Here is a 72,089-nt window from a genome sequence, read left to right on the forward strand (position 1 = left end):
AGTCACAAGAATCACAACTCCTAAGAACTAGCATCTGCCTGCCGAGCGCCGACTGTGCCCCAGCTTCTCAGCACCTCACAGGGACGGCCCCGGTCCCGTACCCCGGCCCCGCCCCAGCACGCCTCACCCCTCACCCCCATGCCACCTGTCCTGGGAGTCCAAAGCCTTTGGCAACTGTGGGGGCGGCAGAACGAGCCGGTGGTTCCAAGCGGGGGCTCCGGAGCCGGATAGCGTTGGCCCCCAGCCCAGCTCCCCCATTACGACTGATTTCCCTCCAGCTTGACCCTGCGTTTCCTCACTTGCGCAACAGCAACTTTTATGACCCTAACCGCTAACTTCTACAGCTCCTCCCTACGTGGCAAGTCCTCCTGCAGGAACTCATTTAGTGGGGACGACAGCATCTCCCTCCCAAGGCCGTCACAGAGCCCCCAGCCTGCCTGGCACAGAGGGGACATGGTCGACCTCGGTGGAGGGAACCGAAGCTCAGACAGGTGGATGCCGTTGGTCCTTGGGAGAGGAGCAGCCGGGTCATCGGGAGGTCCCCAAGGCAGGCGAGTCTGGATCCCAGGACATGAGGGACACAGGGTCGCCGCTCTCGCTCTGGCGGGCCCGGGCCTGCCGGTCCTCCTCGACGAGGTCCGCCATCAGGTTCAGCCGGCAGGCCCTGAGCGCCCCCACCAGGTGGGACACAGCCGCGTCCTCCCTCTGGTTCTTCTTCCAGACTCTCAGCGACTCCCTCACCTGTTCCGCCAGGTTCCGGGGATACTTCTCCTCGATGGCATCGATCTTGGTGTCCGACACCCTGAGGTGACGAGCCAGCCTCCTCCAGTCCTTCCCCACATTGTCACGGATGATGTCAAACGCTGCCCGGAGGTCTGGCGACGCCGCGCCCCCCTCCGCCTCAAAGTGGTCCAGCAGCCGCTGCAGGTCCTGGCGCCGCAGGGAGGCGAGCAGCTCGCGGAGCAGCGCGGTGTTCTCTGTTCTGGGCGCTCAGCTCGTTCTGCTCGAGCAGCACGGAGAAGAGGTCCAGGCCGCTCTGCACGCGCTCCAGCTTCCTCTTGCCCACGCGGCTCTGGCACAGGAACTTGAGCTCCGTCAGCTCGCTCTTCGACAGGCCGGCTGACACTGAGTGCAGCAGCACCAGAAACGGGTCCATGGCGGCGCGCGCGGCGGGGCCCGGCCCGGCCCTCTTCTCCTCTCGCGTCCCCCGCGGGCCCGGCCCACGCCCCCTCCAGCTGCGGCGGCCCTCACGTCCCGCGCCCGCCGCCCCGTCACCGGAAGTCTCTTATGTATTATATTTTTAAAATTACTGCATATATTTTCCAACTGGAACGCAAGCTACATGGAGCAGATGGATGGAAGGATCCCTCTGATCACTAACAACCCTTTGATTTGGGATTATGTCCATCAAATATTTTACATATAAGAGGACTGGGTTTAGCAGAGGTTAAATTTCTGTAATAAGGTCCCACAGTGGCACAGCTGGGACTCTTATTCAGGTGGTGTGTTCCTCCAAGTCTAGGGTGAATAGGAAAATTGCCAGTAAAGATTCTGAAATAGATTTGATGTCAGAGAAAAAGTCAGCTGCATGTGGCATGGGATGGGCACCAATTTGATTAGCAAGCGTAGCCAGGGAGCTCTTTTGTTACAATTTTATCATTGTGGTTTATTGATAGATTTTTACAGTGACTCTGACACCTAGAACTGCGATTAGATAAGGCATATCAGCATCTCCAGTACAATTAGAAGCTGCTTCTTGTTTCACAGTGGACTTTGGATAGTGCAGACTGAACACACTTTTGGAGTTATGAATTCTAAAAGAATAGAGGGCACGGCTCTACAGACTGAGTAAAAGGGTCAGGGGTGACCCACCTCCTAACAGCATTTATAGGGCACCTTCTTCAGACAGACTCACACACAACAGTTTCAACAGGGAAGAAGGACCTTACTGGAGACTATGGAATCCTTAGTATGAAGGATGAGAAGAAGGAATCTGATCACCTCTGCTTCTTGTGCCCGGTCACCTGGGCACAGATCATTGAATGAATACTCGCAGAGAATGGGAAAAAGAATGTGTGTGTTTGTCAGTGGGTATCATTGGAATTGCATAATTATATGTCCTTTTGCATATTTTTTCTCTGGGTTTAGAAGTGTTTGTATATAATATGTATATCTGTGCCCCTGAGTGCATGTCTGGACTCAGATTAATATCTATCTCTGTGTTGGAGTTGTGCTAACGTCTCTGAGCTGTAGGAGGAAGCCATGTTCTCTGTCCTGGGCAACAGTGTGGGAGAGAAAACACTGGCCTTTGACTCACTGATGCATCCATCTCTTCCACAGCCAAACCCCTACCGACAGTCTGTTTCTCTGACTGTGGGTTAGTGAGAAAGCTAGATGTTTCTGACATGGTGGGAGGGGTAGGGAGGGAGAGAGAGAGAGAGACTGTGTTTGTCCCTGACGAGGTTATGTGTTTCTATAGTAAAGGCCTGACTGAGGGACCCATCTTCTTATCTCTGCAGAAAGAACCCGGAATTCCAGGTGGATTTCTCTGTGAGTCCTGTGGAAGGCGGTGACATCGCATTCCATTTCTGAGTCTACACAAACAACGTGGTGGTGATGAACAGCTTCCAGGAAGGAGGATGGAGGGAAGAAAAGACAGCTTCTTCTGGCCCTTTTGTGCCAGGGCAGTTGTTTGAGCTGTGAATTTTGGTGCTAGAGAATGAATACCAGGTGTGCGGGCCCTAAGGGGTGAGGGCCGTGCAGTGCCATGGCTGTGGTGGGGCTGCTGTGGGGAAACATACGGAGTCCAACTCTGATCTGCTCTCAACAGACCAATTTTTTGTTTTGTTTTCAATATATGTGTTTTTTTAAAGTTGAAGTATAGTTGATTTACATTATTGTGTTAGTTTCAGTTATATAACAAAGTGATTCAGCTGTATCTATTTATTTTCAGATTATTTTCCATTATAGGTTATTGTAAGTTATTGAATATAGTTCCCTGTGCTATACAGTAAATCTTTGTTGCTTATCTATTATATGTATAGTACTTTGTATCTGTTGTTCCCATACTCTTAATTTATGCCCCCCTTCCCCTTTAGTAACCTTAAGTTTCTTTTTTTTCTATGAAATGTATTCCATAAGTTTATTTTCTGTCAGTCTGTTCCTATTTTGTGCATAGATTCATTTGTATTATTTTTTAGATTACACATGTTAATGATACCATATATTTATATTTCTCTGACTTACTTCACCAAGTATAATATTCTCCAGGTCCATCTATGTTGCTGCAAATGGCAATTTTTTATTCTTTTTATGGATTCCATTGTGTGTATATATACACACACACACATCTATATAGCCAGTATATATATTGGCATATGCCATATTTATATATGTATGTATACCGATGCCAATCATCAGCCAGTCAGCAGCACCCCAGTTTGATTCCATGTCCTGCCACGTCCTCTCCTCCTCGTAGGGCTCAGCCGCAAAAGCTTCCCTCCCAGTCTGATGCTTGTCTTGTGTTCTCAACAACAATGTGCCACACTTGCTCCCCCAGTCCTCCGTGCTTCAGGGCAGAGATCATATCTCCTATGCGTGGCAGAAGACCTATCCTGGAGGAAAATTACTGAACACAACTTTTTGAGTGCTACCCTGTGCGCTGTGCAAGCAGAGGTTCAGAGTTGAATCCCACACGTCTCTTGCTCTCACGGACAATCAGGAATGTGGAGGGAGAAGTGCCGCCCCACTGCCATCAGGGTAAAGCTGGGATGGGGAACTCTGGAGGCAAGAAGTGGCCCCTGGAGGATGATTCCCTACAGCAGTGTCATGGCAGGATTTCCTGGAGAAGGAGATATTTGAACTGCTTTGCTTTTATGGACTAAAGAATCTTACAGGCCATGAAAAGAGGAAAGGGAAGGAGGAGGCCTAATTGTTCTGAGCTCACAAGCAATGTTATCTCTTTCCTTAGGTGTTTGTGAATAACAGATCCACCTACCTCTTTGTCCACCGCCTGCCACCACAGTCTGTGAGAATGCTGGAGGTGAGGGGAGATATTGTGCTGACTTCAGTGCACATATGTTGAGGGGCAGAAGATTTTGCAATGAAAATATCCACCCCATTGCAGTCTTTTATAATGTGCAGGGTCAGAGCACCTCCCAGAAGATGCCAAGACATCCTCATGCCCGCACACTTATGCTAATGGGAATAAAATCTTCCTGGTGTGAACCCGGACTGGACTCTTGCTCACAGGGAGACATCAAGGGCAGATTTGGTGCAAAGGGAAAGTCGTCCCAGGTATGGAATGGGGAGTGGGGTCTGGGAAGGGCCCAGGTGGCCAAAGTTTCAAGGTTGGTCCCTGAAATAGAGGCAGAGTGAGTGTCTTAGGATATTGTGAGGAAGGTGGACACGTTTGGGGCTGTGTAAGGAAAGGATACGACTTTGTGTATGTGAGATTCATTTCACTGTTTATTCATCCACAAATAGTTATTGGACCCATGTATTCGTCAGGGTTCTCCAGAGAAACAACCAATAGGGGTGTGTGTGTGTGTGTGTGTGTGTGTGTGTGTGTGTACATGTGTGTGCATACACACATATATATAATATATATTATATATATATATAAAACAAGATTTATTATACCAAACTTGTTTACATGATTATGGAGGCTGACAAGTCCCCAAATCTTCAGGGTGAGTCAGGAAGCTGCCGGAAGGTCAGTGATGCAGTTCCAGTCTGAGTCTGAAGTGCTGAGATCCAGGAAGTGTCAATTTTCAGTTCCATTCTGAAGGCAGGAAAAATCCTCCCTTATCTAGGCTGGTCAGCTCTTTTGTTCTATTCAGGTCTTCAGGTGATTGGATGAAGCCCACTCACATTAGGCGGGGCAATCTGCCTTACTCAAGCTACCAGTTCAAATGTTAATCTCATCCAGAAACACTCTCATAGACATACATAGAATAATATGTAACCAAAATACCTTGGAACCCCATGGCCCAGTCAAGTTGACACTTAAATTTAACCATTACTGCCCCTTACTGTAATATACGTTTATACATGCCAGACATTCCAATATGAACCCTATGTGATGCTGAGAGGACGAGAGAATGATGTTATTAGCAAAAGGAACTTGATACTGATGAGTCAAAGATGAAGTCAGCCCTAGAGGGATGTTTGAACTCAGGAGCTGAATGTCAGGTGTTCAGGCAGACATGACTTAAACCCTGGTGCATGGCTTTCCTGGTTTCTGTCTCCTCTCACTTAGGAACACCTAGAAGCTTTCAGGGGTAATAAAGTGTAACCTAGGAGACTGGGCCCACATCCTTCCAGACCCCTCCAGACTGAGGTCCTCTGGAGACAGATAAACCACAATCTCTGGACCTGATGAGTCCCTAAGTTCCTGGGGACCCTGAGTTCCTACAGTTTCCCAGATACTCCATACATAAAGGGAGACTGGTTGCTTTTGTCATCTTCAGACCCTCTGAGCATTCTTCCCTATTTCTGTACCTTGGCAATGAGCATCTGTAAAGGAAATTAAGAAACCAATTCTTTTAGAATAGCATAAAAACACAATCCTTAGAAGTAAATCTAACCAAGGAGGTGCAAGACTTCTACACTGAAAATGACAAAGCACTGTTGAAAGAAATTACAGATGACCTCAATAAATGAAAAGATATTCCATGTTTATGGATTGGAAGACAATTTTTTTTAACATACAATAAACTGCATATATTTAGAGAGTACAATTTGGTATCCCAGTCTCCCAGTCCATCCCCCCGCAACCCTCCCTGCTTTCCCCACTTGGTGTCCATATGTTTGTTCTCTATATCTGTGGAAGACAATGTTTTTAATACTGTTAACAATTATAAATATTGTTATCCAATGTGGTTTGAAGAGTCAGCGCAATCCCTATTAGAATGCCAGTGGCCTTGTGTGCAGAATCCTAAAATTCCTATGGAACTGAAAGGGACACCAAATAGCCAGAGGCAGTCTGGACAAAGAAGAAAGTTGGAGGAGTCACACACCTCAATTTCAAAACTTAATACAAAGCTATGCTAAGGGTTCTAAGGAAGAAAGTACAACATGCAAGAACAGATGGGTAATATAAGCAGAGAGATGAAAAATTCTAAGAGTAGTCAAAAAGAAATCCTACAGGTTAAAATATTTACATAAATGAAGAATGCATTTGATGAGCCCATTAGTAGATTAGATAGAGCTAGGAAAGAATCTACAAGCATGAGGATATGTCAGTAGAAACTTCCAAAACTGAAAAAGAGAAAAAAGACTGAAAAAAACCCCCCAGAACAGAATACTAAAAGACTATGGGATAAGCACAAAAGGTGTAGCATATGCTTAATGGGAATACCAAAAGGAGAAGAAAGGAACAGAAGAAATATTTGAAGTAATAATGTCTGAGAATTTCCCAAATTAATGCCAAACACTAAACCACAGAAAAAAGAAGCCGGAGGGAAAAAACACTTGCCCACATAGGAGCAAAGATAAGAATTATATCGAACTTCTCCTTGGAAACCATGAAAACAAGAGGAGAGTGGACTGAAAGTTGAGAGAGATTCGATGTAACAGCTATGGAAAACAGTATGGAGACTTCTCTAAAAATTGAAAATAGAACTGCCATATGATCCAGCAGTTCTACTTCTGGATATTCCTCAAAGGAAATGAAATCCCTAACTCGAAAAGATAATCCAGTAGTGCCCCCTTAGCAACAGGGGTTATGTTCCAAGGCTCCCAGTGGATGCCTGAAACCCTGGAAAAACCAAATCCTATATGTATGTTGCAGTTAATCCTTGAGCAGGGCAAGGCCACTAGGGGGCTTGGTTTCAGAGAATCAAATCACCTGAAGCTGACTTAGTTCCAGACAGTTTACAGTAGACAGCAGTCAACAACTTGTAGATTCTCCCAAATACTTTCCTGTCCCACACGCTTTGTACAAATACTGACTATGTTCTCAATAGTGTTGTACACATTCTTGAAAGAATATGCGTTCCCCTTGATAATTTTCATGCATTTACATCCCATTCACAGGGGTTTACTTTTCCATTGTTATGTCCCTGTGCCTTTAAACAAATGTTTTTCACTGGAGTGGATTTTTAATATTTTTATATTTTTTACATCCTCATGTCTTGTTTTCAGAGTTTCAGATGGTAGAAAATAATCCAACTGTGGAATTCCTGAAAGGGTCCTCCCCCTTCTGACAGGTCACCCTTGTATGGACACTGTATATGCCAGTGATTCGGCTAAAGGTGTTACATATATTAGCTCATGTATTCCTGAGAACACCCTAGGAAGTAGGAATTTCTGATAATCCTCCTTGTACTGAGGAAACCGAGGCAGGCAGAGCTCAAGTAATGGATCTAAGATCTCACTGCTAGTAAGGGGCAGATTCAGGATTTGAATGCAGGCAGCCTGGCTCTGGAGCTCTTCCTCTGAACTGTGACGCTCGCATCTCTTCAAGGACACAGGGACCTGCCTGTGGTGAGGTGGGGAGATGGGGGTCCTCAGAGTTTTTCCTTTGATGTGTAACCTGATGCACTCCTGGGAACCACTGTAGGAGGGGAGCCCACACCTGGCCTTTCCCCTCATCCACTCTCATCTCCCCATGGCAGGTCCCGTACACACGGCATGTGTCCTTGTCTGTCAGTTCTTCAGTGACAATCAGAGGGAAACCGGCCATCTCTTTTAGATGGATACTCATGGGTGGGGAGGTGAAGCGAGGTGTCACTTCATATATGTGTGTTAAAACGTGTAAATAGCATAATAGTAGCACAATGCAAGTGCATGTCCTGGAGACCCCTGTAGTACCAGGCATTAAGCCTGCAGCTGCAGGACTGTTGCCAGGTCTTTGGGTCTGGGACAAGGTCATGGCCTTGGCTCCTTATCAAAGGGCATAGGGCTTCCAGGGGATGAACAACCAGTAGGCCCAGGCCAGTTACTGCTGTTCAATTTGAGTCTTGGGCCAAGGAACATGGCATCCCGCCACCCTGGGCAGGATGAGCTGAAGCAGCCCCACAGGAACAAGGGTTACAGTGTCCCCCAGGAAGGCCTTCCTTCCACCAGGGAGGAATTGGGAAAGGATGTGTGTGTGTGTGTGAAATATGGGTTGCCATACAGCTATAATTGTATTTTGGGGGGCAAGAAATTTTATAATTTGAGTAAATCAGGTGAAATTTCTTACTTTTCCTTGATTCTAAGGATGTTTAGGGTATATCAGCCCATTGCCTGGCTTTGTGCAAGATGAACAGGAGAAATTAAAGAAAGAGAATGACAAAGTTAGCACTTGAAATTTTTAATTCAAGAAAACATTGGAGAATCACAGAAAATAGCTCTCAATCTTTTTTTTTTTCTTGTATCCAAAACAATTGCAAGAATGTTTTTCAATTTATGTGGGCACAAACCTGGGGCTTATGTTTGGAAATGAATCATCAGGCTTTCAGACCAGGGAGGAAAGAATATATTGTTGGAAGAAGCATAATTTATACACATGGATTCAGTGACCATACTCTGGTTTTGATGTTGTTCCAGTTAATCACTGCAGAATAATAAATCTCCCCAAAATATATTGGTTTAAAACAATGATTTATTATGTCTCTCAGTTTTGCAGATTTACTACACTCATATGGGTACTGTATCATTGCAGCTGTAATCAGATTGTGGTGGAAAGTTTTCTGCAGGATCTCCTGGTCTGGTTTAGGCAGATGGATGCTTTCCTCATGCCTGACGCTTCACTTGGGGTGGCTAAAACAGCTGGGGGCTGGCTGGTGATTTCGTTCTTACACAACCTTCATGGCTATCTTAAATCTCCTCAAATCATGGAAGTCGCATAGGTTTTGGATTTAATGCATAGTGACTGGCGTCCACCGTAATGAGCCCTTGGAAAGGCTGAAGCAGATGGTACAAGATATGATAGCTCTGGGAGTCAGGGCAGTGTCACTCCCATCACATCAAAAGCAAGTCAGAGAAACAGCCAAAATCACGGGGAGGGGGCTACATAGGGCATGGGTCTTCTGACTTATGGTTCTTGGGAAGTCATCCTTGGAGGATAGCTACTGTTTCACCCTCAGACCTCAGCCATCACTAACGTCTCTCTAGAGAATACCCAAATGTAGTACAATTACAAAAACAGGCTCAGGACTGACGTCCAGCATCTCATCATCTAAACCAGGATCTGGTGCTCATGCAGTCAACTGAGTATAAATTTTCAGGTGCAGTTCCTTTCAATGGGAGCACTAAAGGGACAAATTATCTGCCTCATACACACCAAGCACCCAGTGCTGAAACAGACATAAGGGAAAAATGCCATCATCACCTCCATTTTAAGAGGGGGCAGCAGGAGATGTATAGCAGTCCTTGGTCTTTATCATTTCCCCAAACCAGCCTCAAATCTGTCACCCTCTATGGGAATCTTTCTCTGCAGCAATTGACACCACCGTCCATTCTCAGCTTCTTTGAGTTTGCAAGATGGTAAAATGACAACTCCTTCCTTCTGGAGGCTCTGATCATGTGTTCCTTAGTAAGTCTGGAGAACCACTTAGGAGACACAAGATATTGCCCAAAAATAGACCAAGGTGGGTTTTAAAAAGTCCTCTTTGTCACAGGGACTATCTCAGGCATCAATTTTTTTTAACAGATAATAAATAAACTGCAGATATTTAGAGTGTACAATTTGGCATCCCAATCTCCCAGTTCATTCCCCCCCAATCCTCCCCGCTTTCCCCACTTGGTGTCCATGTGTTTGTTCTCTACATCTGTGTCTCTGTTTCTGCCTTGCAAACGGGTTGATTTGTACCATTTTTCTATAGTCTGCATATATGTGTTAATATACAATATTTGTTTTTCTCTGACTCACTTCACTCTGTATGACAGTCTCTAGGTCCATCTATGTCTCTACAAATGTCCCAGTTTCATTGCTTTTTATAGCTGAGTAATATTCCATTGTATATATGTACCACATCTTCTTTATCCATTCATCTGTTGATGGACATTTAGGTTGCTTCCATGTCCTGGCTATTGTAAATAGTGCTGCAGTGAACACTGGAGTGCATGTGTCTTTTTGAATTATGGTGTTCTCTGGGTATATGCCCAGCAGTTGAATTGCTGGGTCATATGGTAACTCTATTTTTAGTTTTGCAAGGAACCTCCATACTGTTTTCCATAGTGGCTGTATCAATTTACATTTCTCACCAACAGTACAAGAGTGTTCCCTTTTCTCCATACCCTCTCCAGCATTTACTGTTTGTTGATTTTCTGATGATGCCCATTCTAACCGGTGTGAGGTGATACCTCATTGTCATTTTGATTTGCATTTCTCTAATAATTAGTGATGTTGAGCAGCTTTTCATGTGCCTCTTGGCCATCCATATGTCTTCTTTGGAGAAATGCCTATTTATATCTTCTGCCCACTTTTGGATTGGGTTGTTTTTTTTTTTGATATTGAGCTGGATGAACTGTTTACATATTTTGGAGATTAATCCTTTGTCTGTTGATTCATTTGCAAATATTTTCTCCCACCCTGAGGGTTGTCTTTTCGTCTTATACTTTCCTTTGCTGTGCAGAAGCTTTGAAGTTTCATTAGGTCCCACTTATTTATTTTTGTTTTTATTTCCTTTACTCTAGGGGGTGGATCAAAAAAGATCTTGCTGTGATTTATGTCGAAGAGTGTTCTTCCTATGTTTTCCTCTAGGAGTTTTATAGTGTCTGGCCTTACATTTAGGTCTTTAATCCATTTTGAGTTTATTTTTGTGTATGGTGTTAGGGAGTGTTCTAATTTCATTCTTTTCCATGTAGCTGACCAATCTTCCCAGCACGACTTATTGAAGAGGCTGCTTTTTCTCCATTGTATATCCTTGGCTCCTTTGTCATAGATTAGTTGACCATAGTTTATCTCTGTGCTTTCTAACCTGTTCCATTGATCTATATTTCTGTTTTTATGCCAGTACCATACTGTCTTGATCACTGTAGCCTTGTAGTATAGCCTGAAGTCAGGAAGCTCAGGCATCAATTTTTTTAAAAAAATTTATTTTATAGTGGAATATCACTGATAAACAATGTTGTGTTAGTTTCAGGTGTATGGAAAAATGATTCAGTTGTACATAAACATGTATTTATTCTTTTTCAAATTCTTTTTCCATTTAGGTTGCTACAGAATATTGAGCAGGGTTCCCTGTGCTGTACAGTAGGTACTTGTTGATTATCTGTTTTAAATATAGCAGTGTGTACATGTCAATCCCAAATTCCCAGTCTGTTCCTCCCCGCCATCCTTCCCCCCAGTATCCATAAGTTCCTTCTCTAAGTATGTGAGTCTGTTTCTGTTTTGTAAATAAGTTCACTTGTATCAGTCTTTTAGGTTCTGCATATAAAAGTGATCATATGATATTTGTCTTTCTCTGATTTACTTCACTTAGTTTGATAATCTCCAGATCTATCCATGTTGCTGCAAATGGCATTATTTCATTCTTCTTAATATCTGAGTAATATTCTTTTGTATATATGTACCACATCTTCTTTATCCATTCATCTGTCATGGACATTTAGATTGCTTTCACCTCTTGGCTACTGTAAACAGCGCTGCAATGAACATTAGGGTGCATGTATCCTTTTGAACCATGTTTTCATCTGGATATATGCCTGGGGTGGAATTGCTGGATCATATAGTAGCTCTATTTTTAGTTTTTTAAGGAACCTCCATACTGTTCTCCATAGTGGCTTACCAATTTACACTCCCACCAACAGTGTAGGAGGGTTCCCTTTTCTCCACACCCTCTCCAGCATCTGTTGTTTGCAGACTTTTTGATCATGGCCATTCTGACTGGTGTGAGGTGACATCTCATTGTATTTTTTTTCAAGATTTATTTATTATTTATTTATTATTTATTTTTGGCTGCATTGGGTCTTTGTTGCTGCGAACGGGCTTTCTCTGGTTGGGGTGAGTGTGGGCTACTCTTCCTTGCAGTGTGCGGGCTCCTTATTGCAGTGGCTTCTCTTGTTGCAGAGCACAGCCTGTACGTGCATGGGCTTTAGTAGTTGTGGCAGGTGGGCTCAATAGTTGGGCAGGATTCAGCTTCTCCTCCCTCTTGCTATTATCTTCATCTTGGAGTATCTGTCCACAGGCGACAAACTCCAGCTGTTCAGCCTGGGGCCCATCTATCTCCTGCCTCAGTCAGGACTAAGATTAGATTAAATTTAATTAAATAAATGTATGTTAATGCTAAAGGTGAAATGGGGCAAAACTAGAATTTGGTTTTTTTTCTCTGTTAAAAGGGCAAAGTTTCCTGAAATACTGATGCTTCTGATAACAGATTGCAAAGTTTCGTAACCTCTTAAGAAATCTGTTGCAGCATTCTGCATTTGCCTTCGACATCTTCTGCTGTCCCTTTGGTTAAGTGAGTGAGTATTGTTTCACAGTGAGTTGTGATCCTGCTTGGCCAAACATTTAGAACCTTTTGATATCTTTGACAAACTTTCTCCAATCAAACTCTAAATGAAGTTCTTTTCACTTCTAGATAACTTTGGGATGCTTCAAGAGGGCCCCTGAACATCTCAAAGAGAGATGTTAAACTAATTAGGCTCATTTGGTATGTTAAATTACATAAGAAACATTGTTGGGACTTTCCTGGTGGTCCAGTGGGTAGGACTCTGAGCTCCCAATGCAGAGGGCCCAGCCCGGGTTCAACCCCTGGTCAGAGAATTAGATGCCACATGCATGTCGCAACTAAGAGTTCATATGCCACAAGTAAGAAGTCCACATGCTGCAACTAAAAGATCCCGCATGCCACAGCTAAGATCCTGAGTGTTGCAACTAAGACCCAGTGCAGCCTAAATAAATAAATAAATAAAGCTAAATTAAAAAAAGAAACATTGTCAAATGAATCATGATAAACCTTCTTAAGTTATATTATATGGGTAAATATTATTAATATAAATGTTCTAGAAATTACATAAAGTTTCTGAATTTTGAGATGTTCTGGTATGTTGTCAGTCATAATTCTAGTTATTATCTTACAATATTGTATGTCACAGAAATCGCCAAATTTCCTTGACAATTACAGTGTAATCAGGTCTTTAACCATGCTTTTATGTCTTTTGTCATTTATAAACAGTTAATGTCTTATTCTAATGCTTTTATGAAAATGCTTGGAGAAGACTTGCATTAGACTTGGTAGCAAAAGGACTTCCACCTTGTTTGAGGGCTATTTCAGCAACAGCTCTCATATGAAGAAAGAGAAGCTACTGAAGAAATAGGGTCTCCTTTAACTATTTATGTCCTACACTCTGTTGAGTCTCTTCAAAACCCTCACCACACTCAGCACTACTCTGTAAGCTAACGTCTCATTAAGTATTGTTGCTTTATGCACCTACTATTACCTTGTTTTGATATAATAACCTTAACCCTGAAACTTCAAGCCCTACAGGAAGAAAGCAATCACAGCTGCGTTTTGTTAACAGATTATCTTCTTGCTCCCAGGAATGACTCCCTATTGATAAGGTTGATGAAATTAGGTTTACAGATGGGTCCTACTTAAGGGATGAACAGGGATGTTACCAAGCTGGATATGCCGTAACGCCCACAGTGGACATAACTGAAAGCTCGTATTGACCAGAAACAAAGTCATCACAATAAACTGAATTAATTGCCTTATCCTGAGTTAATCAACTACCTAAAGACCAGGTAACAAATATTTACAGTGGCAGTCACTATGCCTTTGGAGTGGCACCAATTTGGGGGATGATATGAAAATAATGATGTTTTTAACCTCCTGAAGACAACCTACTAAAAATGGAAAACAGGTTGCAGAGTCATTAATTGTTATACAGCTGCCCAAAGAGTTAGCAGTTACTAAAACACCAGGACATTCCAAATCTGACACTAGAGAAGCTAAAAGAAATCAGCTTGTTGATCCTGCAGCCAAACAGGCCGCTTTAAACATTCATCCTGTCTAGCCTTGAGAATGTCCATTGCTCTCCATGTTTATGTACAACTGAATCATTTTTCTATACACCTGAAACTAACACAACATTGTTAGTCAATGATATTCCACTATAAAATAAATTTTTTTAAATTGATACCTGAGATAGACCCTGTGACAAACAGGACTTTTTAAAATCCCCCTTGGTCTATTCTTAGGCAATATATTGTGTCTCCTAAGTGGTTCTCCAGACTTACTAAGGAACACATGATCAGAGCCTCCAGAAGGAAGGAGTGTCATTTTACCATCTTACGAGAACTCAAAGAAGCAGGGTGGTGCCAACTGATGCAGGAAAGATCCCCCTAGAGAATGACAGATTTGAGGCTAGCTGGTTTTGGGAAATGATAGGGACCAAGGATTGCTATACATCTCCTGCTGCCCTCTCTTAAAATGGAGGTGTTGATGGCACTTTTCCATTATGTCTGTTTCAGCACTGTGTGCTTAGCGTGTATGAGGCAGATAATTTGTCCCTTTAGTGCTCACATTGAAAGGAACTGCATTTGAAAATTTATACTCAGTTGACTGCATGAGCACCAGATCCTGGTTTAGATGATGAGATGCTAGATGTCAGTCCTGAGCCTGATTCTGTAATTGTACTACGTTTGGGAATTCTTTAGAGACGTTAGTATTTTTGTTACGTGGGAAGTGTGAAGTCACTGAGGTCTGAGGGTGGAACAATAGCTATTCTCCAAGGATGACTTCCCAAGAACCATAAGTCAGAATACCTATGCCCTGTGTAGCCTCCTCCCATGAATTTGGCTGTTTCTCTGACTTGCTTTTGAAAAACAGGATGTGACAGGAATGACACTTCCCTGACTCCCAGGGCTAGGTCCGCTTATATCTTGTACCTTCTGCTTCAGCCTTTCCATGGGCTCATTATGGTGGATGCCAGTCACTGTTCATTACGTCCAAAACCCATGAAACCTCCATTACTTGAGACCATCTAAAATAGCCATGAAGGTTGTGTAAGAAAGAAATAACCAGCCAGTCCCCAGGTATTTTAGCCGCCCCAAGTGAAGTGTCAGGCATGAGGAAAGCATCCATGTGGCAAACCAGACCAGGAGATTCTGCAGAAAACTTGATTCCCCATCACAATCTGATTAAAGGTGCATCATACAGTAACCACATGAGTGCAGTAATCCTGAAAAACTGGGAGACATAATAAATCACTGTTTTGAAGCAATATATTTTGGGGAGATTTATTATTTTACAATGATTAACTGGAACAACATCAAAACCAGAGTCTGGTCACTGAATCCATGTATATAAATTGTGCTTGTTCCAACAATGTATCTATCCTGTCTGGTCTGAAACCCTGATGATTCATTTCCAAACATAAGCCCCAGATTTCCGCCCACATAAATTGGAAAAATCTTCCAATTCTTTGGATCCAAGAAAAAAAAAAAAAGAGATTGAGAGCAATTTTGTGTGGTTCTCCAACTGTTTCTTGAATTAAAAATTTCAGGTGCTAACTTTGTCATTTTCTTTCTTTAGTTTCTCCTGTGCATCTTGCACAAAGGCAGGCAGTGGGCTGATATACAATAAACATCCTTAGAATAAAGGAAAAAGTAATAAATTTTACTTTATTTACTCAAATTATAAAATTTCCTGCCCCCTAAACACAATTATAGCTGTGTAGCAACCCACATTTCTCACACACACACACAGCCTTTCCCAATTCCTCCCTGGTGGAAGGAAGGCCTTCCTGGGGGATACTGTAATCCTTGTTCCTGAGGGGCCACTTCAGCTCATCTTGCGCAAGGTGGCGGGATGCCCCGTTCCTTGGCCCAAGACTCAAATTGAGCAGCAGTCCTGGCCTGGGCCTACTGGTTGTTCATCCCCTGGAAGCCCTATGCCCCTTGATAAAGAGCCAAGGCCATGACCTTGTCCCAGACCCAAAGACCTGGCAACAGTCCTGCAGCTGCAGGCTTAATGCCTGGTACTACAGGGGTCTCCAGGACATGCACCCGCATTGTGCTACTATTATGCTATTCACACGTTTTAACACACATACATGAAGTGACACCCCCCCCCCCATACCCTAATAGTCTCACTCCTCCTTCACCTCCCCACTCATGGACTATAGAGTACCCACCTGAAAGAGATGGCCGGTTTCCTTCTGACTGTCACTGAAGAACCAACAGACAAGGACACATGCCGTGTGTACGGGACCTGCCATGGGGAGACAAGAGTGGACTCCCAGTAGTGTACTCCCCTCCTACAGTGGTTCCTAGGGGTGCAGCAGGTTACACATCAAAGGATAAACTCTGAGGACCCCCATCTCCCCACCTCACCACAGGCAGGTCCCTGTGTCCTTGAAGAGATGCGAGCGTCACAGTTCAGAGGAAGAGCTCCAGAGCCAGGCTGCCTGCATTCAAATCCTGAATCTGCCCCTTACTGGCAGTGAGATCTTAGATCCATTACTTGAACTCTGCCTGCCTCAGTTTCCTCAGTACAAGGAGGATTATCAGAAATTCCTACTTCCTAGGGTGTTCTCAGGAATACATGAGCTAATATATGTAACACCTTTAGCCTAATCACTGGTACATGCAGGGTCCATAGAGGGGTGACCTGTCAGAAGGGGGAGGACCCTTTCAGGAATTCCACACTTGGATTATTTTCTACCACCTGAAACTCTGAAAACAAGACTTGAGGATGTAAAAGTATAAAAATATTAAAAATTCACTCCAGTGAAAAACATCTGTTTAAAGAGACAGGGAGTTGAAAGATGGCGGCAAAGTAGGATGTGGAATGCATTCCTTTCCACAGATGCATCAGGAATACACCAAAAGACGCAATAATTCCCACAGAGAACCAGCTGAGCAGCAGCAAATGACCTTGGACACCAGAAAGGACTGCAAAGATCCCAACATAACTGGGTAGGACAGGGGAAAAAAAAAGAAAAAAAAGGAGAAAGAGGAGGAGAAGAAAGGAAAAGGACGGGTGCCACACCCTGGGGTGGGGGGAATCTGAAACAGGGGAGATCACCGAATTTGAGGAAACGTCCCTTATCTGATGGGGAAACCCCTTCTCCAATGGGGAAGTTCTCTGGGTCAGAAGAGAGACATTTGGGACTGCTCAAAGAGGGTGAAGTGGCTGAGCTGTGGCAGATGGGAAAGAGTGAGAAACACACGGAGGGTCTGCACCATGGCTCAGCGTGTCTGGACTGAGACATCGGTTCACAGCTGAATGGGGTCTGGGAGCTGGAACGTGGGAACTGGAGAACTGGTTCAGGGTGAGAAACGTTGGCAGTGGGGAGAAGGACTGAGAGGACAAGAGGGAAGAAATCTGCAGCGGAGAACGCCTACCACGGAAAGCTGGGCGGCCATGGAGGCGGCTGGATACTGCTGACTCACAAGCAGCGGGGAGGAGCCACAGGTGTAGCCTCTCTCTTGGCACCTGTGATGGACAAAAGAAGGATCCCTCTGGGCCTGGCTAACACACTCAGGGATAACAAAGGCCCTTGGGTGGGGCTGGCCTGGTGTGCCTGCAGCCAAGAGCCAAAAGTCTGCAGAGTGGCCCAGCTCTGGAGACATTCTGTTTATACCTGAGTCACTGGTGTCCCTCTGCAACAGACACTGCCTGAGCCACCCAAGCCACTGCGACCCAGGCAGGGCACCACTGCTCACTCACACCCAGGGGATGGAGCCACTACTGTACCCTCTCTCTCCCCACACACCGGTGCTTACAGACAAACAATAAAGGAAGCTCTGCTGGTTGCAGAGTAATATAAAAAGCCCAAGGTGGGTGGAAGGACACTTACAGCTGAGACCCCCAAGGAAACAGAAATATTGTTATTAATTCTATTGATCTGGTCCATTCTGGGGTCAGTTCCAGTTTTTTTTTCTTTTAATTTTATTAATTATGATCTTAGTCCTAAGGGATCTACACGTTTTATAACATATTTTCTTTATTCTATTTTTTCTTCTATTTTTATTTTTAGCCTTTTTATATATTTCTATTTCTAGCTAAGATTTTGTAGTGCTGACTGTATCTCTCCTACCTTCTTTTCATCTCTTTTATACATTTCTATTTCTTTCTTTCTCTTCATATTTCTAGTCACACTACACTCTTCTGTTGCCCTGTCTATTCTTTTTTATCTTTTTTATCTTAATATACTTATAATCAATATTATCGGTCTGCTCTGTTTCCTTGCTTTATTCTCCAGATGACACACTGCTTTGGTTTTTATTATTAGCTTTGCTCTTTATCTTAGTTCTGATTATAATTGTCTGATTTTGTTTTGGGAATCTTCAGTATGTCTGATTGTACTCTCACTCTTTATTATATCTGATCCTAGCTTTCAAAATTTCCCTGGATATGTGTTTGTGGGTTTCTTTTTTAATTAATTACAGTCTTAGTCCTAAGGGATCGACATGTATTATAATATATTTTTTATTCTTTTATTCTATTTTTTCTTCTATTTTTATTTTTAGACTTTTTACATATTTCTGTTTCTATATAAGTTTTTTTGTAGTGCTTACTTTATCTCTTCTATCCTTTCCTTCTCTATCTTTTATAAATTTCTATTTTTTTCTCTTTTCTTTTTCTTTTCATATTTCCAGTCACATTACAGTCTTCTGTTGCCCTGTCTTCTGTCCTTTTATAGTTTATTTTATCTTAATATACTTATAAGCAATATTATTGTTCTGCTCTGTTTCCCTGCTTTATTCTCCAGATGACATACTGCTTTGGTTTTTATTATTAGGTTTTGTCTTTATCTCAGTTCTAAGTATAACTGTCTGATTTCATACTGAGAATCTTCAGTCTGTCTGGTGGTACTCTTGCTCTTTATTATATTTGATCCTAGCTTTCAAAATCTCCCTGGATTTGTGTTTGTGTGTGGTTTTTTTTTTTTTTTTTTGATTTTGAATTTTCTCTTTGATTGTCTGATGGCATAGTGGGGGTCCTCTGTCAGGTCTTTCTAGTGCCTTATGTTCTACTGGATTCAGTATTTGTGTGTCTCATACATGTATGTGTTTCCTTGACTTAGTATTTGTTTGACTCAACACTCTGCCATTAGTCTGGGGCTTGGACAGTCTTCTTTAAACCCCTTTATTGCCAGGACAGGCAACCTCTGAAGTCTGGACTACTCCATCAGAAGTCAAGTAGGAGGCTCCTGAATCCAGGATGCTAGATTACTATGGAGTCCTCAGACACAGGGAAGATCAACTGCAGAGAACTCTCACAGATCCCTGTATCAGAATCTAAGACTCGGATTCATCCAACTGTCTGCAACTGCCAGTGCTGGACACCTCACACAAAACTACAAACAAGACAGGAACACAAACCCACCCATCAGCACACAGACTACCTAAAGCCATATTAAGCTCACAGATACCCTAAAACACACCACCTGACATGGATCTGCTCATCAGAGAGATGAGACACAGAGCCACACACCAGAAAGCAGACATCAGACCCCCCCACCAGGAAACCTACTCAAGACACTGGACAAACCCCACCAAAGGGAGCAGAGGGGAGAAACGAGGAATTACTACTAGGCAGCATAGGGAAAGGAGACAGCAAATCCTATAAATTAGACAAAATGAGGAAACAAAGAAACACCATTCAGGCAAAGGAGCAGGAAAAAACCCCACAAGACCAAATATATGAAGAGGAAATAGAAAAACTGCTTGAAAAAGAATTCAGAGTAATGATAGTAAAGATGATCCAAAAATCTCGATAACAAAATAGAGAAAATACAAGAAACAGTTAATAAGGACTCAGAAGAACTAAAGAGCAAACAAACAGTAATGGACAACAAAATAACCAAAATTAAAAATACTCTAGAAGAGGGCAGACAGCAGTATCAAGCAGTATCAGCAGTATTTTGTCTTGTGGAACTGAAAACCACAGCCACAGAAAGACAGAGAAAATGAAAAAGCAGAGGACTTTGTACCAAATGAAGGGACAGGATAAAACCCCAGAAAAACAACTAAATGAAGAGGAGATAGGCACCTGTACAGAAAAAGAATTCAGAATAATGATAATGAAGATGATACAGGACTTTGAAAAAAGACTGGATGCAAAGATCAAAAAGTTTACCAAAGACCTAGAAGAATTAAAGAACAAACAAACAGAGGTATGCAACACAATAACTGAAATGAAAAATACACTAGAAGGAACCAGTAGCAGATTAACTGAGGCAGAAGGGCGAATAAGTGACCTGGAAGACAGAATGGTGATAATCACTGATGCGGAAAAGAATAAAGAAAAAAGAATGAAAAGAACTGAAGACAGCTAAAATACTTCTGGGACAATGTTAAACATACCAACATTCACATTATAGGGGTCCCAGAAGGAGACGAGAGAGAGAAAGGACCTGAGAAAATATTGGAAGAGATTATAGTTGAAAACTTCCCTAACACGGGAAAGGAAATAGCTACCCAAGTCCAGGAAGCACAGAGAGTCCCAGGCAGGATAAATCCAAGGAGAAACATGCCAAGACATATAGTAGTCAAATTGACAAATATTAAAGACAGAAAAGTTATTAAAAGCAACAAGGGAAAAATGACAACATACAAGGGAACTCCCATCAGGTTAACAGCTGATTTCTCAGCAGAAACTCTGTAAGCCAGAAGGGAGTGTCATGATATATTTCAAGTGATGAAAGGGAAGAACCTACAACCAAGAATACTCTACCCAGCAAGGATCTCATTCAGATTTGACAGAGAAATCAAAAGCTTTACAGACAAGCAATAGCTAAGAGAATTCAGCACCATCATATCAGCCCTACAACAAATGCTAAAGGAACTTCTCTAAGCAGGAAACATAAGAAAGGGACCTACAAAAACAACAACAAAACAATTAAGAAAATGGTACTAGGAACATACATATCAATAATTACCTTGAATGTAAATGCACTAAATGCACCAACCAGAAGACACAGACTGGCTGAATGGATACAAAAACAAGACCCATATATATGCTGTCTACAAGAGACCCACTTCAGACCTAGGGACACATACAGACGGAAAGTGAGGGGATGGAAAAAGATATTCCATGCAAATGGAAATCAAAAGAAAGCTGGAGTAGCAATAGTCATATCAGATAAAATAGACTTTAAAATAAAAAATGTTACAAGAGACAAAAAAGGACATTACATAAAGATCAAGGGATCCATCCAAGAAGAAGAGATAACAATTATAAATATATATGCACCCAATATAGGAGCACCACAATACATAAGGCAAATGCTAACAACTATGAAAGAGGAAATGCAAGGCAGAAACAGAGACACAGGTGTAGAGAACAAATACTTGGACACCAGGTGGGGAAAGCGGGGAGGGTTGGGGGGAATGAATTGGGAGATTGGGATACCAAATTGTACACTCTAAATATATGCTGTTTATTGTCTGTTAACTGTATCTCAATAAATGTTCTTAAAAAAAAAGATAACAAGCATTAATCAGTCATTTTCCCCAGAGTACCTAGCAGAAATCCTTACACATAATATATATCCAATAAGTATGTGTTGAATATAAAATTAAAGGGCAAACACTTTCCCTTAATTTACTTCCCAAACTAGAGATTCAAATAGTTGAATGATTATTTGAGGAATGTCTCAAAACTAAGGTAAACAGGCTTTTTTCTTGGACATGACCATTGTGAACAAAAGTGAAAATACTATTCTAAAGATTAGATAACACATTACTTTCTAGCTCCAATATCCAAGGCCTTGAAAGAAGCTGTTTTATGAAAATGATGCACGCTCTATCTTCTGTTGTTGATCACTTTTCCCCTCACATTTCCCACACATATTTACACAATTTTAAATGATGCATAAATGAATGTCAAATTAAAAAGAAATCTCTTCTAGGCCTTCTAAAAAAAAAAAGGATGTCTTTAACCAAAGGAGGAAGAATGGGGAAGGAAGGAGGAGAGCAAGGATGTGGACTCAGCTGGAGGACAGCTCAGCCTGATCTGATGGGAAGTTAGCTCTGTGGCATAAATTGCACCACAGAGATGGTCTCACCTAAAGACAAGGAGACCAGACTTTTGTAGTCTTGTGTCAATCCAGCATTGACTGAGGGAGGGGTGTAACCTCTAGGTTGAAGTACCTCCCATTTGGCTTCAGGTAATTCCCTGGAGAAGGGGCATCTTTGAGACAGTACCAATTACAGCAACTTCAGGACTAGTGTCCCAGCCCAGTAAAGGGATCTGGGCAGGTACCAACTGTGACCAATGCAATGGTGAGAAACTATAGTGCAAGGGTGAACCTGGGAAGGCATTCTCACTGGGGTAGGTAACAGCAAGAGAGAAATATGACGTTCTATCACCATTGTAAAGGTAGGAATTTTTTTTTAATCTGTGGTGCTAACATACACTTTCTGTATAGCAAATAACTCCTGCAAAGGCAACTCAATAGACCTAAAATTAGGACCATACTTTTGCTTTAAACAGAATATAGTATCCAAAGATTAAAATATAATGAGGCTATACATGTCCTCATTAGTCCTTTCATAAAGAAAATACAGAAATGAAAATTAAAAAAATACTCTAGATGGTATAAACAGCAGAATAACTGAGGCAGAAGAATGAGTAAGTGAGTTAGAAGATAGTATGGGGGAAATAACTGCCACAGAGCAGGAAAGAGAAAAGACAATAAAAAGAATGGAAGACAATCTCAGAGACCTTGGTGACAACATTAAGTGCACCAACATTCGAATTATAGGCATCCCAGAAGCAGAAGAAAAAAAGAAAGGGTCTGAGAAAATATTTGAAGAGGTTATAGTGGAAAACTTCCCCAACATGGGAAAGGAAATAATTAAGTCCAAGAAGCACAGAGAGTCCCATACAGAATAAACCCAAGGAGAAATACACTGAGGTACATATTAAAGTAACAAAAATCAAACACAAAGAAAAAATATTAAAAGCAGCAAGAAAAAAGCAACAAATAACATATAAGGGAAAACCCATAAGGATAACAGCTGATCTTTCTGCAGAAACTCTGCAGGCCAAAAGGGAATGGCAGGATATACTGAAAGTCCTGAAAGAGAAAAACCTACAGACAAGAATACTCTACTCAGCAAGAATCTCATTCAGATTCGACAGAGAAATCAAAAGATTTACAGACACACAAAAGTTAAGAGAATTCAGCACCACCAAACCAGCCTTACAACAAGGGCTTAAGGTGCTGAGACCAGCTCGGCGACTCGAGGTGAGTGACGGGTGCCGCAAGCTTGAAGAAGACACAGACACAGACTGAAGAGAAAGATGGGACCGGGGGACTCAAGACCTCTAGGATCAAGAGCCCTGCTGACTCATCCCAGGTTGCTTTTATTGAGTTCGTGGGCTAACATTCTCAGGTTACACTCATAAACAATCAAGGGCCTCACATGACTGAGGCAATTATCTTTGTTTACTTCCTGGGTCCGAGTTGAGCAGGTGTGGATTTGAGCTGGGGGTGGAGAGCAAAACAGCCCTGGGGGCAGGAGACCTCTCTCAGATATTGGGGGTCTGTGCCCCACCCGTGTTGGCCCCTCTGTGACTGTGCCTGTCTTAGGTTGTTCCTCCCTTGAGGAATCTTACCCGTCTCTGGCTAACCAGTCATCCTCTAGGGCCAAACAGGGTGATATAAGGAAGGCTCTATGCACCACCCGTGTTGGCCCCTCTGCGGCTGTGCCTGTCTTAGGTTGTTCCTCCTCTGAGGAATCTTACCCGTCTTTGGCTAACCAGCCATCCTTCAGGACCAAACAGGGTGATATTAGTCTCCATGCCCCGCACCCTCAGTTCCTCCACTGCTCAAGCAGGACATTCTGAATCCCATCACTCAGCCCATATACTTCAACATTTTCAAGGTTTCAGAAAGGATCCTGAATGTCTTCCCACATTAAGGAACTTTTCTAAGCAGGAAACACAAGAGAAGGAAAAGTCCTACAAAAACAAATCCAAAACAATTAAGAAAATGGTAATAGGAACATACATGTCAATAATCACCTTAAATGTAAATGGATTAAATGCTCCAACCAAAAGACAGACTGGTTGAATGGATACAAAACCAAGACCTTTCTATATGCTGCCTAGAAGAAACCCACCTCACACCAAGGGACACATATAGACTGAAAGTAAGGGGATGGAAAAAGATACTCCATGCAAATGGAAGTCAAAAGAAAGCTGGAGTAGCAATACTCATATCAGAAAAATTAGACTTTAAAGTAAAGACTATTACAAGAGACAAGGAAGGACACTACATAATGATCAAGGGATCCATCCAAGAAGAACACATAACAATTGTAAATATCTATGCACCCAACATAGGAGCATCTGAATACATAAAGCAAATGCTAACAGCCATAAAAGGAGAAATCGACAGGAACACAATAATAGCAGGAGACTTTAACACCCCACTTACATCAATGGACAGATCATCCAAACAGAAAATAAATAATGACACACAAGCTTTAAATGACACATTAGACCATCACAACTTAATTGATATTTATAGGACATTCCATCCAAAAACTACAGAATACACTTTCTTCTCAAGTGCACATGGAACATTCTCCAGGATAGATCAAATCTTGGGTCACAAATCAAGCCTCGGTAAATTCAAGGAAACTGAAATTATATCCAGCATCTTCTCTGACCACAATGCTATGAGACTAGATATCAATTAATTGTACATGAAAAAAACTGTAAAAAATACAAACACATGGAAGCTTAACAATATGCTATTAAACAACCAAGAATTCATTGAAGAAATCAAAGAGGAAATCAAAAGATATCTAGAAACAAATGACAATGAAAACACAACAAGCCAAAACCTATGGGATGCAGCAAAAGCAGTTCTAAGAGGGAAGTTTATAGCAATACAGTCCTACCTCAAGAAACAAGAAAAACATCGAATAAACAACCTAACCTTATACCTAAAACAATTATAGAAAGAAGAACAACAACAACAAAAAAAACCCCAAAGTGAGCAGAAGGAAAGAAATCATAAAGATCAGATCAGAAATAAATGAAAAAGAAATGAAGGAAACAATAGCAAAGATCAATGAAACTAAAAGCTGGTTCTTTGAGAAGATAAACAAAATTGATAAACCGTTAGCCAGACACATCAGGAAAAAAAGGGAGAAGATGCAAATCAACAGAATTAGAAATGAAAAAGGAGAAGTAACAACGGACACCTCAGAAATACAAAAGATACTACTACTATATGCCAATAAATTGGATAACCTGGAAGAAATGGAAAACTCTTAGAAAAGTACAATCTTCCAAGAATGAACCAGGAAGAAACAGAAAATATGAACAGACCAATCAGAAGTACGGAAATTGAGGCTGTGATTAAAAATCTCCCAACAAACAAAAGCCCAGGGCCAGATGGCTTCACAGGCAAATTCTATCAAACATTTAGAGAAGAGTTAACACCTATCCTTCTGAAACTCTTCCAAAATATAGCAGAAGGAGGAACACTCCCAAACTCATTCTACAAGGCCACCATCACCCTGATACCAAAACCAGGCAAAGATGTCCCCAAAAAGGGAAATTACAGGCAATATCACTGATGAATATGAATGCAAAAATCCTCAACAAAATACTAGCTAACAGAATCCAACAGCACATTACAAAAATCATACACCATGATCAAGTGGGGTTTTTCCCTGGGATGCAAGGATTCTTCAATATATGCAAATTACTCAATGTGATACATCATATCAACAAATTGAAGGATGAAAACCATATGATAATCTCAATAGATGCGGGAAAAGCTTTTGACAAAATTCAGCATCCATTTACAAGAAAAACTCTCCAGAAAATTGGCATAGAAGGAAATTACCTCAACATAATAAAAGCCATATATGAGAAACCAAAAGCCAACATCGTTCTAAATGGTGAAAAACTGAAAGCATTTCCTTTAAGAAAAGGAACAAGACAAGGGTGCCCACTCTCACCATTATTATTGCACATAGTTTTGGAAGTTTTAGCCACAACAATCAGAGAAGAAAATGAAATAAAAGGAATTCAAATTGGAAAAGAAGTAGTAAAATTGTCACTCTTTATAGATGACATGATATTATACATAGAAAACCCTAAAGACTCTGCCAGAAAACTGCTAGCACTAATCGATGAATTTAGTAAAGTAGCAGGATACAAAATTAATGCACAGAAATCTCTTGCATTCCTATACACTAACAATGAAAGAGCAGAAAGAGAAATTAAGGAAACTCTCCCATTTACCACTGCAACAAAAAGAACAAAATACCTAGGAATAAACCTGCCTAAGGAGGCAAAAGACTTGTATGCAGAAAACTAGAAGACATTGAGGAAAGAAATCAAAGACGACACAAACAGATGGAGAGACATACCATGTTCCTGGATTGGAAGAACCAACATTGTGAAAATGACTATACTACCCAAAACAATTTACAGATTCAATGCAATCCCGATCAAATTACCAATGGCATGTTTCACAGAACTAAAACAAGAAATCTTACGATTTGTATGGAAACGCAAAAGACCCTGAATAGCCAAAGCAACCTTGAGAAAGAAAGATGGAGTTGGTGGAATTAGGCTTCCTGACTTCAAAGTATACTACAAGGCCACAGTGATCAAGACAATATGGTACTGGCACAAAAATAGAATGGAAGATCAATGGAACAGAATAGAGAACCCAGAGGTAAACCCACGCAGACATGGGCACCTTATGTTTGACAAAGGAGGCAAGAATATACAATGGAAAAAAGACAGCCTCTTCAATAAGTGGTGCTGGGAAAACTGGACAGCTACATGTAAAAGAATGAAATTAGAACACTTCCTAATACCATGCACAAAAATAAACTCAAAAGGGATTAAAGACCTAAATGTAAGGCCAGACACTATAAAACTCCTAGAGGAAAACATAGGCAGAACACTCTATGACATCCATCAAAGCAAGATCCTTTTTGACCCACCTCCTAGAATCATGGAAATAAAATCAAGAATAAACACATGGGACCTCATGAAACTTAAAAGGTTGTGCACAGCAAAAGAAACCATAAACCAGACAAGAAGACAACCTTCAGAACGGGAGAAAATACTTGCCAATGAAGCAACGGACAAAGGATTAATCTCCGAAGTATACAAACAGCTCATGCAGCTTAGTACCAAAAAAGCAAATAACCCAATCCACAAATGGGCAGAAGACCTAAATAGACATTTCTCCAAAGAAGGCATGCAGATGGCTAACAAACACATGAAAAGATGCTCAACATCACTAATCATTAGAGAAATGCGAATCAAAGCCACAATGAGGTATCACCTCACACCAGTCAGAATGGCCATCATCCAAAAATCTAGAAACAATAAATGCTAGACAGGGTGTAGAGTAAAGGGAACTCTCCTGCATTGTTGTTGGGAATGTAAGTTGGTACAGCCACTATGGAAAACAGTCTGGAGGTTCCTTAAAACACTAAAAAAAGAACTACCATATGATCCAGTAATCCCACCACTGGGCATATACCCAGAGAAAACCATAATCCCAAAAGAAACATGTACCATAATGTTTACTGCAGCACTATTTACAATAGCCAGGACATGGAAGCAACCTAAATGTGCATCAACAGATGAATGGATAAAGAAGATGTGGCACACATACACAGTGGAATATTACTCAGCCATAAAAAGGAATGAATTGGAGCTATATGTAATGAGGTAGACAGACCTAGAGTGTGTCATACAGAGTGAAGTAAGCCAGAAAGAGAAAAACAAATCCTGTATGCTAACTCATATATACGGAATCTAAAAAAAAAATGTTACAGATGAACCTTGTGACAGGGCAAGAATAAGGATGCAGATGCAGAGAATGGACTGGAGGACACGGGGTTGGGGGCGGGGGGGGCGAAGGCGAAGCTGGGACAAAGTGAGAGAGTAGCATAGACATATATACACTACCAAATGTAAAATAGATAGCTCGTGGTAAGTTGCTGTATAACAAAGGGAGATCAACTCGATGATGGGTGATGCCTTAGAGGACTGGGACAGGGAGGGTGGGAGGGAGGGGATATGGGGATATATGTTAAATACAGCTGATTCACTTTGGTGTACCTCAAAAGCTGGTTAAAAAGACTAAAGCAATTATATTCCAATAAAGAGCTTAAACAACAACAACACTTATCTATATGAGATGATGAATGTTAATGAAACATTATAGTAATCATTTCACATATGTGTAATTCAAGTCATTACACTGTACACTTTAAACTTATACAGTGTTGTATGTCAATTGTATCTCAATAAAATGAAAAATTTTAATTTGAATATTAATGATATCTAAAGAAAAAAACTTTGACAAAAGTGTAAAAACAAATGCAAAACGTGAGAGTTAGGAGTTAAGTTTTATTTGGGGCAAAATGAGGACTGCAGCCCAGGAGACAGCATCCCAAACAGTTCTGAGAAACTGTTCCAGTGGGGCAGGGAGGAAGATTAGTATATATGTATTCTTGGTAAAGGAGGAGTACATGCAATCAAATACATTTTTTTGTAGGGGGTTTCTGCTAGTCACAAGGAGCAAACGTCACCATGTAGGGATTTAGTGCTTTTCTAGATGTGAGGAGATGCAAGGGTTGGGCTCATAAAATCAGCTCCTGAAAACATCTAACTATCTGAAGACCTGTTCTGCCCATTTTCCAAAGGAGAGTGCTTCATTCCTGGTCTCCACCCTGAATTCCCTTCAGGGGTTGCTGAAGGCCAGCAGCTGCAGGAGCACATGTGATTTAATCCTTGTAGAGGCAGATGGCAAGTGCCCATAGCAAGTGCCAATCTGTAGTTGGCAAGAGCCACACAGAGAGAATCTTCATTTGATTAATGACAGTTTAATATGCAGGTGATGGAAACACTGCTTCATGTCAATAACAACTGACATCCCTTCTTTAAATTTCTAATTTATGTTTTGAAGATGACCTCTCAGCCCTAAAGGAGAACTTGAAGAAGAGATCCTGCATTATGGCTTAAGTCCAATTACCTGAACTTGTCCCTGTCCTCAAAGAGGCCTGGAACCAAGAAGCACACAAATCAAGGAGTAGAACTTAAGGATCTCATATTTCTCCTGGAACTGAAAGAAGAATCAGGGTCTCTGGGGTTTTGATGCACATGTACTGAGAGAGAAAAGAGAAGTGCGGCTATAGTCCAGGTGTGTGAGAGAATAGATTTTGAGCAGCCCTAACCTGGCAAAGTGGAATTTGTTTGGCTTTTACTTTGAGTGTCTGTGTCAGTGCATAAGTCCATAAGTCCGAATCTTGTAGTTTTGGCCATAACTAGGGGGGCCTGGTTTTGACCCTTGTTAGGGGTCCTGGTTTTAACCCTCATTAGGGGATGTTAAGGAAAATTCAATAAACAATCAAGTTAAGTGGAAAAAACAGGAACTTATTTGAGTAAAACTAAGGATTATAAACTGGGAGACAATCTCTGAAAGCTCTGAGAAACGTTCCACTAGTTAGAAGTTGAAGGCACAGTCTTATACATTTTGAAAAAAGAATCACACGTCAAAATGACACGCTGATATTCTATATACAGTTCATCAAGGATACATAGTCCAGGTAAGCACTTACAAGGTCAGCAGCAAAGTTACAATGACCCCTGATATAGCTGGCAAAGAATGCTATTCTTTTAAGAAGTTATATTGCTAGCATCAGAAGTAAGGGGGAAAAATATCTTTATGGTCAGGAAGGCACTTTGAGAAGTTCTGATTAATGTGTAATGCAGACACACATTGCAGATTAGGGAGAGAGGGAGGAGGCCCAAATGACATAGAGAGAGAGTTTTATGTTTAAATTTTCTTGTCCTGCCTTTTAAAACAAATTTTATTTCATCGTTTTCCCCCTTTTGATCATTAATCTTTTGGTAGAAAGTATGAGGTGATCAAATATTTGATTCCCCGATGCCAGGGTATTGGCTTACCTGCCCTGGATCTTCTGTCCCTTGACAGGTCTTAACAGCCCACTTCTTTCTTTCCTTTTAGAGGGTTAGACTAGAAGAATGCTTGACAAGCACTGAGAGTCAAGTCTAGGTTTTGCAATAGGACTTATGGCAATTTTAACCTGTATGTACATTGTACATGACCATTATTTTATATAGAACTATAAATATGATCAACAGCTTCAAGTCATTTACATAATTATTTTAGTTGGAGTTTTGAATATACATTGAGATGCGCAAAGGATTATTACTCTATTAGTGTAACAGAACAAAATCAACAGAGCCAGCAAAAATAACAAAGTCAGAAGCAGGGATTGAAGCCATGAATCTGCAAAGCTGAACTATTTACTCAAGGTTTCACCTAGAATAGAAGCGGATCCTTCAATGCAGAAATTTGACTTTATATGAGTCATTAAATGGTTATATTAGAGAACTCATCTGACATGAAAACACAACATTGTCTAGATTAAGGTATAAGTTTCTCACCTGGAAAGCAGTCTTAAAAATCAAGAGCCTTTTGGTTTTGCAATATCACTGTCCCATCACAGAAACTTTGTAATTGAGTAAACTAATTGAATGTAGTAAACAAACGTAGCTATATGCTGATGGGGAAACATTTTCTAGATGATAGGAATACCTGAAAAGTCAGTGACAGGAATTATGAGGAGCATATATTGGCCTCTTATTGAACAAGGAATTTAATGACAGATCTGACAATCGGTTAAATTGCTTCCAATACCTATACTTTGTGATAACTTTACTAAAGGATTTTCCTTCCATTTCAAAAACTGGGGCAGGGGACTTCCCTGGTGGTTCAGAGGTTAAGACTCCACATTCCCAATGCAGGGGGCCTGGGTTCAATCCCTGGTCAGGGAACTAGATTCCGCATGCCACAACAAAGTTCCCGTGTACCACAACTAAGACCCAGTGCAGCCAAATAAATAAATAAACATTAAAAAAAAAAGAGAGAGCAAAAGAATGGCTAGAATTAAAACAATCACTTTCAATTTTGACAAGAGAGGGATCTCCCTGGTGATCCAGTGATTAAGACTTCACCTTCCAATGCAGGGGGTGTGGGTTAGGGTTATCCCTGGTCAAGAAGTTAAGATCCCAAATGCCAAAAAACAGAAACATAAAACAGAAACAATATTGTAACAAATTCAATAAAGACCGTAAAAATGGTCCACATCTGGGGCTTCCCTGGTGGTGCAGTGTTTAAGAACCCACCTGCCAATGCAGGGGACATGGGTTGAGCCCTGGTCCGGGGAGATCCCACATGCTGCGGAGCAACTAAGCCCATGCGCCACAACTACTGAGCCTGTGCTCTAGGGCCCGTGAGCCACAACTACTGAGCCCTCGCACCACAACTACTGATACCTGCACGCATAGAGCCTGTGCTCTAGAAGAGAAGCCACAGCCATGAGAAGTCTGTGCATCACAACAAAGAGTAGCCCCCGCTCTCCACAACTAGAGAAAGCCTACGCACAGCAACAAAGACAGCACAGCCAAAAATAAAATAAATTTATAAAAAAATAAATAAAAAGGCCTCATTCCTTTAAAAATAAATTACCTGATCATAGCATGACTTGGGCAGTTCCTGTGGTATCCTCTGTTGTTTATAGATAACATTCATTCTTCCCAGAATAATATACAAGTTATTCCTTGGGGGGGGGGTTCAATCTCTCTTGAAAGAGAGAAAGAGAGCAAGACAGAGAGAGAGAGAAGAGAGAGAGGAAGAAAGAAAAAAATGACTGTCTCAGGGACACACTATACAAAGAAAAAAAATGGTCCACATCCAAAAAACATCTTTAAAAATTTTTTTTGACAGAGAAACTGAACTAGTAGCATTGGTTTCACAGGCCGGGGCAAGACTCTTAGGTGAGCTGTCTGCTACTAGTCTCATTTTCTTTTCACCCAAACTGGCTGATGCTTATCTTAGTTAATTGAAGCTGGGTGTTAGAAACAGGGGTTGATATCCATTCAAATGAAGGGGCCCAAGATAATTCATGAATTAAGTCTTTCAGTTTGGCTGTGCATGGATTAGTTAATATGTGATAAGATTCTTTCCACGGTGGCTGCAAAGAAACTTATTTGACGTTCTTTTCAATAAACAAAGTCTCTAGGTTATAATCCATAATCTTTAAGGTTTTCATCTCCTGGGAGCTCGCCATAAGAGGAATTAGTTACCAGTTTTTTTAAGTGCCTCAAGAAGACTCTGAAAATAATGTAACATATTTCCCTTGAACCGCAATGGGTGAAAGTTTCCAAAAATATTGTTTTCCCCATAAAACCATTTTCTCAGGGGCCCAATGAGTTAAAGAACATACATGCTAAGAGTACTGTGCTCCAACAGATCTATAGGGTTTTGTTTGTTTGTTTTATCAAGTCTAAACCATACCTGTGTGGTGGGGTGAAATATCCCCTTTTTTGTTGCTATATTTGTTTCTCTCCTTTGGTAGCGACTTCTTGAAACTCAAGAAAGAAATATTTTACTGGATTAGCAGGGTTAGTGGAGAACAGTGGACACTCTCAAGCCTAGACAGGATGAGTATTTAAAGCTGCCTGTTTGGCTACAGCATCAACAAGCTGACTTCTTTTCACTTCTATAGTGTCAGATTTGGAATGCTGTGGTGTTTTAATAATTGCTAACTGTTTTAGCAGTTGTATAAGAATTAATACCTCTGCAATCTGCTTTCCATTTTTAATAGGTTGTCTTGAAGAGGTTATAAACCTCATTATTTTCATAGCATTCCAAAGTTTGTGCCACTCCAAAGGCATAGGTAGCGACTGCCAGTGTAAATATTTGTTACCTGGTCTTTACCTTAACTAGCTCAGGTTAAGGCAATTAATTCAGCTTATTGTGCTGTATTTGTTTCTGGTACATAAAAGCTTTCAGTGATGCCCATTGTGGACATTACTGCATATCCAGCTTGGTAATGTCCCTGCTCTCCCTTAAGTAGAACCCATCTGTAAATCTAATTACCTCAGCCATATCAACAGGGACTTCTTGTAAGTCATTCCTGGGAGCAAGAAGATAATCTGTTAACGAAATGCAGCTGTGGTTGTTTTCTTCCTATAGTGCTGGAAGTAAAGTTTCAGAGTTAAGGTTACTGCATCGAAACAAGGTAATACTAGGTGCAAAAAGCAACAATACTTCATAAGAAGTTAGTCAGCTTACACAGTAGTACTGAGTGTGGTGAGGGTTCAGAAGAGACTCAGAGTGTGGGACATAAATAGTTCAAGGAGACCTTACTACTATCTTTTCAGTAGTTTCTCCTTCTTCATAAGAGAGCTGTTAACAAAATAGCCCTCAAACAAGGCAGAAGTCCTTTTGCTACCTAGTCTAATGTAGTTTTGGAGCATAAATGCAACTCACGAGAATTTTTGTAAAAGCATTAGAAAAAGCCATTAACTGTCTACAAATGACAAAAGACATAAAATTGTGGTTAAAGACCTGATTACAGTGTAATTGTCAATGAAATTTGGCTATTTCTGTGACATATAATATTTTAAGGTAATAATTAGAATTCTGACTGACAAAGTACCAGGACAGCTAAAAATTTAGGAATTTCACATAATTTCTAGAACATTTATATTAATAATATTTATGCATATAACGTAACTTAAGAAAGTTGCAACTGGGAGCCAAGATGTTAGCTACCTTGGGAGGGGAGTGGCTGGTAACTGGTAGGAGGCTAGAGGAGGCCTTGCTGGTCATGCTGCTGATTGGCCTGGGTGCTGACTGCACAGAAGTGTTCCAATTGTGAAATTCAAGCAGCTGGCACTATGACCTGGGCACTTTTCTGTTAACCTTCAATAAAGTTTACCATTAAAGAAAAAAAAAGTTTATCATTATTCATTTGATAATGTTTCTCATGTAACTGAACATACCAAGTAAGACTAATTAGTTTAACACCTCTCTGTGAGATGTTCAGGAACCTTCTGAAGCATCCCAAAATTTATCTAGAGGCGAAAACAACTTCATTTAGAATTTTATATGAGAAATTCTGTCAAAGATATCAAAAGGTTCTAAATGTTTCGCCAAGCAGGACCACAACTCACTGTGAAACAATACTTATTTACTTAACCAGAGTTAAGTAAAAGATTCCAAAGACAAATGCAGGACGTTGCAACAGATTTCTTAAGAGGTTAAGAAACTTTGCAATCTGTTATCAAAAGCATCAATATTTCAAGAAAACTCTGTCCTTTTAACAGAGGGAAAAAGATTCTACTTTTGCACCATTTCACCTTTAATATTAACATACATTTAGTTGATTAAATTTAATCTAATCTTAGTCCTGACCATGCATAAAACTCTTTTCTCAGGGTTCCCTCTTTAAAATTAATTTCTAGAAATGTATGCCATCTCATAATATTGATACAATCTTTCAAGAAAGCACAAAATATATAATTATCAGTAGTCTCAAACATCTTTAGTCTCTGTAATAAGAGATCAAAAGTAGGTAAACATAGCCTTTTTTAGCAACTAATGCTTCAGGGTATGATCTTGACACTCAATGAATTTCCATAATTTAACTTATTGCAGCTGATCTCTAAAGTTTCAAGTGACCAAAAATCTGGAAAGACTGTTTTTAGGTAGACTTACCATAAAACCTAATTATTTTTGAAGAGTTTACCCAAAAGCTTTTATCCCATTTGTCTCTGTTTCATTACTTAGGAAAATATCAACTTACCAACTTAATTTTCTTGTTGACAAGTTTTATAGCAGAAGTACAGAAAAGCAAGGAACAATGAAAGTATTATACTTAATGTTGATGACTCTAAAGACAAGTCTATATTAATTAAACCATGAATTTAAACTTTTTTTTCAAGATATCTGTACCTCATGGGGGTTTTGTTTGTTTTTAATATTTATTTATTTGGCTGTGCCAGATCCTAGTTGCAGTACACAGGATCTTTGTTGCTGTGTGCAGGATCTTTGCTGTGGCATGCAGGATCTTTTGTTGTGGCATGTGTGATCTTTTTTTTTTTTAGTTGCAGCATGTGGGATCTTTTTTTAGCTGTGGCATTTGGACTCTTAGCTGCAGCACATAGGCTCTCAGTTGCAGCATGCATGTGGGATCTAGTCCCCTGAACAGGGACTGAACCTGGGCCCCCTGCATTGGGAGCGTGGAGTCCTAATTGCTGAACTACCAGGGAAGGCTCTAAACTTATTTTCCTTTATTAAAGATTAATCCTTCCCAATAAAAAATTTTTTAAAAAGGTTAATCCTAGATCAACATGATCCTTTAAAAACTTGGGGTAATTTAAGTTACATTTAGAAATATTTTATTGTAAGTACTATTAAGTCAATTAAATAAAGCTCTTTTACAAATTAATTTTAATCACACCATCTAGAGGTAGGGACATGTCATGTTTACAATTTACAGACAGACAGACAGACATCCAGACAGAAACAGACAAACATCTCATAGTTTTACTGCTTGAGTTTCAAAGGCCTCTTTTACCTTTTTTCTCTCCATTTTAGGTTATACTAATTCAGCCAAGGCTGTAGTCTCAGATGATGGGGGCTGTGTTTACATTTCAAGAACATGGTAAGAGTTGTAACTTTAAGTTTTCTCCTAGGAACACTTCTGTTCTCTCAGGCTCAAAATTTTGAAGAAATGTTTTATCAAGTCAACTTTCTCTACAGTTTCAGAATATCAAAAGAGGGCTTCCTAGGTGGCGCAGTGGTTGAGAATCCACCTGCCAATGCAGGGAACACGGGTTCGATCCCTGCTCCAGGAAGATTCCACATGCCGCGGAGCAACTAAGCCCATGTGCCACAACTACTGACCCTGTGCTCTTAAAAAAAAAAAAAGAAAATACAGAATATCAAAAGAGCTCCATCCTGGCCATGTTAGAGTTAGATAAGTGCTTACAAGCACTGGCTTTCTTCCAACTGTACATGAAGTCAGGCAGAGTTCTGGTGAGTGGCTGTCCATCAGGGAGCACTTTGGCCTTTGAGCACAGTTTCCCATTATTAATCTCATAGCCTAATTTGGATATGATTTGAACAGCTTTCTGAGGGCAGTGTGATAGATTAAACATGTGCTACTTCTGAGTCTATTTTCCCAAGGACTTACCGTTGGGTGGGTCTGACTCTCTTACATGTCTGTTTCTCCTGACAGACTACAATTTCCATGGCTGCTTGGAGCGCTAGGTGATCAGTCCGTCATGCATCCCCAGAGAGCAGAATTTACTTAATGACTGTGGTAGGATCCACTGTGGGATGGCTGCACATCACAAGGACTGATCCTTAGACACCTCTGCCAAGTTCTCAGTCACCTGAGAATGCCCTGTGCCAGAAGGAACAAAAGTCCCTTTTCTTTGGAGCTGTGCAGGCTCAGTCTTTAATTTCACTAGCAAACTCATTGTTCAGAAAATACCTATAAAATCTTTCCAATATTAGCCAAATTTTTACAAAGGCCAGCCAACCCAGCTCACTCCAAAGTTTCCTCCAGGTTCCTGCACTGGAAATCTATTAGCATCCTCTTAGAACTCCAAGTCCCAAGCAAAACAGCTTAAGTAAAATTCAGGACATCATTTAAAGCAATGATGTCTGGATATTAGGAGAAATCAGCAAAGCACCTGAGGAATACCAGGAAGTGGGTGGGGCTCAAAGGGCACCAAGCTGGTACCAAGCACCTGTTCAGGGTAGACTCTAGGTGTCCTCTGGTGGGTGTCTCTAATATCCTGCCAACAGTGCCAAGAATATTGCAATGGAAATTCAATTTAAAAATTTTCTGTAAGGGGTGGAGGGACTTCTCTCAAGCCAAGCTGAGAATTACAACCCAGGAGACAGACTTTCATAAAGCACTGAGAACTGTTCCACCTGTTACAAGTTGAAAGCACATTCATATATATTTCCTAAACAAAGGACAGTACATCAAAATGGCATATTGATATTTTACATAAAGTTCACCAAGGATGCACAGTCCAGGTAAACACAAAGCAAGCAACAAGTCACCATGACCCCCTAGGGAGTTGGGAAAGAACGGTATTCTTTTAAGAAGTTACACTGTTAGCATCAGAATGAAGGGGGAAAAACTATCTTTATGGTCCAGTAGGCACTGCCATCTTTGACAAGGTCTGATTAATGTGTAATGCAGATGCACACTGCACATTAGGGAGAGAGGGAAGAGGCCTAAATGGACATCTTTCATGTTTACATTTTCTTGACCTGCCTTTGAATATAAATTTTATTCTGTCAGGGTCCTGATTCTGACCCTCATTAGGGGATCCTGTTGCGGGGGTACTGCACTGCTAGGAGAGAAAGGAAGTGAAAGGATTAATCATTCTCAGAGACACTCCTGGTATGTTAGAGGACCCTGATTTTGACCTTCCTTAGAGACCCCTGGTAATTTGAATGTGGTCTAGATACTCCTGGAAACTGAAAGCTTAAATTTGGTCTTGTGTGTGATTCAAAGCCAATAAGTGCATCTGAAAGTGAGGCCTGTGAATGTGAATAAGTGCTGTGTATCATTATCTGTTACAGTTATTTGTTTAAACTAAATTGGCTATATGCAAACTAAAGGAAATCTTGCCCTGAAAATGGCCAGGATGGGGTAATTTTGGCCCCATCATGTCATGGGGCCATGACATTCTAACACTGGTTTTTGCATATGCAGTTAAAGGAAGTTGGCTCCTAGGATGAACTTGCATTGCTCTTCCTGTGCCTCTGAGATGTAAATATTCTACCAGGGCTCTCAGCAACTCATCTTATCTGCCCATCTCCAATTCCTGAGACTGAAGAAAGGTAAAAGAGGCTTTTTAAAAACTGAAGCAGGGGGACTTACCTGGGAGTTCAGTGGTTATAACTTTGCCTTCCAATGCAGGGGGTGAGTGTTCAATCCATGGTTGGGGAGATAGGATCCCACATGCCTCAGTGGCCAAAAACAAAACAAAGCATAAAACAGAAGCAATATTGTAACGAAATTCAATACTTTAAAAATGGTCCATACCAAAAAAAAAAAAAAAATTTAAAAAAAGCCACACCAAAAAACACTGAAGCAGGAAAACTCTGAGCTCTCTATGGCTATATGAATGTATGTCTGTGTACTCATACATTATGGATATGATATGTCTTTACCTTTGGATGGTATTATATCAAAATTAATTTGTAAATGAGCTCTATTTTTTTTTTTTTGCTTAAAGGCAATTAAGCACTTATATAAATTCTCAGAAATATAAAAGAGAAACTAACCCAAATGAATTTCCAGTTCACATGATCTGGGAAATATTTACTAGGATTAATGTCTGGTATTGAAGATAATAGTTTAAGCTTGTTGGTTGAGTTAATATGGGCATGTCTTTAGAGTCATCAATATTAAGTATGACACTTTTATTATACCTAGGTTTACTGAAAATCATTAAGATGTTATTCTTGTTATACAATCTGTCAACAAGGAAAGTAACTGGATATGATAAAACTTTTAATAGGTTAAATGTAAATAAGATAAGAATTTTAGGGTGAATTCTTTGGGAGTAATTACACTTTAGGAATGCCTACTTAGCTTTTTTTTCCCCCCCTGCCTCATCCCTCCGTCCGGCCCCGGGACGCGGAGGAGCGGGACCTTGGATTGTGACCTGGCCGGCGCCCTTCCACTTCTGGGCAGCGCGTTTCCCCCCTAAGGCCCCCGGCTGGGGATGGTCCGCTCTGGGCCTGGGCTGCCTCGGGTACGGAGCCGCGCGAGAGGCCGCGGCCCGGGTCGGGCGTGCGCCAGAGCCTGCTCCTGCTGCTGCGCCTGTGACGGCAGCGGGACTCTTGGGGGACCACTGGGCGCCCGGGCTCCCGCGGCTCTCCACGTGTTCTCGCCAGCTGAGCCCTTTACGTAACCTTTTTATATAAGCCGCGCGTCCCGCCCGCGCTCGGGCCAGTGGGGGCTCTTAGTGGCCCATCCCCTGGGAGGCCGGCTGAATACGGCACCGCCGGCGTCCTGCCAAGGTCGGCCGACCAGCCGCAGCCGGGTGCACCCACGCGGGGCTGGGGCCCAATCACAGGCGAGAACACCCAACCAACAAAAAATAGGCGCCAAATTCCCGCGATCAGGCTGCGACCTCCGGTCCCCGCAGCCCTCTGCGTACCGCAACCTCCTCTCTTCCTCGGCTGCGCTGCGTCAGGAATGCCTACTTAGAAACAGTCTCTCCACACTTTTGGTGGTGGTGGTAGTAACTTGAAACTTTAGAGTTTTGCTAAATTAAGTAATGGGAATTCACTGAATATCCAGACCATTTCAAATAGGGTAAGCTACTTCAATATTAATTTCTAAACAGGTCCAAGTTTACTATTTTTGTCTACTTGTGAGAGAAAAACTAAAGATGTCTGCATTTATTAGACACACATCTCGTACCATACTGAGGAAAGAGATTATGCAATGAGAAGATGTATGTTTCTAGAGGTTACAGAATATGTTCATAAGTTTGCCAATCAGGAAATGCTAATATGTTCACAATTGCTTGCTTTTTGGTTTTCACTAGACAGTAAGGTGTTTTTTTTGTTTGTTTTTGGTTTTTTTTAACACATAAAAATCAATTACATTTCCCCCCCGATCTTTACTGGAGTATAACAGCTTTACAGTGTTGTGCCAGTTTCTGCTGTACAACAAAGCGAAACAGCTGTATTTATACATATATCCCCGTATCCCCTCCCTCTTGAGCCTCCCTCTCAAGCATCCCTCCCATCCTCCCTATCCCACCCCTCTAGGTCATCAGCATTATCAAGTTGATCTCCCTGTGTTAGGCGGTTGCTTCCCACTAGCCATCTATTTTACATTTGGTAGTATATAAATGTCAATACCAAGGTTTTTAAGAGTTTAAAATTGTAATGTATAATTGAAGCTATTAGAAATAGTAAGGGAAACATTTCAGTATGCAAGAAAAGTAAGAATGTGTGTTTTCAATAAAAGAAGGTATGAGGAATGGAAATGCATTTTGTTAAGAAGAATAAAAGTAATTTGGTCCTAAAGTTGCTTATTTCTAAATGGGAAAGAAAATAAGGGACACACCAATACAGATACAAAAAATTGTGGAAGGTTTTTAGAAAGGAACCCTGAAGCATCTCTGAGAGAAATGTTAAACTCACTAGGATTATTTGGTATGTTAAATTATATGGGAAGCATTGTCCAATGAGTGACAAGCCTTCTTGGGTTACACTGTATGGCTAAATGTTACAGATATTCTAGAAATTATACGAAATTTCTTTAAAAGTCTTATATGTCCTGATATAATGGTATTAGTCATAATTCTAGTTAAAATGTTGTATGTCACAGCAATAACCATGCTTCTTTTTCAATTGCATTGTAATCAGATCTTTATACCTTTTTAAGTCTTTTGTCATTTATAGTTATTGTTTTATTCTGTTTTTTTCCCCCAAAAACCCTCACTCTCAAGAAGAGTCATAAAGGGACTTCCCTAGTGGTGCAGTGGTTAAGAATCCGCCTGCCAATGTAGGGGACATGGATGCAATCCCTGGTCCAGGAAGATCCTACATGCTGCAGAAAAACTAAGCCCGTGTGCCACAACAACTGAGCCCACATGCCGCAACTACTGAAGCCCATGCACCTATAGCCCATGCTCCACAACAAAAGAAGCCACTGCAATGAGAAGCCTGCACATTGCAAAAAAAGAGTAGTTCCCACTCGCAACTAGAGAAAGCACACATGCAGCAAAGAAGACCCAACGCGACCAAAAATAAATACAAATAAATTAAAAAACAAACCAAAAAACCAAGGTTTTTCAGCACTACACATTAAAAAAAGACATTAAAAGGAATTTTTGACAAGTACAGTTATGATATACTTCAGAAAACACTGCTGAACTGGATAGGAAATTGATTAATTCTAATGGAAACCTTGAAGGCTTCATAAAACAACAATAAGGAATTAGTTACACAGGACTAAGTGAAATGGTGAATTTGGTTATAATTTTTATGGGTTTTATCTTCAATATTACTGGCTTTTAATCTGTGTTTTCCAGATATAAGGAAACCTTTAGCCTCAAGCTAACTATGATTTACAGCAACTTGGTAAATTATACCTTTGTAAACAGATGTAAAAGATTAATCTTTTCTATTGATCCCTTTAGAAATTGAAAACTCTTGGCTTCCCAGCAGTCTTATCAGGTGAATAAGGAAGGTCACCTCCTGACAGGTGCAGGAGCCTCAAGATATTGTGAAGACCTCAAGAAGGGAAGAATTCATCCAAATATATAGATAATGCAGGCAGAATCTGTGGCAAGCCCTTGACATGGCTTTCCTGGCCTTGAGAGTCCTTTTAAGAGCACAATCTGATGTTCCTCATAAAAAGTTAAAGCACGGCTAATTTAAAAGAACCTATATCATCAATTACACTTATGTAAAAATCAGGACAAGTTTACTGAAACCAGACATTTTTCAAACCAATCAGTCTTAGTGTGGTTATATTTTATTAAAATGACAGTAATTTTAGTGAGAAGATCATGTTTCAGTGGATATTAAATTCTAGTTTTGTTAACTGAGGTCTGTATTTAGTATCTAGTTTTGTTAATTGAGGTCTGTATTTAGTATCACCTCTCAGATAGCTCCTTCATGGTGTATTACATTACTGTAAAGTTTAATCGAATTATTGAAAGGACACTCCACGTTTCTTTCTGAAGTGTATCACAGCAATCTATCTTTCAATAAAAATCAGATGCCTCATGACCAGCAAGAACATTATGCATAGTGGAAAAGGCATCATTTATGACTCCCCCCCCCCTTTTTGGCCACGCAGTGCAGCATGTGGGATCTTAGTTCCCTGACCAGAGATCAAACCCGTGACCCCAGCAGTGGAAGTGCAGAGCCCTAACCACTTGACCACCAGGGAATTCCTGGAAAAGCATCATTTAAAGAACTGTCTCCAACCTAGATAAAAGGACCCACATCAAGTATTCTTAATTAGCTCACATGTAGTAAAACTGAAGGGAATTGACTCTGGAATTTATATTTCCCATGTGAAAAGGGCCTCTGAATTAGGCTGGTCTATAGAAAAGATTGCTGACCCCAAATGACACCCACACTAGGATGAGAAAAAGACCACAGCAGTGGCAGGCAGCTGACCCAAGAATCTGGACCCAGCCTGGCTCTAAGACCCATTCTACTAATTTCATGGAACTGTTTACCAAATGGTTTTCTCCCTATCAACATTGAAAGTTATTATTTTACCTCTAACCATACTTTTGTCCCTAATGTTTAGGATGGAAAGAAAATTCTCTAGTGAAGTTGTCAGATTATAACTACTCAGGACATGTATCACTGCTTGCTTAAAGTCTACTGTTAAAAGCACCTGTATGATGTTTGTGCAACAATTCAGTATAATTTATAAAATGTATAACCTATAAAATGTCTCCCCATTAGCGTATCTCTGAGCTTGTTCACTATGTCTGATTAGTTTTCCCCCAACAAGAATAACTAATAACTAGGCAAATACACACACACACACACATATACATATACATATATACGCACACACACACACACATACATACACAAAAAGGAGGTTGAGCACTGAAGGACTGGTGGACCCAGGGCCAGTAGCAACCACCCTGGCATTGACGGACAAATATTTTGATCAAAAGATTTATAGACATAAGGGGAAATAACTGAAGAAATTTTCATATATGTGAAGTATGGGTAAGTCATTTTGGCTTATACATGATGTAACTTCAACTTTATGCTGACTAGAGCAGCCTGTTTGTGGCCTATGAACACATGTAGTATATCTGCTTTGGCCACTGAAGAGGGGGATTCATTTAAAAGTCAAAGTGGAGTGGCTGTGGTTCAGGCAACCAAGATGGAGCTGGATCACCACTGTGGATGTAATTTTAGACACATTCCTGTACTGCTGAGAACTGTAATTTTTTGAACTCTGATGGACTCTGGGATGCCACCAGCTGTTCTCAAAGCAGTGTCTGCTGGCAAATGCCAGCTGTAGCCTAATGACCTCAAGGTCTCCTTTTGTAACTATTAAATTTGTTCTTACTTTGGGAATAGTAACAAATGAGACAGATCAAACCATAGCCTCCCAGCAGAAGGCACTAGATTCTTTAGCCAGAATAGTACTAGATGATACAATTGCTTTATATTAGATTTTAGCAGAAAGGGAGACATACGTGTAGTGGCCAACAGCTCCTGTTATGTATATATTACTCTGAAGTTAAAATCTACTTAGATAAAATTACGCAACTGGCTACAAGAAGTCTCAAAAGTGCAAGGTACACAATGGTTTTCAAACTTATTCTCCTGAATTCCTCAAGAAATAGGATTTATTTTGCAAGGTTTATTAAAGTTCGAGTTGTCACTCCTTCTCCTATTTCTAATTGGATCTGTGGCACCAAAAGTGTGGGCCAAGGGACTAACATGTTAATCATGCAAGACTCCAATCCAGGACCTGGAACACATGAATATCTCCAACTCATTATCCATTCCCGAAACTGAGATAGGACTATGCCCTGTTTCAGCAGTGAGTAACCAGAGCAGTCACTGCCCTGTCCCCTCAAAGATTTGGGGAAGGTTAAGACAGGAGGAGGGGGGACTTCCTTGGTGGCAAAGTGGTTAAGAATCCACCTGCCAATGCAAGGGACATGGGTTCAATCCCTGGTCTGGGAACATCCTGCACGCCACGGAGCAACTACGCCCATGCACCACAACTACTGAGCCTGAGCTCTAGAGCCCGCACATCACAACGACTGAAGCCTGCATGCTCCAGGGCCCATATGCTGCAACTACTGAGCATGGGTGCTCAAAGTGCTGAAGCCTGTGCACCTAGAGCCCGTGCTCCACAACAAGAGAAGCCACCACAATGAGAAGCCTGCGTACTGCAACAAACAGTAGCCACCACACACCACAACTAGAGAAAAGCCTGAGAGCAACAACAAAGACCCAACTCAGCCAAAAAAAAAAAAAAAAGACAGGAGTAGGGATTAAATCTGTGTTCCCATAAAACTGAATTCTCCTGCTGAGTTTATGATTAGCCTCTCTACCTAAAATTTTATTCCATTTCTTGTCCCACCCCTGTTCCCCTCAGGACTGAGGGGTATCAAAGGAAAAGGGGGGTTGAAACCAAGCAGGACCCTGCAGGGCCCTCCTGGGTACAGAAGTCCCTCTGTGTCCTACATTTCGTGTTCGTACAAAAAAGCTGAAGTATCCTAGGCCTTCAAGAAGTTCCAAAGAGCGGACTCAAGCTGTTGCTAATTGGGGAAGGGAGTGAATGCAGAAACACAGGAGGAGGAGTTGAGCAAGAAAAGTAATGATGCCTAAAACAACAGTTCAGTGATAAAACTTGAGGAGTCCTAGCTCCTCCTCAAGTGGTATACTTAATAATCTGATGCATACTTTTAAGTTGTTCTGCAGAAACTAAGGACCTCCCCACCCCCCACGTGGAGAACGGTGAGTACATGTTGACCACAAGCAACTAGACCCCAAACTGGTTGGAACCAGAAGGTTGAGGATTAAGATTCTCGAAACATCACCCTGTTATCTCACCATCAACCAATCAGAAAAAAATCAAGCACCCTGTAGTCTTCACCCCAAATATTGCCCTTTAAAACCCTTCCCTAGAAGCCATCAGGGAGTTCATGTCTTTTGAGCACAAGCTGCCCATTCTTTGTGCTTGGCACCTGCAGTAAACTCTATACTTCATCACGACCCAGTATCAGAAAGTTGGCTTTGCTGCAAGGCAGGCAAGTGGACCCAAGTTCCGTTGTGTAACACTAGGATCACCAATTCTTAGAAAAATGTACACCTTTTGTGTGGATTCTGCCTGTGGGGTAAAGACTTGGTAAGAGGCATGTAGGCTGGATTTTAGACCCACTCACTTCCTCACTCCAACAATTCTATTCTTACATTTTCCCTGCTAATCCTTTATCCTTGGGCATTTCTCTCACTGAATTTCCTGTTGTATCACAAACACACCCTGCTTGAGGACAGATCCACAGGCACAGTTGTGACGGAGTATTTCTGACACCCCACTCCCTCTCACCCTGTTGGGAAACTCTGAGGCTTAGAAACAGGAAGAAAGCCAGAGGGTGGGGCTGCCAGGAATCATTTATATTCTGCGACTCCAAAAGATTCACACACACAACTGCACACAGTTTGCAAGAGCTGCCCTGAGGAAGACAAAATGATGTCAGAGCAACCGGTGAGTTGAAAAGACAGTCTTCAATGATCGCAGGTCACATAAAGGGAGAAGGAAAATGTAGGAGATTGTGTAAGATGAAAATATGTGCATTTCTACTTGGACTGTTTTACTGAGAGTCGTGAGTGTGTGGAAGAGAGCGACCCTGGGGGTATAAGATATGGAATCCCTATGGGGAATCTTGTGTTGAGCCTGGACCAGTGTGGTCCTATGTCAGCATCTGATAGTATCTGACTGAGAGTGCACTTTATCAAGACACTGTGACTGTGTGTGGGAGGTGGACCACTGACTGGGATGAGGGAGTGTGTGTATGAGTGCAGGGAGGTAAGGCTGTGCATTTGTCCTCATGGTTCTGTGTGTGTGCATGTTACAGTGAGTAAGAATGTAGGGAGGTACATGTAACATGGTGAGCTGCATGTCTTTGTGTGACTATATGTGTGAATGTGTGTGAGAATTTGTGACTGGGTGTTGATCTGTGAATGTGTGTGGACTTGGCTGCATGTGAGGGTTCTCCTCTACACAGAAGTGACTGTTTAAATGACTGTGGGTCTTTCCATGGGTATCAATGTTGGCAGAACTAGTGGCCTTGTGGACTGTGAGTTACCCAGAACTCATCTCTGAGCATTCATGAGAGCAGAATGAGTGATTCCTTAGATGCCTCTTCTCAAGAAGAGTGGGAGAAGGTGACTCAGCCTGTAGGGTGCTGCATCTCCAGTCTGCGTGCACACACACTCCACCTCAGGTCTCCTCTCCAAGTCAGCCCTTCCCACTGCCTCACAGGAGGAGAGTGAGCAGATTCTGGCCCCCAGGGGAAAGCTGTTGGGGCACTTGGTTTCAGAGAATCAAATCACCTGAAGCTGCAAGGAACAAATTCAGCCTCTGTCCAGACAGTTTACAGGAGATAGCAGTCAACATCTTGTAGATTCTCCCAATTACCTTCCTGTCCTACACACTTTGTACAAGTACTGACTGTGTCCTCAACAGTGTTGTACACATTCTTGAAAGGACATGCGTTCCCCTTGCTAATCTTCATGCATATACATTCCACTCACAGAGGTTTCCTTTTCCATTATTATGTCTCTCTCTCCTTAAAAAAATGTTTTTCACTGGAGTGGATTTTTAATATTTTTATATTTTTTCCATCCTCAAGTCTCGTTTTCAGAGTTTCAGATGGTAGAAAATAATTGCAGGCGGATTTCCTGAAAGGGCTCTCCCCCTTCTGACAGGTCCCCCCTCTATGGACCCTGTATATGCCAGTGATTAGGCTAAAGGTGTTACATATATTAGCTCATGTATTCCTGAGAACACCCTAGGAAGTAGGAATCTCTTATACTCCTCCTTGTACTGAGGAAACTGAGACAGGGAGAGTTCAAGTAATGGGTCTAAGATCTCACTGCTAGTAAGGGGCAGATTCAAGATTTGAATGCAGGCAGCCTGGCTCTGGAGCTCTTCCTCTTAACTGTGACCCTCGTATCTCTTCAAGGACACAGGGACCTGCCTGTGGTGAGGTGGGGAGATGGGGGGGTCCTCTGAGTTTATCCTTTGATGTGTAACCTGCTGCACCCCTGGGAACTGCTGTAGGAGGGGAGCCCACATCTGGCCTTGCCCCTCATCCACTCTCCTCTCCCTATGGCAGGTCCCGTACACACAGCATGTGTCCTTGTCTGTCGGTTCTTCAGTGACAATCACAGGGAAACCGGCCATCTCTTTCAGGTGGGTACTCTATAGCCCATGGGTGGGGAGGTGAAGGAGAAGTGAGAATATTAGAGTATGGGGGGGGTGGTGTCACCTCACGTATGAGTGTTAAAACGTGTAAATAGCATAATAGTAGCACAATGCAAGTGCAGGTCCTGGGGACCCCTGTAGTACCAGGCATTAAGCCTGCAGTTGCAGAGCTGCTGGCAGGTCTTGGGGTCTGGGAGAAGGGCTCAGGGCTCTGGCTCTTTATCAAAGGGAATAGAACGTGCAGGGGATAAACAACCAGTAGGCCCAGGCCAGTGACTGCTGCTTGGTTTGAGACTTGGGCCAAGGAACACGGCATCCCACCACTCTGTTCAGGGTGAGCTGGAGCGGCCCCACAGGAATAAGGATTACAATATCCCTCAGGAAGGCCTTCCTTCTACCACGGAGAAGTTGGGAAAGGATGTGTATGTGTGTGTCAAATGTGGGTTCCCCAACAAGAAATAGGCCTGTTCAACATGCTATGTGCTTGCCCATCAGCAAGAACCCAGAAATGCAGGTGGATTTCCACACTGGGACTGATGAGAACTCAGATATTGCTTTCCATTTCTGAGTGTACTTTGGCATATCTGTGAAGATAAACAGCCGTCAGAATGGGAGCTGGGAATCTGAGGTGGCATCCTCCAAAATGCCCTTTGTGGATGGCCAACCATTTGAAATGCACATCTTGGTGCTGCAAAATGAGTACCAGGTAAGTGCACCCAGGAACCATCCATTCCATGGCCTCTACAGCTGCTCAGAGGAGGACACAGCTCTCCCTGGCCTTGCCCCAAGTGTCCTTCAGGGTCCATCTCCCATAACTCTCCCGCCCCTTTCATCACAAAGCACCCTCTGCTTGTGCTGCCATCCTCCGGTCTTTCCCCAAATCTAACCAGGGTCAAGATCAGTTTACATGCCATTTCCCTCAAGGTGGAGAACTTGCTCTGACTTCACCCACAGTTATCATTTCTACCTACGCTGAGATTATTTGAATTTTTATGTCACTAAATACTTAGGATATGCATATGAGTAACTATAATGCATGCAATATAAGTCTTTCTCTCACTCTCAAACCAGGACAACTTACTAGTTTCTTTACACTCCTTCCAGAGGTAATATATGGTTATACAAGTACATGTATCTATCTATCCATTTTATATATATATATAAACACACACACACTCTCATTTCTTTGTAAAGAAATGGTGTTATAAGTTTCTCCATGTATCCTACCATGAGGATGACAGTTTATTTGTGATCTAAGAATATCTCTTAGAGAAACAGTTCTATCCATGATGCTTCATGACTTAATGTTTGAATAACATTCCAATAGAAGAATTACCAAAAGTGATTTAACTTGACCTTATGAATGCACACTTAGGTTGTTTCCAATGTTTTGCTCTCATGAGTGGTGCTGCGTTAAGGTTTCTATCCCATACTTGTGTCATTATCGACCTTCCAGTACTCACCCTGGAGGAAGAACTGGTTCAAAAAGCATGTGGATTTTAAACATGACAAACTAACCCCCCCAAAAATGACTATATCTTGAGAGCCTCACCAATAAAGAATATGTTGAAATATTGTGACCTTTTTAAAAGGCTAGGCAAAAATATATTTTTCAGACTGAGGTAGAGCATCTTTTCTTATGTCTATAAGTTGTTAAAATAACATCCTTTTTTTAGCCATCTGTACTATTCTACCTCTCTAGGACCTCTTGAGTTTCATTCTTCACCATCACCCCAAGTCTAAGCTACTCACAGAAAACACTGGTGACTAGAGTAAATAGCAGCAAAGTTTTGCAGAACTGAAATGTATGCATTCAATGAACACTTATCTACCACTTGGCCTGTGATACTCTGTGCAAGAGACAGGGACTCAAGATTCATGAGACACAGTTCTTGGCCATGGGAAGTTTCTAAGCTAGAGGAAAGGCCAAGTAAATATAGACCATGCAACAGAGAGTGGTAGACCCTCCCTGGAGGAATAGAGAAATACAGAAAATAGAGTCAACAAGTCTCCAAAACAGTCCTGAAAGTTAGTCTATAAAAAGAAGTATATCTACTGGGTTTTGATGTTTTAATCGGGGTTTTCTGAGTGGATGGTGTGTGTACTAGGACAGAAGTAGAAAGGAAGACTGAAAGTTTGTTGGGTGGCATACCATGTTCCTGACACATTTTCCCTTCCAGGTAATGGTAAATGGCCAACAATATTACAGCCTTGCCCATCGACTCCCACCACAATCTGTGAAGTTCCTGCAGGTGTGGAGAGATGTCTCCCTGTCCTCAGTGTGTGTCTGCTAGAGAGGGATGTGACCAGACTCCCCAATGTCAAGGAGATTCTTCCATCTAAGTGACCATGTGACTCCCAGAGTTCACTAACAGAATGGTGCCTCCTCACCCTTCCCCAAAACTTGGTCATTAAAACTTCTGAAAACTTAACAGTGTTTGGTTCTTGCTTTGGGGAAAAAAGAGTAAGTGGTCATCACCAAGAGGGGTATGAGAGTACTATGGAAAAGATCAAGCATTCTAAGAGGATTGCTATTTCTCTGACACAAGGAGTAAGGGACAGGGTCACTGAAAGGTCTGCAAAGACATTACTAACGATATCCTTCTACAGTACCTACTATATGCCAGACACTCTAAACCAAAATCCTTCCCCCATTTCAGAAACTAAACCAAGATATGAGGCATCTGTCTATACCCACAAAGCTATAGTTGGTGATTTGGGGAAGTAACTTTGTAATCTGAGGCAAATCAGGTGAAATTCACAGAAACTACTAGAACTGATACATGAATTCAGCAAGGTAGCAGGATTCAAGATTAACATACAGAAATTGGTTGCATTTCTTTACACTAACAGTGAAATATCAGAAAGGGAATGTAAAAAAAATGACCTCTTTTAAAATCACATTAAAAAAATTACTTAGTAATAAACCTGACCAAGGAGCTGAAAGATTTACATGTTGACAACTCTAAAACTTAATAAAGGAAATCGTCCTTTCCTTAGGGAGTATTTTAGTTACCACTTCCATAATTTTTCTGAGGCAGATTTATGAATAATTCTGATTCACTTTTTCTTCTTATGTGGTTCTGTTTATTTAAAGGAATAGACATATACTTTCACAGAATGTTTTAAAAAAATAAGCGAAATCAAAGATGAGTCAAAGCAATGGAAAGATATCCCATGTTCTCAGATTGGAATAATTAATACTGTTAAAATGGCCATACTATCCAAAGCAATCCGCAGATTTAATGCAATCCCTATCAAATTGCCCATGATACTTTTCACAGAACTAGAGCAAATAATCCTAAAATTTATATGGAACCATAAAAGACCCAGAATTGCCACAGCAATCCTAAGGAAAAAGAACAAAGCAGGAGATATAACCCTCCCAGACTTCAGAAAATGCTACAAGGCTACAGTAATCAAAACAGTGTGGTACTGGCACAAAAACAGACATATGAATCACTGGAATAGAATAGAGAGCCCAGAAATAAGCCCACACACCTACAGTCAATTAATCTTTGACGAAGGAAGCAAGAATATGCAATGGAGAAAAGACAGTCTCTTCAACAAGTGGTGTTGGGAAAGTTGGACAGCTCAATGTAAATCAATGAAGTTAGAAGTCACTCTCACACAACATACAATAATAAACTCAAAATGGCTTAAAGACTTAAATATAAGACACAACATCATAAAACTTCCAGGAGAGAACATATGCAAAACACTCTCTGACATAAATTGTACCAATGTTTTCTTAGGTCAGTCTCCCAAGGCAGCAGAAACAAAAGCAAAAATAAACAAATGGGGCCTAATCAAACTTACAAGCTTTTGCACACCAAAGGAAATCATAAAACAAAACAACAACCTACAGAATGGGAGAAAGTATTTGCAAGTGATGCAACCAACAAGGGCTTAATTTCCAAGATCTATAAATGGCTCATACAACTCAATAACAAAAAACAAACAACACAATTGAAAAACAGGCAAAAGACCTAAATAGATATTTCTCCAAAGAATTCATACAGATGGCCAATAGGTATATGAGAAGATGCTCTGCACCACTAGTTATTAGAGAAATGGAAATCAAAACTACAATGAGGTACCACCTCACAACAGTCAGAATGGCCATCATTAAAAAGTCTACAAATAGGGACTTTTCTGGAGGCACAGCAGTTAAGAATCCACCTGCCAAGGCAGGGGATACGGGGTCGATCCCTAGTCCAGGAAGATCCCACATGCTGCACAGCAACTAAGCCCATGAGCCAAAACTACTGAGCCTGCGTGCTGCAACTACTGAAGCCCATGCACCTAGAGCCTGTGCTCCACAACAAGAGAAGCCACCGCAACAAGAAGCCCACACACCACAACAAAGAGTAGCCCCCACTCGCCACAACTAGAGAAAGCCTGTGTGCAGCAACAAAGACCCAATGCAGACAAAAATAAATACATAAATAATAAATCTTAAAAAAAAAAAGGTCTACAAATAACAAATGCTGGAGGGAGTGTGGAGAAAAGGGAATTCCTACACTGTTGGTGGCAATGTAATTTGGAAAAGAGTATGGAGGTCCCTCAAAAAACTAAAAATAGAGTTGCCATATGATCCAGACAAAACTATAATCCAAAAAAACACATGCGCCACTGTGCTCAAAGCAGCACTATTTGCAATAGCCAAGACATGGAAACAACCTAAATGTCCATCAACAGATGAATGGATAAAGAAGATGTGGTACTTATATACAATGGAATATTACTCAGCCATAAACACGAATGGAATAATGCCATTTGCAGCAACATGGATGGACCCAGAGATTACCATACTAAGTAAGTCAGAAAGAGACAAATAGCATATGATATCACTTACATGTGGAATCTAAAACATGACACAAATGAATTTATCTACGAAACAGAAACAGACTCACAAACATAAAGAACAGACTTGTTATTGCCAAGAGGGAGGGGGATAGGAGAAGATAGACTGGGAGTTTGGGGTTAGCAGATACAAACTATTATACATAGAATGGATAAACAACAAGGTCCTAATGTATAGCACAGGGAACTATATTCAACATCTTGTAATAAATGATAATGAGAATGAATATGAAAACGAATGTATATATATGTATAATTGAATCACCTTGCTATACAGCATAAATTAACACATTGTAAATCAACTGTATTGCAATAAATTAAATTCTAAATTTTTTAAAAAAGAGCACTTCACACAAATTTTTTAAAAATCAGGCAAAATTTCTTAATTCTTCCTTCATTCTAAGCATGTTTATTAACTGACACTGCCTCACTTTTTTTAATATTTATTTATGTATTTATTTATTTATATTTTTGGCTGTATTGGGTCTTAGTTGCGGCACTGGGATCTTTTGTTGCAATGCACCAGCTCTTTGCTGCAGCACATAGGCTTCTTTCTAGTTGTGGCACTTGGACTTCTCTCTAGCTGTGGCACACAGGGGTCTCTCTAGTTGTGGTGTGTGGGTTTTCTGTTCTCTGGCTGTGGTGTGTGAGCTTAGTTGCCCTGCAGCATGTGGGATCTCATTTCCCTGACCAGGAATCGAACCCGGGTCCCCTGCACTGGCAGGATGGATTCTTTACCACTGGACCGCCATGGAAGTACCCAACACTGCCTCCCTTTGTGCAAGATGCACCAGATAAATTAAAGAAAGAAAATGACAAGGTCAGCATTTGAAGCTTTTTTTCTTAAGTTTTTAAAAATTTATTTATTTTTTGGCCACATTGGGTCTTCATTGCTGTGCACAGGCTTTCCCTAGTTGTGGCGAGCAAAGGCTACTCTTCATTGCAGTGCATGGGCTTCTCATTACAGTGGCTTCTCTTGTTGCAGAGCACGGGTTCTAGGCGCATGGGTTTCAGTAGCTGTAGCACGCAGGCTCAGTAGTTGTGGCTCACAGGCTCTAGAGTGCAGGCTCAGTAGTTGCAGCACATGGCCTTAGCTGCTCTGCACATGTGGGATCTTCCTTGACCAGGGATCAAACCTGTGTCCCCTGAATTGGCAGGCAGATTCTTAATCACTGCGCCACTAGGGAAGTCCCAGCATTTGAAACTTGTAATCCAAGGAAGACTGGGAGCATAGAAAAGTTGCCCTCAAAGAATCCTTTTCCTTGTATCCAAAAACTGCAAGATTTTTCCAATTTATGTGGGCAGACACCTGGGGCTTACATTTTGGAAATGAATTGTCAGGATTTTAAACCAGGGAGGACAGAATTTATTACTGGAACAAGCACAATTTATACTCATGGATGCAGTGACCAGACTCTAGTTCTGATATTATTCCAGTTAATCATCACAGAATAACAAATCTCCCCCAAATATATTGATTTAAAGGAATAATTTATCATGTCTCCCAGTTTTGCAGGTTTACCACACTCATATAGGTACCATATGATGCAGCTTTAATCACATTGTGATGGGGAATCAAGTTTTCTGCAGGATCTCCTGCTGTGGTTTACCAGGTGGACGCTTTCCTCATGTCTGACACTTAATTTGGGGTGGTTAAAATAGCTAGCAGCTGGCTAGTTATTTCTTTCTTACACAACCTTCATGGCTATCTTAGGTGGCCTCAAAAAATGGAGGTCTCATGGGTTTGGGACTTAAGGATTGCCTTCCACCAGTCAAGCAGAAGGTACAAGATATAAGAGGACCTAGCCCTGGGAGTCAGGCAGTGTCACTCCTATCACATCCTAGGGTTCAAAAGCAAGTCAAAGACACAGCGAAAATCATGGGGAGCAGGCTACATAGGGCATGGGTCTTCTGACTTACGGTTCCTGGGAAGTCATCCTTGGAGACTAGCTACTGTTCCACCCTCAGGCCCCAGGGACTTCACACTTCCCACGTACCAAAAACACTTAACATCTCTCTAAAGAATTGCCAAGTGTAGTACAATTAGAAAAACAGGCTCAGGACTGACATCTAGCGTATCATCTAAACTAGGACCTGGTAGTCATGGAGTCAACTGAGTATACATTTTCAGGGGCACTTCCTTTCAAGGTGAGCACTAAAGAGACAAATTATCTGCCTCATACATACCAACCACCCAGTGCTGAAACAGACATATGGGAAAAATATAATCAAACATCTGGGGGGGCAACAGAAGCTGTCCCTGGTCTCTATCATTTCTGAAAACCGTCCACGCTCAAATCTATGATTCTCTATGGGAATCTCTCTCTGAGGCAATTGGCACCACCCTCCATTTGCAGCTTCTATGAGTTCTTGCAAGATGGTAAAATGACAACTCCTTCCTTCTAGAGGCTCTGATCATGTGCTCCTTAGTAAGTTTGGGGAACCATTTAGGAGATACAAGATACTGTCTAAAAGGAGACCAAGAAAGATTTAAGAAAGCCCTCTGTGTCCACAAGGACTATCTCAGGCATCAATTTTGATAATTCATATTCTCTCTCACTATGTCCATTGCCACAGCTTGTTCTTCAACTGTAACCTTACTAACTGGTCTACCTCTTTCCTTAACCTTCCTTCAACCTAACCTCCAGATACCTTGAGGTGAAAACTCACAGATAATGGTACTCTTCAGGCTTTTCTTCCTGGTTCCATTCCACAGTGGAAGGAAATTTCTTCCTCTCTATCTATAAATGCTTGGGTTCCGATTTGACACAATCTCCTTCTTACACCTTCCCTGACTTATCCTTGCTCACTTCAGCATTTTGATAATGGATCATAGAATCCCCATCAGGAGCCTGCAATTCATGTTTTGGGGAATTAGGCAATTCTTGCTCTAAGTGGAGGAAAACTAGCCCGTGGCCCACACCTTACTGAGCAGAGCATGAGTTAGATTTCATATCTTCCTGTCCCTTGCTTGGTGGCTATTTTATTTGAATAACCTACACAACCCTACATTGTGGCCCTGCTAAACAAACATACAATACCTTCCCTTCCTTGAATGATATTTGTCAGCCAGTCCACTTCACATAGATGGTTAAATTCATCTCTACCTTACATACGGCTTTGTGCTCATGGTGGCCAGTAGAGATGTCTTCGATACAAACATATAACATAGAGAGTCCAGGGATCAATGGTCAACAAAAAGTCTTTGAAGTGCTGCTGGGGACTTCCCCAGCCTCCAGTTTTCTCAATCCTCCTCAATCCAAATCCCTGATCATCTCCCAGCAAATAGGGCATTTCTCAAGAAATGGAAAACCAGTCCTGAGCCCTAAAGCCTTCCCTTCTCAGTATCTTTCGCTCTTCCCAGTCTGTGCCAGCGCCCCCAAAAGAAGAAGTTCTGCTTTGTGATAATTCTATGCTTGACACCCTAGTCCCCAAAAGCTGTTTCGCCTCTGTGGTGCTGTCCGTGGTGCTGACTAATGATGGCTCTAACATGGAAGCACGCCTGTTTCCAAGTAAGAGGCAGGCAATGCAGAATACAAGGGCCCTTTTTTTCCTGATGAGTCATAGCTCTAAATCTCTATAACGGATAAGACACAAAGTAACTTTAGATTTTTTGAAAAAAAAAATTTGCAGGGACCTCCCCGGCGGTCCAGTGGTTGGGACTCCATGCTTCCACTGCAGGGGGCACAGGTTTGATCCCTGCTTGGTGAACTAGGAGCCCCACATTCCAAGCAGCCACAAGTAAAAAAACCTGTGAATTGTTTCAGATACTCATAATAGGAATTCTTATGCAACAGAGCTTAAGACTGGAGAAAATCTCAATGTTCATCAGCATTTCATATATTGATTACTCAACAACTACTGAAATACTTTACATATTCCTTCTCCCAAAGAACCAGGATGCTGTAAAAGTTGCTCGAAAACAGAAAAAAATTTGCTATTTTCATTTTCATAAAACTGCAATGGTAGAATAAACCTACATTCCATACTATGGTCTCATAAGCCAGATATTAAGATGGATGGGATTTCCTTACCCTTCCCTCACAAAATACAGAAAACATTAAGATAGGGAGAATTCAACAAGAGTTGGCAATGACTCTCAACGTTAAAGTACCAGTATGTTTGATCAACAAAGGAGCAATGTAAGAATTAAGCAGAATTTATGGTATTACCAATGAAAACAAGAAGAAATACACCACAGCATGTTTATGGCACTACTTCACAATTTTAGTTTTAGGGACCACAAGATGAGTTAGGAAGTTCTGGTATCAGAGAGGCAGGATCCCTATCACAAAGGATTTGAGTACCAACATAAGAGGCTCATACTTTGTTCTGAGGACATCTGTGAGCCTTGGGAAGCTACAAAGCAGGAAAACAACAAGGTCGTCTTATGCCATCAGACATTATTTATTAAATAGAACAATTAATGAAGGCCAAGTATCTACCATACCTGAAGATTGTCCCATCCCCAGGGCCCTGCTGTGAAAGCTGTCCCATGGAGAGAAAGCATGGTTTGGAAATCAGGGGATGTTAATTTCATGGGCCCTGGCACACAGCAGCTACTCAAAACAGATGTGTGGAAGGAGTACAGGAATAACGAAGTGAGTGAGTGTGCCCCGTTCTAATATGAATATTTAACCAGGGACATTGTTTCTTGTGGATCTCTCTGATATCTCCTCTCATCTCCCTTGCTGGTGAATGGCTGGTGCAGGACAGGAAGAGAGAATCCACTGGTATAGGGAGCAATTCTGGAAAATAGCCCAGACCCAGTGGAGGCGCACCTTCAGATCTGAATGAGCTGAGGACATTAAAAGGAATTGAGAACAGAATTCGGGCCTCACTCCCTGCCTTTGTTTGACCTTTTTCAAGCACAGCTAAGGCACCAGCTTAGACATTATACCCTGTGATACTGCAGTCCTGTCCCTCAAGATGCCTGAAACCAACAGCCATTGTATGGTATAGTTCTCAATAAGCAGAATATCCAGGTCCAGGAAGACTAGAGGTGGGTGTAGATGTGACACCTCTCACTGTGACTCCCAGGACCCATTTTGGGGATTTTTTCCGTCCCTGCAATTCCAGACCCTGCAGATCTAGAGGTCGTGGTTCCCACAGGAGGAACCACTTCCACCAGAGGACACAGCAAGAGCTCAGTAACCTTAAGCTTTGGTTGCTACCCAATCACTTTTGGGCTTTTCATGTCAAGAGAACAGCAAGCAAAGAAATAAATTACTATACTGACAGGAGGCAGGACTGCTGCTATGTAAAAGGAACAAGGAAGAATATGTCTAGAACTTGTGATGCTTCCATGTCCAGAACTAACTGCAGATGGGGAATTAGCAGCAGCATCAGTGTGATGAGGGAAAAGTAATCAAGGGTTCAGACCACTCAGACAGGAAGATATATGTTCATTCCCACAAGTAAGCAACAAAGATCAAGAGATGTATTGACCAAGTATGAGAGGAGTCTTGAATGATAACATAAAAGCAAAATTCTGACCAAGACCAGCCAACTATAGCAGTGAAGACCTTAACTGGTCCAATTACATGTCATAAAAAAGAAAAAGTGGGACTAGCTGCCAACCTGATAGCGCAGTGGCAGGATGGAGTGCACTTCAGTGAGGCACCAGTGGCCCTGAGTGGTGCAACAGGGGACTCTAACAGAAACTATCAGCACGTTCCCCATACTCCCTGGACCTGTCAGTGTGCACCAGTAGACTTCCAACTGCCAGTATCTTCATCTGTGTATTTGTATCAATTTCTGGAACTATAGGAAGCCATACTGCCCACATACACATGGCAACCTGGAAATGTCAAAGAATTAATATGTACTGTACCCGGAAACAACCCTAAGCAATGACGCTTAGGAGCTGGTGTATAAATAACCCAACACCCTCAACCTTCCAGGGAGATAATTCTGAGGCATGTGCTCTGCACTGCTTCCCAAAGTTCTCATGCGGGCTTAAATTTCAGCTTTGCACTGTAGTCGCTGGCTCAATAGAGCACCCTTTATTGGCTGCCTTCCCTTCCCTGTTAACACATCCCCACTCCCTTCACTTGTCCCCAGGTCTAACAGTCTATTTCTGAAAAAGAACAAAGAGAAGTTATATAATGTTTTTCAATACTTTCTTTTGTTTGTTGCAACTTAAGAATAGTTGATCTTAAATGTACTTATGCATGAGACTGCATATCATTCCCTCCAGATTTCACTTTCCAGTCTTCTAAATACAAAAGATGCAGTATTTGTTTTGTTTCAGGTGAGAATGCTTTTGATGTGTTCCTATAACTTACACTTTTATAAGCATTTCCACTGCATATGTGCCAATTATTATTCCTAGTATTACTAGAATAACTGTAAAATACTTATCCCCAAATTCCCTAAAGGCTACAAGTTACGTAAATAGGACCCAGATGTCAGTCTTGTGCAACCTCAATGCTTATTTATGAACATTTTCTAGTTTCTGAGTGATACAGGCTTGATATTCCTTAGCGGTGAGAGTACACATCCCTTCTACTAGATAAGGTGTATCATGGTTTGACAACTGCAGAATTAATTCCTCCTGCTATCCATGCAAAATCCACAGCCATGAATTCTATAGGACTATAGTTCCAATAGCCACCATCTCAGTAGGGATCTGATTTGAAGAAGTTATCAGCAAATCTATTGGCTAGCAGAACATGCAACCCCACTGATGGTAATGTTACTCTCCAAATACATTGTCCTTCTCTTATATCACTGTGGTGAACTCTGCTAGTCTTTCACAAAGTCCCTTTCTTCTTTTTTCCCTCAGCATAAACATAAGAACAGTTTCCAACCTCCCTTGCAGTTAAGTATTTCTATGGCTGACTTCTAGCCAATGCAATAAAAGTGGTGGGCACCATGTCTAAGCCTGTCCCACATAAAGCTCCTATGCAGGCTCCACTCTCCCTTCTTCTTCCAGCTGACTGGATGCAAACCTCCAGGCTGACCTGGGAACCCATGTGTTAATGACGGGAGGGCTGAAACCAAGCTGCTTCCCTGAATGAAAGCATAGAGCACTCCAATTAAAAGGCAGGGGCTGGAAAGAATGATTTTTTAATGATTCAAATAAATGCTATCTACAAGATACACAAATTAGATTAAGAAACACAAACAGACTAAAGGAAAGAGATACACCATGTAAAAAAATGAAAGCTACAGTGGCTACCCTAATATTTAACAAATAGACTTTAAGATAAAAATTACTACTAGGGACAACGAATGACATTTTAAAGGTGGTCATTTCATCAAGAGGATATAATAAACATACAAGCACCTAACAACACAGCCCCAAAATACATGAAGTAAAAAAAAAAAAAAAAGAAGAACTAAATGGAGAAATAGACAATTCAACAATAATAGCTGCAGACTTCAATACTTTACTTTCAATAATGGACAGAACCACCAGACAGAAGACCAAGGAAATAGAAGACTTGTACGACACTATAAACCACCTAGTCCTAACAGGAATCTACAGTTCACCCAGCAACAGCAGAATGCAGATTCTTCTCAAGTGCACATGGATCATTCTACAGGATAGCACATGGTAGGCCAGAAAACAACTTTCAAACTTTTTAAAGGACTGAAAGCATACAAAGTGTGTTGAGCATGGAACTAAATTAAAATAAAGAACAGGAGGAAACCTGGGAAATTCACAAATGCGTGGAAATTAAACAGCACACTCCTAAAGAACCAGCTGATCAAAGAAGAAATCACAAGAGAAATTTAAAAACATTTTAAGATAAATGAAAACAAAATCACAACACACCTAAACTTATGAGATGCAGAAAAAGCAGTGTTTGTAGGGAAATTTATAGTTGTAAACGTCTATATAAACAAAACAGAAAATTTTCCAATAAATAATCTAACCTTCCACCTTAAGAAACCAGAAGAGCAAATGACACCCAAAACAAGCAGAAGGAAATCACAAAGATTACAACAGAAATAAATGAAACAGGAGAAAAACAACAGACAAAATCAAAAACCAAAAGTTGGTTCCTTGGAAAGATTAACAAAATTGACAAACCATTAGGTAGACTGACCAAGAAAAAAAGAGAGAAAGCTCAAATTATTTGCAATTGGCAAAGAAACTATTTTCTAAAGTCTATTAGAACTTACAGACATTCAGCAAAGTTACTGGACAAGACAACACTCTTATACACCAGCGTGAGAGTCCTTTTGCAATAAAGAGCCTATTCACAACAGCAACTAAATGCTTGATGTTCCTCAAATCCAATCCAATAAAAGGCATGCAAGATTTGTGTAAACTGAAATGTATCGTGCATATAAAATTTATATAACAAGAATAATTTAAAAATTTCGTAAAAACACAAAATATTCATGTACCCACCACCAAGCTTCAGCAATAAAAACATTAGTACCTGTGAGACAGGCTGCGACCAGAGACCCTCTGCTGCAGTGCTTGCTACTTGACAAACTTCTAGAGCAATAAAATACAAAGAAACTATAAAGGACTAAAAATGACTGGGTGCCACACAGTTGAGGTAAACTATGAACAATAAGAACAAAAGGACCAAAACCCCCCACAGCACCACCAAGGGGGTGGGCAGACCACCTAAGCCACCCCTCTGCCCAACCCCTCAACCCACCCTTACCCTCATCCCCATGTAAGGAACCAGCTCACCAGCCCCTCAGAGAGCCAGCAAGGGAGCCTATTACTTGTTTTTACTCCCTCCTGCGGCAGCAGGAGCCCCTATAAAAGCCTTGCCTGAATTTATCTGGCCTCTTATCAATTTCCATTGATTAAGGAGGCCAAGAACCCTGGTCGGCAACACCTGTGAAGCTCCCTAGCTGTGCCTCCCACTGCCTCTACTACTCACTTCCCCAAGTAAATTCCATTTTGAGTTTTCTCATTCATTTTTTTAGTCACAGTTTTACAGCTTCACATCTATAAACAGAAAGAAAACTATAAACCTTATGTAACGTAACAGAAAACCTGAATAAATGGAATTAATGCAGGAGAAGAATCCATTTTAAAGACTCCAGTTCTTCCCTGAATAAATCTATGAAGTCATGAATTTCTAAGCAAAATCCCAACAGGATTTTAAGGAAATTCTCAAACTCATTCAAACATTCACATACAGTGTGAAAGTACAAGGAGGGAGGAGTCAACCTCATCCGACGTCAATAAATCACATATTAAGGTGATATAATTATTGTAAGACAATTTGTATTGGTGCAAATAAACAAAGAAATTAATAGGAAGGAATAGCGACGAACTTTCCAGGTGGTCCAGTGGTTAAGACTCCCCACTTCCATTGCAGGGCGCCCGGGTTCCATTTCTGGTCAGAGAATTAGGAGCCCTTAAGACGAACAGTGCAGCTCCCCTCCCCCTCCCCCCAAAAAACCCAAAAAAACAAAAACATAAAGAAAGGAAAGAACAGACGGCCCAGAAACAGACCCAAGCAGACAGGTTGCATTACAAGCGAGTCTGGAGGAGCGTTGTCCTAGGAGTTAGAAGCAGTCTGGGCTGAAAGTTGAGGGAGTTACAGCAGTCGGGTAGGCAGAGGAGCCTTCCAGAGACTCAGCCTTAAGATGAAGGGGAAGGAGTGGCGGGTGGGCAGAAAGAAATGGAAGGGAGGGAGGCTGGGAGAGGAGGAAGATGAAAGAGCAGGACAAGAAGAGAGGTAAAGGGAGAGAGAAAGGGGGGAATGGAAGAAGAAGGCAGCAGGGGAAGAAAGGGAGGAGGGAAAGGGAAAGGGGAGGAAGGGAGTGGAAAGAGAAGCGGGAAAGAGAAAAGCGGGTGGGGAACGCAAAGAGGGGCAAGAGATTATGACGTAACTGCAGCCGTGGGAGGGCACTTTCACGTTTCCGGGAACAAAAGTTGCACAGCTTTCTAAAATAAAATAGAGGCCCAGATGTTGAGGATGTGGGCGTGTCTTCCCAAGAATTCCTTGACTAAAACTTCAGTATGAAGCAGCCCTTGTCATTCGTTGGGGACTAAAAGCAACTGCAGCCTGAAAGAAACTCAGCATCAAGAACCCTCCCACGGGCACGGCCGCCACACAAGCACGCGAGTTAAACACGCACGCGCACGCGTATGCGCACATGCTCACGTGCACGCACACGCACAGGGATGCGCACGCGCTCACGTGTGCAGTGCGCACGCGCACAATCGCGCTGTTGCGTTAGTCCAAAGTTTTTGAGCGGACGCCTCGCTAACTTTGCGGTGCAAGATGCCCAAGCTGCCTGCAGGCGACACGTGTCCCGCCGTCGGGCGCGGCTAATGGTGATCGCGACATCTCGCAGGCGGAGGGCGGCGGCGGGAGGCGGGAGCCTGTCCCACGGGGCTTACGGAGCCTGGGGAAGGCCGGATGACGGACGAGGACGTAGACGGCCCGGTGGCTGGGTCCCACGGGGACGGGGGTCCCGAAAGCCGCCCCGTCAGAGGAACGGTCCTGGCCCGGCTGCATTCCCACGACCCGAACGCGAGCCTGAGGGTTTCGGGCCTGACTTGGGGCCGGCATAGCCTTTGTTTGGGGAAGAGGGGCCCAGCACCCAAGGCAGCCGCTTAAGAGGGTTTGACGAACCCAACTGGGTGTGTAGAGCAAGGGATGTAGCCCACGATGCCAGGTGGCAAACGCGTTATCCCAACTTCTGTCTGGATTATTCTACATTTATCAAAGATCTCTTTGCATGTGTGGCTCTCGGTCGCCTAGCTGCAGGACTTGGCTGCCATAGGCTGAAAGATGGAATCACACGCGATGTGCTGTACATCAGAAGAGGAGGAAGCTACCTTCAGAGAACCCTGCCATTCTCTTTTGGATTCATTTAATACAGTCGTTTGCCAGTCCTACAACTAAAACATTTGTATTGGGGCAGGTGGTGTGGAGTGGAGTGGACTATAAGTAAGGGGAAAGAAACCAATTCTTACACAGTATTAAAAAAAAAAGGGAAGAGTATCATCAGGAAACAACAGTAAATGAGTAAATCTTGGATCTTTTGAAGGCTGTTTGTAGAAGAATCCTGCCTGATGCAGATTCTTTAACCTGAAGTGTGGAAAGTATCTTTTATGTTTGCCTCACTACAAAGGTTGGTTTCACAAGAATAAAGCTTGATCAACAACTTGCCAATAGCAAAGCCTGTGGATATTAACCAAGGTGAGAAAAGAAATAACTGCAAAACCCAAGTTTCTAATCTTAGCACTTGGAAAATTAGGAATGGAAGACTATTGAGGAACTTTTGAAATTTCAGAATTTATAATTCCTTTGTGTCATAATCAACAAAGACTGGTTACTTAGTGGAAGATTAACATTGTCTTTTCTAAGATGTTTAAGATGACAAGTAAAATCAAAATAGAGCAAAGCCTCTGGTGTATGTCTTATGTGTTAAAGTGTTTCCAAGAACATCAGAAATATGAAAAGGACATGTTTAAGTTTTAACTTTTTATTTATTTTATTTTGGGAATAAGTAATACCTTCACAAGGCTCACAAGTGAAAAGGTATAAAAGATACACTGAAAAATCTTCCTTACCTATTCCCATCCACCCAGTTCCCCCTACAACCCCACAGGTAATCACAGTTATTAGTTATTTCTGTGTTCTTCCAAAGTGTCTTCATAGACCAAAAGACACATAGTAATATAGGTTATTTCCCCCTCTTTTTCACAAACAATGTATATCGTAGTTTATGGCTGAGTTTTTAACTTAACATTGTAACTTAGAAACCTTTCTGAGTCCATACATAAAAATCTTCCTAATTATTTTCTACACAGGTGCACTGTTCCATTCTAAGGGTATGTCACAGTGTGTATAACCAGTTTCTTATTGATAAACATTTGGGTTTTCCATTTATTTCCTGTTAAACAATATTACAGCAAATGACTTTGCATATATGAGATGTGTGCAAGAAAATCCACAGGATAAATTCCAGTGGATCAAAGGATATATGTATTTGGAATTTAAATAGATATGGCCAAATTTTTACCATCATTGTTTTACTGATTTGTATTTTCATCCACAGAGGATGTGTATGCCTATTGCCCCTCATCTTAGCCAGTACAGTGTATTCTCAAATTTCTGGAATGGTGACAATCTGACAGGTAAAATATCTCAGTTCAATCTCGGTTAAGTATCTTTTAAAATGTCTAATAGCCATTGCAAAAGTTAGCCAACTGCAAAGTTAGAGAGAACAGGCTACAGAAAACCTCCCTCGCTTCTGATACCAGTTGCAAGTTCAGGGGTCCCCCAGACTCCTCTTACATTCAACAATTTATAGCAAGACTCTCAGAACTAATTGAAAGCACTTATGTGTGGGAAGACACTCTGGAACCTTTTTGAAACATTGAAAATGTTGAAGTATGTGGGCCGAGCGATGGGATTCAGAATGTCCTGCTTGAGCAGTGGAGGAGCTGAGGGTGCGGGGCATGGAGACTAATATCACCCTGTTTGGTCCTGAGGGATGGCTGGTTAGCCAAAGACGGGTAAGATTCCTCAGAGGAGGAACAACCTAAGACAGGCACAGCCGCAGAGGGGCCAACAGGGGTGATGCATAGAGCCTTCCTAATATCACCGTGTTTGGCCCTGGAGGATGACTGGTTAGCCAAAGACGGGTAAGATTCCTCAAGGGAGGAACAACCTAAGACAGGCACAGTCACAGAGGGGCCAACACGGGTGGGGCACAGACCCTTAATCCTTCTGAGAGAGGTCTCCTTCCCCCAGGGCTGCTTTGCTCTCCACACCCAGCTCAAATCAGGACCCAGGAGGCAAACAAAGATCATTGCCCCCAGTCATGTGAGGCCTTTGATTGTTTATGGGATTAACCTGGGAGTGTCAGACTCTTAGACTATGCCGAGAACTCAATAAAAGCAACGTGGGATTAATCAGCAAGGGTCTTGATCCGAGAGGTCTTGAGCCCCCCGGTCCCACTTTTCTCTTCAGCCTGTGTCTGTGTCTTCTTCAAGCTTGCGGCACCCGTCACTCGCCTCAAGTCGCCGAGCTGGTCTCGGCACTTATGCTCACAGTTACAGTTTAGTACAGGGAAAGGATACAAACCAAAATCAGTCACGGGAAGAAGGGTATATGGCAGAGCCCTAGAGGGTACCAAATGTGGAACTTCCAGTTGTCTTCTCCCCAATGAGCCAGGATGGTGTTACTCTCCCAGCATCACTATATGATACTGTACACAGAGTTCACCAAACCTTGGGGTCCAGAGCCTTAATTAGGGCTCCATGGTTCACTGCCCACATGGCTTTTATTCGATCCATTCCTCTGATGAAGTCCCAGAAACTCAATGTTGCATGATCTAGAAAGTGAACCAATCTGATCAGGATGTATTATACTTTTATTGTATTGATAGCATTCATGAATATTCTATGTAGGGTTTTCCCATCAATATTCATAAGTGAGATTGCTATATACTGATACTGTGTAGTCTTTCTCAGCTTTAAAATTGTTATACTCACTTTATACAAAGAATTTAGAAGTTCCATTAAGTATTTTGTGTGTATGCTCTAAAACAGGTAAAATGGGTTGTGGAGTTAAATTATGTGATTGGTCCCAACAGAGGAATAGACCTCCCACCCTTTAACATCAGGCTTGGCCATCTGACTTATTTTGACCAGTGAAATGCGAGCAGTAGTGATCAGTATCACTTCTGAACAGAAGTTTGGAGAGTGCTGTGTAGTTCCATGATTTACGTTTTCCATCTCGCCACAGAATGGGATGTCCCAAGTAGGCAAGGCTTCTTCAGGCTGAATCTTGAATTGAGGAAGATACATGGAATGGAGCCCCAGCCGACCCAGAGCAGATGTGTAATGGAAGTAAAAACTGAAGTCTTGTCACAAACCATTGAGATTTTCATGATGTTTATTACCACAGCAAAAGCTTGATGGAGACCAAGGCATCTCTTGGGAACTTCGATTTCCCTTTGGATCCTTTTGGAAGAAGAGCTCTTTGCTTCAGACGAAAATATTCTCTCGCTGATTTAGAATGTAGGGGGTTCTGAATTGTTTATCCTGATTTACTCATTACATGCCTGGCTCACAGCCTTAGAATAGCAGTAGGCTTCGCTAAACTCGGAGAATTATCAGGTAGTGTGTGCATCTCCTTAACATTAAACATATTCTAACCACTTCTCATGCACATTCCATTTGAGCTTCACCATTTCCTGCTCTGACCGTACAGGTGGACCTCTAAAGGTTATAGAGGTGCCCTGAGTTTCCTTGGATTTCAGAAGCCAGCCTGGAGTCTTTCTTCACCTGGTTACTGAGGGAGGGACTCCAGGGAGGCCACACATATTGGGGAAGAGTTTCTACCACCTGATGAGAGGGTCAGGCGTAGAAAAAGAGGTGCTTGCTGCCAAACATAATAAAAATTTTTGAGAACTTTCATTCTTCTGACTTGTCAACAGCTTAGTCCCTCTGTCGGTCACTAGACTTTGTTTGCTCAGGTGTGAATGCCAAGACTGAGTGGAGGTGAGGCTGCGTTCCCAAGGTCCACCTGACTACAGATCCTGAACTTTTCCCACTACAACCCACTGTCCTCTCAGGGTAGAGTTGGCCCCTCAGGAGGGCAGAGGGAGCAGCCCTGAGGGTCAAGTCAGGGGGACAAAGTAGAGCAGAGTGACTAAGAGCATGGCCCTGGGGTCACATTGCCTGTGCTCAAATCCTGATGTTGACATTAGCAAAAGTGTGACTCTGGCCACATTTCTTTTTTTTTTTTGCTGCACCACACCGCTCATGGGATCTTAGTTCCCCACCAGGGATTGAACCTGTGCCCTTGACAGTGAGAGCACGGAGTCCTAACCATGGGACTGCCAGAGAGTTCTTACTGGCCATTTTTCTGGACCCTTCTGTGCCTAACAAGTTTATCCTAAAGGCTCTCTTTTTCTTTTTTCTTCTCCTGTCCTTAATGATGCAGTGTTCGATCGGGCAGAGCATGCAAGCTATTGAGTTTTGTGAGGGAAGGAAAAAGAGAATCTGGAGTTCCTAGACTCTCACAGGAGTTAGCTGAACACATGCCAACAGGTAAATGAGTAAAGTTTTCGGGAGGATGACAAGTTGACTGTATCAGCTCACCTCTGAGTTGTAGGCTCATTTGATTTTGGAGAAATGTCCATCCCCAGCCCTGCACACTTGCATGTGCATGGGAAGAGCTTCCATGAAGAAGGCAGTGGACAGCCAGCTCCAGATGGGAACGACTAGCCATAGCACGTCTAAGAGAATAGAGGGAAAGGTGTTCCTTCATCCCCTTGGCTAATGCAGAACGGTTAAGTGGTCGCATTTCCTCTCACCACGCCCTGCAAGAAAGAACAACACATGCTCTCATTTATCCCGGAATGAGTAGGTCTCAGGGCACTGACTCAATGGAAAAGGGAAACATCCCCAAGGGGAAAAAAAACAATTTTGAAATGAGAATGTCCTGAGTTTTTTAAATACACATAACATGTTTATAGTACTAGTAAGCCTCAGTAAAAATATTTGACAACTAAAGAACAGTAAGAAAAAGAAAAACTTCAATCAGAATCAAACCACTCAGAGACCATCACTGTTACTATTTGGCCTTGTTCATTTTATTTTTGAGAACAAATGTATTTCAATAAAATTGGTATTGTATGCTGTATTATCTTGACGTTTTAATGTTTGACAAAATTTTACAGCACTATATCATGTTCTTAAGTATTTTCTACAACACGAAGTGTAATTGCTGCACAGAGCCCATCATTTAGATGAAATATAACTGATTTATCGAAGCTCCTCTTTTGGGTGTTTTTGTTGAACAGCTCCAAAGAGGGGATGTAGAGCTGGGCCATGCCCACCCCTCTGACTCCACCTCTTCCACACGTGCTCTAACTCCCTCTGCTCCAGTCACCCTGACCTTGATCTTCCTCAGACCTGCCAACCCAGTCTCGCCATGGCTTTTGCACTCCGTGTTCCATTTCTTTGAAATGCTCATATCCACCTTTTGTTATGGAGGATGAAGGAGAAGCTGGGTGTTAAGATGACTCTCAGGTTCCTTGTTCACAGGAGCAAGTGTGGACTTGGTCTACACTTGGTCTTTAGCCTGACCAGCCTCACTCGCAGCAGCAGTAGCTTCAGATCATTTACAGCCATAGAAATCTTTCTTAGACTAAGGATGGAAAAAATGAAATACTTGTGTCAGGATCCAGCACTGCAGCATGCTTCCTGAGAAAGCCTTCAATGATGGAGAGGAGAGGCTCTGAGGACAGGGCAGGGGGAGGGGCCAGATTAATAGTACTTAATACCCAATATTTACATAGAGCTTAATATATTCCACCCAGTGTTGCAAACATGTGACATAAATTAACTGACCCCTCACAACAACGCTATGAGGTGGGCACTATCATGTCAATCTCATACCTGAGGAAACTGAGTCACAGAGCTCTTAAGTCACTTGTAGATGGTTACACAAATGAGCCACACCACCTCCGCAGAATATTCCCCGTGGAAAGGAGGAGTTGTGCCACAGCAGAAAGACTGCATTTTCCAGTTAAGAGAGAAGCGTGGGCAAGAGATAAGATTTTCAGGGCTGATGAAGTGGCACATTCAGAGTTCTCTTTCCGCTCCCTCCACACCCTGGTGAATCACTCCCGTGACTCTCCAGGTGCCCCGTCATCACTTTGTATCCCCACTCTGAGCTGAGTTCCATGAGTCCTCGAACAGGAAGGGGCAAGAGAGGAGGGAGCGTCAATAGCCTGACCTTGAGTGATGGGCAGTCATTTGAGCAGGTCTCCCTGAGCTTGGAGTCATCACATAGCCTAGGAGATGTGGGGGATAGGGCGGCAGTTAGAAGAGAAGTGGGTGAGCTGTATCAGTCCACAGGGCTGCCATAGCCACCACAGACTGGGTGGCTTACACAACAGAAGTTTATATTCTCACAGATTTGGAGGCTGAAGTCCAAGATCAAGGCACCAGCAGGGGGGCCTGCCAATGCAGGGGACGTGGGTTCGAGCCCTGATCCAGGAAGATCCCACATGCTGTGGAGTAACTAAGCCTGTGCACCACAACTACTGAGCCTGTGGTCTAGAGCCCTCAAGCCACAACTACCGAAGCCCACGCCCCTAGAGCCTGTGCCCCACAGCAAGAGAATCCACCGCAATAAGAAGCCCACGTGCTGCAGTGAAGAGTAGCCCCCGCTGTCCACACCTACAGAAAGCCTGTGCGCAGCAATGAAGACCCAATTCAGCCAATAAATAGAAAAATTATAAAATGAAATAATATAAAGAAGAAAATTAAGAAAAGGTGGCAGCAGGGTTGGCTTCTGGTGAGATCTATCTCTTTGGCTTGCAGATGGCCACCTTCTCTCTCTGTCCTCCCGTGGTGTTTTCTCTGTGTGCCCACATCCCTGGTATCTGTTCCTCTAAGAAGGACAATGGTCCTTTTGGATTAGGGCCCCACCTTCATGACCTCATTTAACCTTAATTACCTCCTTAAAGGCCCTATCTCCAAATATGGTAGCATTTGAGGATTAGGACTTCAACATATCAACTTGTGGGCAAAACACTTCCGTCCATGACATGAGCTACACATGGGTAGTATAGGACCTGGCACTTAGTAAGTGCTCAAAATCTGGGACCAATGGCAATGACAGCTGATGAGATTCTCGTGAAGGGAATCAGCAGCAGGAACCATAGTAATGGGGTTACTGGACCTCCTCATCGGCCGAGCCGTTGTGGGTGGTCCATGAACCAGATAGTTAACCACTGGGTTGAGGAGTGTGGAGGCCGCATCTCAGCAGGTGTGCAGCCTGCACCGGGGGAAAGCAGCACCCCCAGGCCCACCCCGCCCCAGCCAAACTGGATGAAGCTCTTGATGACGTGGGGCTTAGAAAAGGAGAGAAAATTAGATCCATTTGCTTGGACCCAAATCTGAATGACCCCAAAGGTCAAGTTTCTGACCATTTCAGCTGTGGTTTCTGAGTGTTTCTATGAGTACATAGTACATCCTTAGGACAGAGAAGGGAGTCAGTAACACACACACGCACACAGACACTTTGTCATTCCATGTAGCAACAGTAGCCACCCACAGGGAGGTGGGATGGCAGCAAAGGCATTCAGAAGGGGGTCTCAGTCTCTGCTATGGGAGCTGTCTCCATGGCTTTGCACGGAGACTCCCAGGAAAAATCTGTACTTTCTGTGAAGGGAGTGTTCAGAGGTTTGCTATATGCAGGAAGCTCCAGCAGAAAAGCTAGACACAGGGCTCCATTAAGAAGGAAAATGCTGGGAATGCCCTGGTGGTCTAGTGGTTAGGACTCTGCCTTTCCATTGCAGGGGGCACAGGTTCAATCCCTGGTCAGTGACCTAAGATCCAGCAAATTGCAGACAGCCAAAAGAAAAAAAAGAAGAAGAAGGAAAATGCTGCTTCTTCGGTTTCTTATTACCAGGGCTAGGGGCTAGAAGTTCCAGGGGCTCTGCCTGAGTTATTTATGATGCAATTACTGTATTGAATACTGTGTCTCATCATTGGCAGTATTCACTAATCTTTGTAAAGAAAAGGGCTTGTGTAGCAAGCTTTCCAAAGCATCAGTTTTGGGTTGGGGCTTCCTGAGCCGCTAGTCCTGCACCGAGGTGCTTTAAAGCTTTATTAAGCAGCTGATAACAATAATAATAATAATAATAATAATAAAATAAAATAAAACAAAAACAAATGCTATATTTCATACTTGAAAGTTGCTAAGAGAATACAACTTCAATGTTTTCATCACTAAAAAATAAAAGTTAATTATGGAGAATCAAGATGGTGGAGTAGGAGGATGTGCACTCACTCCCTCTTGGAAGAGCACCAGAATTACAACTAACTGCTGAGCAATCATCGACAGAAAGACACTGGAACTCAACAAAAAAACCACCCCACATCCAGAGACAAAGGAGAAGCCGCAGTGAGATGGTAGGAGGGCACAATCGCGTTAAAATCAAAATCCATAAATGCTGGGTGGGTGACTCACAAGCTGGAGAACAGTTATACCGCAGAAGTCCTGAGGGTTCTGAGTCCCACATCAGGCTTCCAAACCTGGGGGTCCAGCAATGGGAGGAGGAATCCCCAGAGAATCAGACTGAAAGCCAGCGAGATTTGATTGCAGGACCTCCACAGGACTGGGGGAAACAGAGACTCCACTCTTGGAGGGCACACAAAAAAGTGTGCTCACTAGGACCCAGGGGGAAGGAGCAGTGACCCCATAGGAGACTGAACCAGACCTACCTGCTGGTGTTGGAGGGTTGCCTGCAGAGTTAGGGGGCAGCTGTGGCTCACTGAGGAGACAGGGGCACTGGCAGCAGGGGTTCTGGGAAGTGCTCATTGGCGTGAGTCCTCCCAGAGTGCACCATTAGCCCCAGCAAAGAGCCTGTAAGCTCCAGTGCTGGCTTGCCTCAGGCCAAAGGACCACCAGGGTGGGAACAGAGACCCACCCATTGGCAGACAAGCACATTAAAGCGTCACTGAGCTCCGCCCACCAAATTGGATAAAAGTTTTACCGAGCTCCACCCACCCAGCCCAAGCCACCATCAGTCCCTCCCATCAGGAAGCACCCACGAGACTCCTAGACAGCTTCCACCACAAGAGAGCAGACAGCAGAATCAAGCAGTATCAGCAGTATTTCATCTTGTGGAACTGAAAACCAAAAGCCACAGAAAGACAGAGAAAATGAAAAGGCAAAGACTTTGTACCAGATGAAAGGACCAGATAAAACACCAGAAAAACAACTAAATGAAGAGGAGATAGGCACCCGTACAGAAAAAGAATTCAGAATAACGATGGTGAAGATGTTCCAGGACTTTGAAAAAAGACTGGATGCAAAGATCGAAAAATTTACCAAAAACCTAGAAGAATTAAAGAGCAAACAAACAGAGATATGCAACACAACTGCAGTGAACAATACACTAGAAGGAACCAAGAGCAGATTAACTGAGGCAGAAGGGTGAATAAGTGACCTGGAAGACAGAATGGCGAAAATCACTGATGCAGAAAAGAATAAGGAAAAAAGAATGAAAAGAACTGAAGACAGCCTAAGAGACCTCTGGGACAATGTTAAACGCACCAACATTCGCATTATAGGGGTCCCAGAAGGAGAAGAGAGAGAGGAAGGACCCGAGAAAATACTGGAAGAGATTCTAGTTGAAAACGTCCCTAACATGGGAAAGGAAATAGCTACCCAAGTCCTGGAAGCACAGAGAGTCCCAGGCAGGATACACCCAAGGAGAAACAAGGCCAAGACGTATAGTAGTCAAATTGACAAAAATTAAAGACAGAGAAAAGTTATTAAAAGCAACAAGGGAAAAATGACAACATACAAGGGAACTCCCATAAAGTTAACAGCTGATTTCTCAGCAGAAATTCTGCAAGCCAGAAGGGAGTGGCATGATATATTTCAAGTGATGAAAGGGAAGAACCTACAACCAAGAATACTCTACCCAGCAAGGATCTCATTCAGATTTGATGGAGAAATCAAAAGCTTTACAGACAAGCAACAGCTAAGAGAATTCA

At 42.0% G+C, this 72,089-nt stretch overlaps 1 protein-coding gene and 1 pseudogene across 1 annotated transcript; one reads left to right on the forward strand and one right to left on the reverse strand.

Moving 5' to 3' along the window:
* Window positions 1-528: 528 nt before the first annotated feature.
* Window positions 529-1,156, reverse strand: LOC130839331 (FAS-associated death domain protein-like; annotated as a pseudogene).
* On the forward strand, window positions 1,155-49,151 carry LOC130838088 (galectin-10-like). Its single transcript, XM_057710861.1, is given in 5 exon segments — window positions 1,155-1,289; window positions 3,971-4,042; window positions 46,662-46,738; window positions 47,246-47,456; window positions 48,931-49,151. Coding segments are annotated over 5 exon segments (609 nt in total). The 3' UTR covers window positions 49,045-49,151.
* Window positions 49,152-72,089: the final 22,938 nt, after the last annotated feature.

The sequence above is a fragment of the Hippopotamus amphibius genome, chromosome 16 (genome assembly GCF_030028045.1).
Source record: "Hippopotamus amphibius kiboko isolate mHipAmp2 chromosome 16, mHipAmp2.hap2, whole genome shotgun sequence".
NCBI lineage: Eukaryota > Metazoa > Chordata > Mammalia > Artiodactyla > Hippopotamidae > Hippopotamus > Hippopotamus amphibius.